General features: G+C 35.0%; 7 protein-coding genes across 7 annotated transcripts in view; 3 read left to right on the plus strand and 4 right to left on the minus strand.

The window, feature by feature from the left end:
* Nucleotides 1-6,928: 6,928 nt before the first annotated feature.
* LOC125190776 (cyclin-U4-1-like) lies at nucleotides 6,929-8,879 on the plus strand. Its single transcript, XM_048088172.2, has 2 exons — nucleotides 6,929-7,390; nucleotides 8,425-8,879. Exons 1-2 carry the CDS (start codon nucleotides 7,050-7,052, stop codon nucleotides 8,666-8,668), a joined length of 585 nt encoding a protein of 194 aa, XP_047944129.1. The 5' UTR covers nucleotides 6,929-7,049; the 3' UTR covers nucleotides 8,669-8,879.
* LOC125190774 (histone-lysine N-methyltransferase, H3 lysine-9 specific SUVH1-like) lies at nucleotides 8,370-12,573 on the minus strand. The gene is made up of 2 exons (XM_048088171.2): nucleotides 12,437-12,573; nucleotides 8,370-11,839 (listed from the first exon to the last, which is right to left on the minus strand). The coding sequence occupies exon 2, from the start codon at nucleotides 11,802-11,804 to the stop codon at nucleotides 8,901-8,903; it is 2,904 nt and encodes a 967-aa protein (XP_047944128.1). The 5' UTR covers nucleotides 11,805-11,839; nucleotides 12,437-12,573; the 3' UTR covers nucleotides 8,370-8,900.
* A 20,453-nt stretch (nucleotides 12,574-33,026) lies between these two features.
* On the minus strand, nucleotides 33,027-37,414 carry LOC125188822 (peptide methionine sulfoxide reductase A1-like). The gene is made up of 2 exons (XM_048085880.1): nucleotides 36,873-37,414; nucleotides 33,027-33,484 (listed from the first exon to the last, which is right to left on the minus strand). The coding sequence occupies exons 1-2, from the start codon at nucleotides 37,377-37,379 to the stop codon at nucleotides 33,233-33,235; spliced, it is 759 nt and encodes a 252-aa protein (XP_047941837.1). The 5' UTR covers nucleotides 37,380-37,414; the 3' UTR covers nucleotides 33,027-33,232.
* Nucleotides 37,415-41,132: 3,718 nt separating this feature from the next.
* Nucleotides 41,133-43,796, minus strand: MAGO (mago nashi family protein). The gene is made up of 3 exons (XM_048088078.2): nucleotides 43,530-43,796; nucleotides 43,257-43,433; nucleotides 41,133-41,565 (listed from the first exon to the last, which is right to left on the minus strand). Exons 1-3 carry the CDS (start codon nucleotides 43,746-43,748, stop codon nucleotides 41,506-41,508), a joined length of 456 nt encoding a protein of 151 aa, XP_047944035.1. The 5' UTR covers nucleotides 43,749-43,796; the 3' UTR covers nucleotides 41,133-41,505.
* Nucleotides 43,797-47,620: 3,824 nt separating this feature from the next.
* Nucleotides 47,621-49,375, plus strand: LOC125186507 (uncharacterized). The gene is made up of 2 exons (XM_048082878.2): nucleotides 47,621-47,961; nucleotides 49,053-49,375. The coding sequence occupies exons 1-2, from the start codon at nucleotides 47,703-47,705 to the stop codon at nucleotides 49,181-49,183; spliced, it is 390 nt and encodes a 129-aa protein (XP_047938835.1). The 5' UTR covers nucleotides 47,621-47,702; the 3' UTR covers nucleotides 49,184-49,375.
* Nucleotides 49,376-50,773: 1,398 nt separating this feature from the next.
* On the plus strand, nucleotides 50,774-54,770 carry RA-5 (RAS 5). Its single transcript, XM_048084415.2, has 8 exons — nucleotides 50,774-50,943; nucleotides 51,655-51,727; nucleotides 52,760-52,807; nucleotides 52,882-52,929; nucleotides 53,753-53,824; nucleotides 53,912-54,067; nucleotides 54,150-54,253; nucleotides 54,386-54,770. Exons 1-8 carry the CDS (start codon nucleotides 50,930-50,932, stop codon nucleotides 54,480-54,482), a joined length of 612 nt encoding a protein of 203 aa, XP_047940372.1. The 5' UTR covers nucleotides 50,774-50,929; the 3' UTR covers nucleotides 54,483-54,770.
* A 15,342-nt stretch (nucleotides 54,771-70,112) lies between these two features.
* Nucleotides 70,113-72,089, minus strand: part of LOC125186379 (putative transcription factor At5g61620) — a 2,016-nt gene continuing 39 nt past the window's right edge. Inside the window, exons 1-5 of the mRNA XM_048082738.2 lie at nucleotides 71,842-72,089; nucleotides 71,551-71,753; nucleotides 71,431-71,481; nucleotides 71,292-71,348; nucleotides 70,113-71,206 (exon numbers count right to left, since the gene is read on the minus strand). The exon at nucleotides 71,842-72,089 is cut by the window's right edge and continues 39 nt beyond it. Of these exons, the coding sequence (XP_047938695.1) occupies nucleotides 71,063-71,206; nucleotides 71,292-71,348; nucleotides 71,431-71,481; nucleotides 71,551-71,753; nucleotides 71,842-72,085 (699 nt within the window). The 5' untranslated portion in view covers nucleotides 72,086-72,089 and the 3' untranslated portion in view covers nucleotides 70,113-71,062. The remainder of the gene's footprint in view (nucleotides 71,207-71,291; nucleotides 71,349-71,430; nucleotides 71,482-71,550; nucleotides 71,754-71,841) is intronic.

Here is a 72,089-nt window from a genome sequence, read left to right on the forward strand (position 1 = left end):
ATTTAACTTGAAAATGAATGATCCAAATTCAATCGTTTAGTTCGGTGCTCAGGCCTTGAATCGATGTATCTCGAGCCGATCCTCGAGCCTAAGCGTGCACCAGTCGAGGGGTTCACCAACATGTTCGAAATCGAGCTTGAATTAATGCCTAAACAAACCAAGCTAAGGTACCGTGTTTAGTTACAGCCCCTAAAAACCCTAATCCATAGTTACTGCTTAATTTTAAATTGTTCTTCTCTAGTTACTGCTTAACGCGTTTAGTTGCTGAATAATTTCATAAATATAATAAGAATATACTATAACATTATTGCTCAAAAAACATAAGCGTTCCTTATCTATATATACATCATGAGATACCTTGTGTCACTAAAAGCATGTAGGATTATAACAAGGCATTCATAAAATAGATCGAGTAAAACAAAGCACTAGTAAAATCATTTCATTGGACCAATAATGTGAATCTTTATTGATAAGCATTCATGTTTCTCAAAACGAAAGGAAAGGGGAGTAGTAAAAGATTTCAAAGGAAGTCAACTGATATTTTTAGTTTACTAGCTACTAATTAATGTGTAACTTTTGAAAACTATTAGAAAACATATCATGAATTAACAAAGCACCATGATATATTTGGAGTAATTGAATTTATCAGGGTACAAAATATCTATAGCCCTTGACCTTTTATTTTAATTTTAGAGCAATATGTCAATTTTTATACTCCTACAAGACATGTATTTGACATAACTATCAAACTTATTATTACTATTATTATTGTCCTGTAAAGACACAGGATTTGAGACGCAATTACTTTCATTGAAAATTTTGAAAAATGGCCAAAATTGATGGCGCAAAGAAGACACTTTTAAATTGATGATACAATTGTCCATTACATCTTGATCCCTTTATTTTACGTCCCTTAATTTTAGTTGAGACACTAAGATTAGCATATTCAGGAATACAAATTAACCTCCTTAGCGCAGTTAAAATATATCAGATATTTTGATATAATGATAAACATAGACTAAAAGTGGCACATAATAAAAATGGAGTATGTGTTTTGGGCTTGAGGCCAACGTAACATTAAGTTTATCTTTATTATATGGCAAAATACATTCTTAGGTCCTTATACTTTAGTCAAAATGTTCACTAGGTCCTTGTACAATTTTTTCGTTTTAATAGGTCCTTATACTTTTCACAATATTTTTATCAGGTCCTCGTACAATTTTTCGTTTTAGTAGGTCCTTATACTTTCTTTTATCATAACTTTCATTAGGTCTTTGTACAATCTCTATTTTAGGGACTTTTTACATTTATCTTGAATAATAATCTAAATTCAATTTAACTTAATGAACTTTTTAATATTCCATTATTTAACTTAGCATAGTCTATAAAGATAATATCATCTTGTTATCCAATAAACTCAATAAGTTGTAGAGAATAATAAAAAGATTAACCGTGATGATTGAAGATTAAAATCGAAGTTTTTTTTTAGAATAACTACCCAAATTTTCAATTGATTATTTATATTTATATTGAAAGATACGTCCCCCTGAATATTTATAATCATAAGATAAGTTAAATAATAAAATTAAAAGGTTCATTAAATTTAATTAAATATAAATTATTATATAAAATAAAAGTAAAAGAATATCTTAAAATAAACAATTGTATAAGGACCTAATAAAAGTTATAATCAAAGTAGAAGGACCTACTAAAACGAAAAAATTGTATGAGGATGTGATGAAATTTATGAGAAAGGTATAAGGACTGATTAAAATGAAAAAATTGTACGAGGATCTAATGAACATTTTGATTAAAGTATAAGGACCTAAGAATGTGTTCTGCCTTATTATATTCCCGATAGATATGCAAGTTCATATTTAGGGCTAAGCCCAGTAGCACAGTGCGAGTTTAGAAACTCTTTTCTTGACAACAAAAATGCTGGAAACTGTTTTTGTGAAACTCGTCCCAAAAATAAATACTCCATTTGAACCATTTTAGTTTGTTCTACAAAAACTATAGTTTATTTCTATTTTTATAAAAAAAAATTCTTCTCTTATTTTTCACTAACAATATTTAAATTATCTTTTCTTTCTTTCTCGAGCTAGCATTACCAATATTGCATTAAAAATTTTCATTTTCAAAATTTTCATTTTAAGGGGACGGAGAAAGTATTCATTTTTTCGAAAGTCCATTAAAGGGGTTTGTTTGATTTTAGATGGATCAAACAACTAGGACTTTAAAGTCCTTTGCAATATTTTAAAGGTTTTGGTTTCGAAAATTACAAATAGAATCAAATTCGCGTGATAAATAGAAATTGTCCTAATCATTTGAATAATAAATTGGCATGTGATAAAATAATTGGCTCGATCTTGCCACATCTATAGATCTGGAATTTAATGCATTCTAGTCTAAGACCCAGAATTGAAGGTTCAATATTTGTAGTTCTTCTAAAATGGATAATACAAAATGCATTTATCTAGAATTAAGTAGTCAAACGGGGAGATGAAATATATAATCGTGAGATATTTATAGCTGGACAATTAAACAATCGAGTTACAATGTAATTTTAATACTCTAGAAAGAGGTCAAGATACGTTGCCACGATCTAACTATTTCAGAAAAAAAGACAACCAAATACTATAATATAAGAATAGACATAGAACTTTAGTAAAGACTAATCATAATAATTAAACGTCTAATTTGTGAGCACACTCAAGTTAATCAATTCATCTAGGAATAAAATTATATGAACAAATGTCATTTTTGTTCATACAATTCTATTTCTGGATGAGTTATATACGCTACCAAACATGTGCTAAGCTGAATCCCTACAAAGAATACTATGTTAAAAAAAATTTGTCATTTTTATTAATAGAATTTATCCCTAGATGAGTTATCTACGCTACCAAACATGTGCTAAGCTGAATCCTTACAAAGAATACCCTGTTAAACAAATTTTGCCTCCTTATATTTCTTGACCTATAAACATCCTAAAGATCTTATAATAAGTATAAAACAAATTCGTTGTTTTTCATCACCTATGTAATTTTGAATATTTTTGTCATTTTCATTTCTCACAATGCAATAAAAGTGAATGTAATTTTTACTATATATGTAGTGAAATGATGAAGATCCCATAGCTTCAGATAAAAACGAAAGTAACAAAAAAATTTGTCAATTAATAAAGGTGAAATTGTGAATCTTGTGTAAATTTGAATCCTAAATTAATAAATTTTAATATTTGAACAAACTATATATAGTGAAACCGGCACTAGAAGCGGCCCCCCATACCTGACTAACGTGAGTAGCACCATTCAGTTCAGTTGGAGACTTGGAGGTGTGTTTTCTCGTCACTGTTCCAACACGTGTCGATACCCTATTGGGCCGAAAAATATAATTCATTCCTCCTATCCATGTTGTTGACGACATTCGGACCATGTATTGCAATAAATAAATTACAGTTTGTGCGTGACCACCACTCATTTCCAATCCAAATCTTAGTCTCAACGATCTCCTTTTATTTTATTTTATTTTGTTTGAATTCATAGCATTAATTTATCTATTACTCCTACTTCTCTTCTCTCCAATAGCAGGCACCACACACAAGTTGCAGGTTCCTCCAAAGATAGCTCACATGCTTTTAATTGCAGCGATGCAGAAAACGCAGGCATTAATTGAACTTTCTACTTCATTATATTTTACTTCCAAGTTACATTGACATGGTTGCATCAAAAGCCGAGGTCACTAAATCGGCATCATTACTTATAAAACCTTGTCGTGTTCGATTAAGATTAAAATTAAATTGAACATGATAAAAAGGTTGAAATGAGATGTTTTTTGTCTTTAATTAACCAAATAATGGATCGAAAAGTTATAGGCTTATAGCTGCATCATGATTGCTTTAGCACTAAATCGTAGTAGTGTTGTTTAGATTATATACTTAGTAAGTAAGGTTGATTTCTTACGTTGTATTAGTGCAACTGAATAATAATTTCAAATTCCTATGATAACACGCTTATACATTTACATCCGATGAGAAGAATATTATACATATTTACTAATTAGCCGGGAATACTAGGGAGTGTTCGATTTGTAAGATTGTATCTCGGATTAAATATGTAGTGTGTTTGGTTCATGCGATTCAATCTCATAATTTAATCCTAGATGAATAATCATAAGATAATTAGTCATAGCTAACCCCCTATGACTAAAATAATCTCACAAACTTAATCCTAGATTGTATCTTGATATTATTTTATTAAGGAAACCGAACACCACCAATGAAGATTAACAATGCATATCTGAACAAACATTAGTGTATATGATATTGTTCGTTTTAGAAAAATTCATCCCAGTCTAGATCTTGCTAATAAGTGTTGCCTCGAGATGATTTCCCATGATTCTTTGAGCAACCATTTCCACATTATTAATCCTGGTTTGCTACCTATGTAAGCAACGAATTGGTTCAAACACAATTGATTAACCAAATTCAACCTACCATAACTAACTATCAAACACATCAATCAATAACAAAAACGGAAACATAAACCCTTTCTTTTACCCCAAACTGAACCCATTAATAATCTCATGATTTCTTAGAAAACGTTACGCTTCTAAGTCTTAACCTCTTTTTCAACGTTTATTTGGTGCTAACAAATGATGTCTGTTTTAATCATTTGTTTGTGAGCCTTAACCGCAATCGATCTAATTAATTATAAATACTCCATCCATCTCATAATAGATGACACACTTGGAAAATGATACGGGATTTCAGGAGATGTTTTTTTGTGTGTTAAGTGAACAGAGAAAATAGTAGTATATATATTTAGATTAATATGCGAGAAACTTTTTCTAAAAAAAAGGAAATATGAGGTCTTTTGTGGAACAAATTGAAAAAGAAAGTATTATGAAATCTATTATATATGGGATGGAGAGAGTACTCCATGTTTTTTATATATATTCTGAGGAGAAATTTTGTAGGAATTCCCTCCTCAAATAATCTAAAAATCGCACTTCTTTTACTCAAATAATATCTTATAATTGTGTATATATGAGATGGGTATATTGGGCATGAAATCATAAATTTTGGTCAAAAGTTGATATTTTTCACCAACTTAAAATTTGGTTGTAAAATTTTGGTGAATTTATAATGAATTCAGTTTTCCTCAAATTCATGGATATTTACTACAATACCTAATTTCATGATTTTTGAAACCAAATTATATGTTTCCATAAAATTTTAAATATGGCTAAAGTTTACGATTTTAGCAATTAATGGTCTTATTTCAAATTCATTCTTTGTCATTTCTCGAATAAAAAAATCTATTTTATATGGTAATTATTTCATATTTCCTTCGTCGGCCATCAGGAGTCTCATTTCTTGGCGGCACGAGTTTTAGGAAATGCTAAGAAAAGTGGGTGGAAAAAAGTTTGTGGAATATGAGTCACACTTGTTTATATTAGTTTTAAATGAAATGTGAGTGAAATGAGTTAGTGGAATGTGAGACCCTATTACCACCATTTATAGTAAAAAAAGAATCGGGACTCCTATTCGCGGACGGACTTAAATGGAAAAACGAGACTCTTATTCATGGACGGAGGAGGGAGTATTTCATATTTTTTCTTATATTACATCAAGTGTGTGATCATTTTTTCATCGGACAGTGAGATCATTATATACAATTTTGATCATTATATACAATTATATACCATTTGAATCCGTGATCTCAAGGTTACCGCAGCTCCCATCCACGCTCTTTTTTTAATTTGTTGATATAAGGATTAGTGTACTTTGTCGATTATTTATTTATTTATTAATCAGGTGATTTATATATTTGTTCAGAAATATAGCTTTATGAATTCTCAACCTTTCCAAATGAAGAAATAAAGGAGATATAAAATTATGATTTACTCAAAATTATAATGGACATGGAAAAAAGTTGAACTTATAAGTAGAAAATTAGTTAAGAGATAAAATCAATATTTGCATTTGAATTTATAGCTATTTGGTTTCCAACTTCCATTTTTTTGTTAGTTTATCTGCTATCCAAGTAAAAGATAGTATAGTACATACTTAGTGAAGCAAATAAAATCAACGTTCTTTAATTGTTGCTGGTTAAAACAGTGATGACTAAATACACCAACCGGCCTATCCCAAATTTATTCTTTCTTTTTTTTTTCTGGTTCTAACTTGTTTTAAATTAGGGGATGGGATCATGGGAAATTAGCTACAAACATCACAATAACTAAGCACTACAACTCAAGAAATTAGCTAGCTAACGAGGAAGCCCAAAGTGTAGTTAAAATAAATAATTTATTTTCTTGTAATAATAATACTTCCTCCGTCCCATTAAATATACAACATTTCGGAATCGACACGGATTTTATGTAGTGTTGTTTTGTGAGTTAATGAAGAGAGAGTAAAGTAAGAAAGATATGAAAAAGTAGAGATAGAGATGTTTCTATTTTAGGAAACGTTTCATTTTTAATGAGACAGAGAGAATATTTATTTAATTATTATTTTATAAAATTTTATGACGATAAAATACTACTCCCTCGGTCCCACAATATGAGTCACATTTGTTGTAGGCACCGGTTTTAAGAAATGTAAAGAATAGTAGGTTAGAAAAGTTAGTGAAATACTTAACCAACTATTTATATTGATTTTATAATAAAATGAGAGTGAAGTGAGTTAGTAGAATGTTAGAGCTACTTACCTTTTATGGTAAAAATGATATTGGACTCGGTAAAAATGATATTGGACTCTTTTGTGGGATGGACCGAAATAACAAATGTTACACTTAATGGGATGGAATGAGTACAACTTTCGTCAACAAGTTTTCCTTTATCAAAGTTTAACTTAAATTAATACTACAATTTTTTAAAATAAAAACATCACCCTCTATATTTTATTCCCTCTCCGATTCATTAAACCCACTTAATCCCAACTCCACTCATTAATCTCCTTGAGTATACCTATAAATAGAAGGTCGCTAGCACACAGTCATTAAACATAAAGTGATTAAGCAATTGACATTGATCAGTTGAGAATGAGTGCCGAGCTGGAGATCCCGGACGACGACATGCCGAGGATGATCGGGTTCCTCTCCTCCGTCCTCGAAAGAGTAGCGGAATCCAACGACGGATTGAGGTGGTCGGAGGCTCAAAAGACGTCCATCTTCCACGGACTAACGCGGCCGGCCATCTCCATCCGGTGCTACATGGAGAGAATCTTCAAGTACGCCAAGTGCAGCCCCTCGTGCTTCGTGGTAGCCTACATTTACTTGGATCGGTTCGTGCACAAGCAGCCCGCGCTGCCCCTCAATTCCTTCAACGTCCATCGCCTCCTCATCGCCAGTGTCTTGGTTTCTGCCAAGTTCATGGACGACATGTTAGTTCTCTCTTTCTTCCTTTCATTTATTTTATTTTATTTTCAAGCTTAAAATTAAAACATAGTGCATTGGTGAAAATGGGATTGATCCATTCCAAGGCTAGGCTGGGGTGTCGCCCATGTGAATTCTTCACAAAATGCCAACAAATATTAGGTGTCATTTTATTTGTATTTGTGGATGTGGACTCGTTAATTCAAACTTGCGCAAAACGAACATGCCATTAATCACTGACAGCCGAATATGTCTAGGATTAGAATTTGACATTCTTCCAAAATCATATTTCATCATGTATTTTCATTTTCTAATTTTCTCTATATACCGTCAAACAAGAAAAATAAACGACATTCCGAGAATAATTTTTTTTTAAAGATTGTGGGTATCGGTTTCAGTTTAACTCAATCCGATGGGCTGACCTGATTAGCCCACCGAATTTAGGGTACGGTTTTTGTTTGTCTTCCTTCGCACCTTTTCATTCGTATCGTTCTTCTATATTTTCTTGTTTTTATATCGGAAAAGTATATGGCCGGAGGCCGGATGTAAAAATTGGGGACAATTTAAAGCTGTCCCAAGCTAAAAAAAAGGACAAATTTAATTTTCTATATAAATAAATACTTAAGAATTGGTTATATTTCCGTGTGTTCTTATGAATTTGATGTCTTTCCTTACATTTTCATTTCTGTTTTTAATTTTTGTTGAATATATTTTTATTTATAATACTATTGATTTTGTAGATATTTATAATTTTTTAAAGAAATATGGAATTTTTAAGATTAAAAAATACTCGAATATTTGGAGTTAGAGTTCATAAATTTTACTAGTTAATAGTTTTTAGTCCGCTGAGCTAACCCGAATGTTTGAAGTTAGAGTTCATAGATTTTAACCTGATAAAATTGCAGTTCGATTAGTCTGTAACCCGAGTAGGGTTGGCCAGATTGGCATCCCTAATTGTGTACATGCATGATAATATTCTTCTTAATCTCTAAGCAATACATATATATGCATAGACTGATAAATTAAGTTCAAATGGATACAGATTTTACAATAATGCATACTATGCTAAAGTGGGAGGAATAAGCAGGACAGAGATGAACCTGCTTGAAGTAGACTTCTTGTTCGGGCTGGGGTTCCAATTGAACGTCTCAACAAAAACGTATCATCACTACTGCTCTCATCTCCAGAAGGAAATGCTGCTTCACTTCCCTCCTCTTTCCACAAGTAGAAACATCCGGTTTCACGTCGACGACCAAGGATCAACTCAACACCAGTTAGCAGTTTAGTCTCGCGCCCGAGAGAGAGAGACAGAGACAGAGACAGCGACAGAGACATTATAGACATAGAAGCAAACAAATTTTACATGAACTGAACAATCAATCCTGCAAAGCTGCTCCTATTAAGGCTTCATTGCTAAAATGTACCTCAACAATGATATCACTATTTTCATTTATAACACAATATAAATGAAAACAATGAGAAAGCAAAGTCAAGTTATTGGAGTAGCAAACAGTGTGGCTAGTAGAGCTTGCCAGTACATTTCCTAGAACCACAGTGGCAAGCCTTACTCTTAAGTTTTCCATGAGCATCAATTACCTTTGCATAATTATAATCATTCATTAGTTCTTGCCGAGCAGGTATCTTCCCACCAGCAAAAAACATAATATGGGGCATTTTCTTGTCTTCGTGATCGTAGAATACCTTTTGGGTGAAGACGTTGGGGTCGCAGCTGTGGTTAATAAATCTACCAATATTGCCGTAGCTGGCAGCATCAAGTGCATAATCATCATCCTGCGATTTCCCATGGCACATATCGAACAGATATTCATCCTTGCCAATTTTCTGATTGGCTTCGGTCTCCCTCAATATCTCTCCAATATATTCACATATGAAACTTCCAGGCAAAATATGATTCCGGGACCTCACTCCCCAGCCCATCGATTTGGTCTTAAAAATCTCCAACTCGGGATGAGTACCACCCTGGCTTACTCGATTCATGCAAGAAGGAGGGCATTTGCATGAAGGTCCGCACTCATGAATTACACCGTTAGTCATTGCTTTCAAAAGTTGTCCATTTTCATTATACGGAATCTCACCTCCGTTCTTCTTGACACAAGGGCACTGTACAGAGTCCGAGCACCCATTGACACAATCACAACCTGCAGGCTCCTCGAGCCAATACAAATGCGGATACACATTCTTGATCGTGTAGGTGAAAGGTGGCGGATGCTCATCATCCACCCCATTCATTGCGTGAACTTTAAATTTCTCTTTCTCTTGTGAGATATCATCTACCACGCAAACTTCCTTAACTGGCTTTCTCCCTGTAGCATCAGTACCATAATTCCTTCGTCGCCCTGGTAAGGGGTCACGGTCATCCGGGATGACACCAATCCTCGGTTGCCCTGGCAGCCTTTGCAATTCAAATTTGTACACCAATTTACAACTTTGATTGTCTCTCTCTTGCCAATATTTGTTTACCTTATACAGCCCAGCATACACGTACACATAGGACACACCACCTAAGTGTTTAAATTTTGTAGGACCGGTTCTCTTGTGGATGACTCGAACCGGAAACTCCTTTTTCATGCTATTAACCAATGCAAGATTTCCTCTCACGAGCTTTTGATCTGACGGAATATTGGCAAATACATTTGAATTCCCACCTTCACCAGAGTATATCAGAATATCATGTTCTTTAGCCTTGTTCTCATGCCGCCCCGAATCCACAACACTAGTTGCACACGGAGTGCAATCAACATTCACACAATCAATGCCTTTAAAAGTTTGGTTATTGAGACCAGCAATAGCAAGTTCCGTCCTAAATGAGAATTCATGACCAATCTCAATACCAGGAATATGGCCAAACGGCTTGTCAGGGGAAAAATCCATTCCCTTCAACCTCACATTTTCCGCTGCAACATAGTGTGGTCCTTTCGTGGTTTTTCCTACTCCAGGTTCATTCCCACGATGTTGAGACACTTTATCATATTCCTCTTTGAATAGTTTTAGAGCCTCCATCACCTTACGTCCCTTGGGATGGTCACACGGTACAATCTCGAAATTAATGAGGTGCTTGTGATTCTCAGCATATTCATGTTCGTCTGTACATTTCAAGGAATACGTGCCACTAGCTCCATCATCTTCAGTGAACATCTTCTTCGATGCATCATCATATCCCTCCCCTTCAGACTCATGGGAACATTCACCAGAATCAGTGAAATAGTTACGCTGGCGGTTTAGCTCACGATTAGGAAAGCTTTCAACAGGTTGGTCAGCTTTTGTGGCAACAGAAACCGGATCTGCATAATCATCAACATCAACAGTTCCGTGAGGTTTGACACATCCATTCTTTTTATTGACACTTAGCTGGGACACTTTCCACTCTGCTGGTGTTAAAATCGTAATTGCATCTTCGTCTTCCGACATAGTTTCAGTTCCACAAGAATATTCCTCTTGAACAGCAGGTGATAAAATCCTAACTTCATCTTCATCTCCCGACATGGTTTCAGTTCCGCGAGCATCTTCATCTTCCGGCATGGTTTCAGTTCCACAAGCATTTTCCTCTTGAACAGCAGCTGATGAAATCCTAACTTCATCTTCATCTTCCGACATGGTTTCAGTTCCACGAGCATCTTTATCTTCCGACATGGTTTCAGTTCCACGACCATCTTCATCTTCCGGCATGGTTTCAGTTCCACAAGCATTTTCCTCTTGAACAGCAGGTGATGAAATCCTAACTTCGTCTTCATCTTCCGCTATGGTTTCAGTTCCACGAGCATCTTTATCTTCCGACATGGTTTCAGTTCCACGAGCATCTTTATCTTCCGGCATGGTTTCGGCTCCACAAGCATTTTCCTCTTGAACAACCAAAGCGACCCCACTGCTAACTTTTAGCCTTTTCCTAGAAAGACTTTGGTCAATAGAAGTGCATCGAGTTAAGGCATCGGAGTTCAAAGAGGGATGTTGACCCTTGGATTCTCCCGAGTCTTTGAGAACGTCAATCGCATCAAGAAATGTGTTAAGCATAGAATAAGAAGAATCCAACAGACTCACAAACTCCTTTGCATCAGCAATTACTGCTCCCAGCTTATCCATCCCATGCGTCCACAAATCCTCTTTCTCGTGATCCATATCACCAGAGGCCTTGCCTTCTTTCCGTCCTTCATCATGTTCTTTGTCATGTGACAAGATTGACTTTTCCGGTTTTTGTTTCACATCATAAGACGGTAAACTTCTCAGCGGAATAGCAGCAATAGCCTTCCCATACTTTCCACCATCCGAACTGCTCGAGATCTTTCCATTACCAGACCATTTATCTTTTTGCCCAGTGACAGCAGAAGCAGCACTGGACTGTGAAGGAAGAACATTCCTAAACCCAGCAGTTTCGCAAGATTTTTTTGAAGTCACCATTGGCGGCATTTTTATGAGAAAAGCAACAAGATCCAATCTTTCACCTATCATTTTCAGAAACATAATAAGCTTACCAAGTAAAAAAAAAGAACAACCTTTCATATCTATAAAAATGCTAACTTGGTAGTACATTACAAAACAATCCTAATCATCTAGCATGTGCATCTCTTTGTCAATAGAAAAAAGGAAAAAACAGAAAACAATTGTTCAAATTATCCCTATATAAGTTGAAATTACAGTACAAGTATTGTTTGAAGACAAACTGCAAGGTCAATTTCTAATCCTAGTATAGTTTAACACCAATTGCAAAAACATATAAGTTCAAAGTCACAACAGAATCATGAATTGTAAGTACAAATGCTTGATATAAAAATGCCACAGCGCATTCGAAATATTAAATTAAATTCAACTCCATACACGAAGAGATGTAAAATTGAATAAATTATACAAGATGACGGCACAAGGAGACAACAGAAATACTAAAAAATTGAGGTACAGATATTTCAGCGCACAAATTAACACTAAAAAAAAAAAAAAAAAAAAACTCGAGAAGAAGGAATTTCGGCAACAGGAGTAAAAGGTTGAGTAGAAGCGGAGGAAATGCACAAAATTTTTGGTAGAAAGAAGATGAAGCAACATACATTAAGCTTGGAACTCCCACAGCAAGATTCTTCACCCCACTAACCCTAGTAACGGTAAAATCGAGAATAGGATGTTATTCATTTTGTTGAGATGTAATAAATGCTTTGTTTTAGGGACGTCTATTGGGATAACTCATGATTGTTGAGTCAACTATCGTTGTCAAGCTATTTTGGGTGCGTGCTAATTAGATTGTCAATTTTTTAGGTTATAAATTTTCAACTTTGACTCTAATTAATTGGGTTTCGGGCTAATCTATCCGGCTATTAAGGTTTTTAAATATTTTTCTCTCTTAGTATTAGGATCACGTAATATCTTTAAATTTTCATGTTTTTAATCTCTTAGTTGGTAAAGGTGTAACTTGGAAGCTAGTAGTGTTAAATGGAGTGGAAATATGTTGAATGAAGAAGCCTAGAGAATTGCGGTGCATGAAATCCAACTCGCAACTTGTCGGGCTAACTCGCAACCCGGACGGGCCAGCCCGTTAACAAGCTAATTCTAGTGGGCTAGCCCGTTTAGCCTGTTTTTGTATTCGGATTTCGAAACTGCAGCTTTAACCCGCTAACTTAGACTATTCAAGCCAGTCCACGAATTCCGAGTTGAATTGAGATTCCTAATGTGTTTAGAAATAAGAAATTAAGCTATGCACTATTTTCGCATATTCAAAATAGCAAATGATTCGAGATTGAGAATACTAGTACTAGTAAATTTAATGCAAGAATATATTTAACAATTTTATATCTCAATACATATAAAAAAGACTAAAAGAAATATATGCACTAGTATACAAAATACATGTATACAATATTATTTTTTTTCTTAAAAAAAATAATTTATTTTTAACATTATGTTCTATCTCCAATAATAGTTTTAAAATTTTTAACAAAAAAACCCAATAATAGTTTTAAATTTTTTTTACTAGATAATGCACTATTAATATTGTATCTAGACATGCCCAAGGTTTCGGAACCGCCGGTTCCCGTTCCAACAGGCGGTTTTTGTGTTCTGGTTCGATTACACGGTTTTCTAGCGATTTTTCGATTTTCCAATCAGGCGGTTTCGGAACCAGTGTTGTTAGGGTCGCGGTCGCACCGAGTCGATGAGGTGAAAATTCGGATCACAGGTCGACGAGTCGATGGTAGAGGTGTCCACGGTTCAAGAACCGACGGTTACGGTTCGGAACCGCCGGTTTCGATTTTGGAAATTGTTGAACCGAAACCGAACCGTGAGGGTATTTCGCAGTTACGATTCCGGTTCCAAAACCACCGGTTTCGGTTCCGTATCGGCGGTTTTTCACAGTTCCAAACCGTCGGATTTTTGCGGTTCCGGTTTGATTTCACAGTTTTTCGGCGGCTTTTCGCGGTTCTGGTTTGAAACTGTCCGGAACCAGCGGTTCCGGCACGATTTCGGTTCGAATTTTTTTTAACCTGAACCAAACCACGGTTCAAAAATCGATGGTTTCGGTTCGGATAAATTCTCACGGTTTCGGTTCGGAACCGTAACCAACAGTTACAGTTTTAACCGCCGGTTCGATAAACCTTAGGCAGGTCTAGTCGACGGGGTCGAGAGACCCACAAATCTAGGCTAATTGTTTTGTCTTTTAATATTAAATAAAATAAATATATTGCTCTAATGTTTATAATATATCAAATAATATAAATGTAGACGCAATTCATATGAATTGAGATAAAATAGAAAATAAAAATGATCAAAATATCACAACAATTCATTAGTCATAACACAATAAAGAATTGAAACCATTGTCTGAAATATCAAAACAAAGGAATATATGAAGGGCAGCAAAAGATCTTTGAATTGTTTATTTGTTTAGGAGTGAAGAGACCGAACTCTAAAATGTAGAAAGTAGGTTTGAAAAGTTTGATGTGGTGCATGCATATATATAGAGAATTGTGATTGAGCGAGTCAGAAAACATGTGAGAGATTTGAGAAAATCAAAGATAGCATATGTTTAGGGCGACAGCCGACCCTGTATCTCGATCAACCCACTCATGCTGGGGCGGTGATGGTCTCGACCCGGGCGACCCGAACGACATTTTGACTGGAACCGTCTGTTCTGGCACAGTTTTGATTTTGAATTTTAGAACCCGAACCGGCCCACAATTCCAAAAGTGAAGATTTCAGTTCCATTTAAATCTCACGGTTCCAGTTCGAAACCGTAACCGACGGTTACGGTTTCGCAGTTAACCACCTGAACCATAAACCTTGTGCATCTCTAATTATATCCTACTACTACTTTATTAATTTATCTCTTATATTTTATCAATTTCACATTAAAATTCGTAAAAAGATTCTATTTTTAAGAGAAAGATGGATATGGCGAATCTCTGTAGACGATCGATTTCTATTAGAATCTTTGGTTATGCCAAATTGTATTTTATGCAACATCAATACCAATTCCCCGGACAATCAAGCACAGCTCAAGCGCGGCTCGACAAACACGATGCAAAGGGGCCGCCAATAGCACGACCGAGGAGTTTGGTGTGACGGTTGCAAAAGACATAGGGCAGAGACTTTTCAACAACGGACAACATTGATACCGAACTCTCGTGATTACATCACCCTGGTTCCGAAAAATCCTAACTAGTTTGGTTGTTATGAATAGGTTGGGCAGAGATTTTACAACTAGGTCAAAAATTAGAGAGAGACTGTGAAGAAGAGGTTTGGAATACTTATGGGAGTTCGGTAAATAATTTAAAGAACACTATGGTGGCGTAATGTAATAGTAATATTACATAGCAACTAACCTATATATTTATTGGCACTAGAAATATAGTAAAACACACAAAAATCATATAGCTTAAGCAAGTAGAAGAATCATCCAAAATCAAAACACATCACAACACAAAACAAAAGAGAATTACTTAAAAGAGGATAGGGTGGAAGAAAAAATACTTGAATGTTCTTGTGCTGCACTCATTAAGCCATTCCAAGTTCTAAACTTTGTGGTGTAGAAAACATGGCACCGAAGGCTTATTTATACTAAACTATGATATTCCTATTCAAATTGAAACTCTTAACGGATATGGAGATTTCCTTAATTAAAAAAGTGAAGATTTATTATGTATGGCAGAAAAGGCTAATTTTCCTGATTAAGTGCCTTGAATTATGAGATTCCTATTCAAATTATACTTCTCATAGGACAATAAAATTTCCTTTTCAACGAAATCTACCTATTTATTTGGATTTGGATTTTTCTCTCTGACGTTATATTAGATTTTTCCATTATTTTATAAGTACTCCATTTAAAATCTATTTTTAACATTAATCTATTTAAAATGAATTAATATAATTACAAATTTATCGTTAATTCCAATAATTTAGGAAAATAGAATAACCTTTATATTGGATATGTGCACAATTATATGCAAATCAAATTCAAAATCAGTTATGAATTTATCATCGATCTTTCAAATCAAATCTTTTTTCATGATAGTATCTTTTAAAGTATAATAAGGCAAATATGATATTCTCTCCGTTTCTTAAAAATTAAAATTCTACTTTTTAGGGATTTTTTTGGATTGTTTCCTGAAAATAAAAACACTCTATTTTAGATTCACTTTTCATGAACACACTTTTTCGATCTATATCTCTGTCATTTTACCAATTTTGAATTAAAACTTGTGTTATTCTAAAAGTTTCTATTTTTTTAGAATAGGATGGAGTAGTAAGAAAGTAATACAATTAATGATAAAATTAATTTGTAAAACTTGTTGGATCCGATGTGAAATTCAAGAACATTATATAGATACGAGCGGTCCTATTAGGCCACCCATCCACAACATTTTCGAAATGACAACTACAAGTAGATTATTTCAACTTGGGGGTATTATCGTCAATAGCCTACACATCAAATGTCAATAGCCTGCACATCAAATGTCAACAACTTATAGTTGACATTATATGTGTATAGTTGACAGGAATTGTATATGTAGTTGACATTATATCTTTGTAGCTGACATGAATTGTATATGTAGTTGACATGGATTGTCCACACAGTTGATATTATATGTGTGTAGTTGACATAAATTGTATATGTAGTTGACAAAAAAAAAAGTTTTAATTAAAAAAAATAGAATAAAAATTAAAAAAAAAATATTTATTGAATAAAATGTACCATGAAATTACCATTCTTCCCTTTCATAATTAATTAACCTAAAAATATTTTCCATGTGGCAAATTTTGGACCACTCATTTAATAAAAATGAATGGCTGATAATGCATCTCAATTCTCAATTAGGCTAAAAAATCTCAATTGATCACAACCCTAGATACGAGTTACATATACTTATCTTAATTCAAATAATAAAAATAATACTTTCTCTGTTCCATAATAGTGAAGACATTTCTTTTCGGCACGGATATTAAGAAGAAAAAAAGTGCGTAATGTATTAAATAAAAAGATAATAAAGTAGAAGAGAGAAAAAAAGTAGAGAGAATAAAATAAGAGAGGAAATAGTAAGAGTGAAAAAATGTGTTACTTTTTACTAAAAATGAAATGACTCTAATACTATGGAATGCCCCAAATGAAAAAATGGGAAAGTAATCTGATTCTTTAAATTTTAAATTCCTATGTTTATTTCGGTTTTTAATCAAACTGGGAAAGTAATCAGAATCCCGAGAACAAGGACCGTTTGTACAACTTTCCAGGATTATGAATCATAACTTTTATTAGTTATTCTTTTTACAGTTTTAGGATTTTTACATATTTAATGCAATATATTCTTAGGGATGTATTCATATCATTACACTAAATATTTGTAAAACAGAAAACAAATCTCCACCCTTGGATCTATTAATCTGATGGCTATGATTAAAACTAATGCCGTACATTATTTTATCATTTTCGTACATTAAAGGGTAAAAATGGTAAAACATAATTGTACATGACTTCGCTACATGATGTAGTTATATTTGTACATCATGTTCTATTAGTACATGATGTTAATGTATGAAAATGATATTTTAATGTACAAGTCTCGCACATTAATGTTCGTAGGTAGCAGAATAATGTACAGTATCGTACATTATCACGGGTATATCGTACATTACTATCCGACTCATGCTTTTGTGGATGGAAGCTATACTATATAGCATCTACAAATTCACAAAAGCATGAGTGGTCGGGCAGTATGTACGATATACCCATGATGATGTATCGTACATCATTATGGGTACATCGTACATTACTGCCCGACCACTCATGCTTTTGTGAATGGAACCCATGATAATTGTACAGTATCGTACATCACTTATCCAGTAATGTAGCATCGTATTAATTCTCTTAGGGCCGAAAGTTAACATCATTCACCAAGGATTTAGTAGTCCATGGGGCTAGGGTGTAGTACCATCGTATTAACATAACGTTCACATCCGGAGGAAGTTAGATCTTGTCCCCTATGGTTAACTTATCCATAGGGCTATGGTATAGTATCCATACGATTACCCTAGTGAACGTTGTGTTACTGAGTCGGTACTACGCCCTAGCCTCATGGATTGCTAAACCCTTACGGAATGGATATAACTTTCGCCATTCGTTCAATAAATTATTATTTACATTACCTAGAAGGGACACATGCATTGAAACACATTAATGATACATTAATGTTTAAATTATTGTATACATTAAGTTAATGTACTTATCCATATAATTAATGTAACGGTAATATACCCAAATTGCCCTTTAATGTACGAAAATGATATAATAATGTACGGCGATGCTTTTAATCATAGCCATTAGATTAATAGGTCCAAGGGCTTATATTGTTAGGTTTGGTATACTGAAAAGCATGTTTCGAGCAAGTTTCGCTCGAATAGAATCTTGCTTGTATACGTAAAACTCTATAATCCACTTTTAACCCGATTCAGTATTATTCGAGCAGTCTCGCACGAATAGAATCACTATTATTATTACATTGTGTTTGCTTGTGCATTTATAAGATGTTTTACAAATATTTAAATGCATAAGAAGCAAACAAAGCCTAAGTCTTTTGCTTAGTAAAACGTGCGCGAGGTGAGTCTCGTTTGATAATATCCTCAAGAGGAGCTCGAACAAGGTTTTATTATTCAGAAAACTGGCTAGTTGGAGTTTTATCGCTCTATGAATAATAAATAAATGTTTCTTGCTAAGTCCACTCTTCGAATTAATAAGATGTTAATTAATTAAGTCCATTGCAGACATTAATTAATTAATGGACATTTATATCTTAAACGCGAGAAATAAATAATAAACAAAGTGGAAATCCGGATTACTTGTAATTTTGGATTTGGATGGGGAGAGTTCAATATTACTTCTGTAGTGGCTGCTCGTAATATTCCAATATAAGCTTGTATTAAATTGTGGTTTCAATTTAATTAGTGAAAAGCTAATTGGGGGAGCTCATATCCAAAACCTTCCATAAATCCCTGTCTGGGCCCAAAAAGGAACTTAATATAAATAGGAGAACAAAGGAGACAGAAATCATTCATTATTATTACTCATATTTTCCGTCTCCCTCTACCTAGAGGTGTTCGAATTTCTCTCCTAATTGGGGAATGATTAAATCTGTCTTCTTTATTCGAGTCCTAGTATTTTGATAAGATCAGTCCACCCTGATATCGAGATACAGTTCGAGAACCAGAGAGAAGATCCGTGGTCCAGTATCGAAGATCATCACGTGGAGAAGGCGCGAGCACTCATCGATTCTTTGGAGAATCAAAATCAGTAACCCTAAACCATAGAATTCATGTTTTAGGATTTACTTTCTATGAGCATGAATTATTTGCGTTCTAGCATGCAATTATCTGTTTAACATGTGAATTGATTAATCGCATAATCGGTCAAATAGATCCGTATCTGATTTATTCGTTTTGTACAAGTCTTCCGCTGTGCAAGGGGCACCAAACCCCAACATATATTAGTGTTATGTTTAAGACTAAGAGGGTGTAAGGACCTTAATGCACATTATTATTATTATTATTATTATTATTATTATTAATTATAATATTTTAAAAATAATTTAAAATTATAAATCATAATAATAAATAACTATAATAAAATTATCATTATAGCTATATTATTATAATTTATATATATGATACGCTCGGATTTTGCACGATTTTAAGGCCATTATTTGGTCCGTTTTTTATGTCAAAGTCACTCTACATGTCTAATAATTGCATATTTTATACATTTTGGTATTTTGACGTGTTTTGTGAGAAATGTGCATATTTGAGCCGAAAAAGGGAGTCAAGACGCAAAGTCTCAAAAAGGAGCAGCAAGTGAAGGGCACGTGATAAGGGAAGAACCCTTATCAAGTGAAGAAGCTAAAGAAAGTTACAGATAAACTTTGTTCTGTCGACAATCGATAGGATTCTAGACGGAAAACTAAATAAAGATAAAAGATAAATAATTATGATTTCATTGATTGAATAATGAGAATAACAATGGGTCCTATTTATAATACTTCTACGAGTGACCTAACTTGGTGAACAAGATAATAAAGATATGGAAAAGATATGACGATATAATAACAGAAATATGTGAGACATTTCCAGAGATATAATTGTGTCAACTCCACCACGGTTGAAATCTACCTTGTCCTCAAGGTGGGAACCACGAAACAACGGATAGAGTCGATGATAACAAGCGCTTTGAAATTTCCCCTCCTAGATAAAATGCAATTACCAACAAGGATTCAAGAATTCGTTCCAACCCTCTTTTTAGTGCATTACTTTCATGATTATCATCTAATAGAGATGATTTTGATTCATCAATCACATCAAGAACACTACCCATCCCGTTCAAGGAATCATATTTCACCATTTTTTTTATGAGTAGCCGTTTCTTGTTCAAGGCTAAAGAATGGGGTAGGAAATCAATTCGATTTCATAACAACATTCTCCATCTACCATCTTCCCTCCAGCCCTTAAATCCTCCTCATCTTCTCCTTTTTCACCACAAACACTGGGCTGCTGCCAAACTGGGGGAGCGTTCGGTGGTTCAGGCTCAGGAAAACTAGGCGGACGGAGGCTGTCCATGCAACGATCGGTGACGGCAAGATGAGACTCCATCTCGGCAAACACTTCTATCCTCTGGTCAGGCTCTTGTAGCGGCGGCGAAGCTACATCAAAGGTAGTCACGGTAGTTGCAGGAGATTTGCACGTCGATCAAACCAAGAACAATACCGAATTGAAATAAAAGCCTAAAAATAAAATAGAAGGATAATTGATATTTCTTGATTGATTGCCGGAAGAGAATAACAATACCCTATTTATAATACTAATACTAACTTAATGAGCAAGAAATAAATATCCTAACTATATGAAAAGATATGGCAAATCACTAATTAACTAACTAATTAATAATAATAATAATAATAATAATAGTAATAATAATAATAATAATCATCGTATCAACTCGTCACTTAGCCAAAAGAGGAGAATCATATCTTCATTCGCAAGAACCAAATATCACATGCCATCGGCAATGAAAGAGTCCTCAAAGACTTCAATCATTTAGGCATAGGAGCCTTCTTACAAGTTCTATAGAGAGGGAACCTCTTAGCGGAAATTAGAATGTGCATCTCCCAAGGTCTCCCTGAAAATGTCAAGGAATTTGGCTATAAATACCACACTCCACCATCTCCTTCCTCCACACCCATCAATACTCAGAAAATCACAAATATTGGAAGCACAACTAAGGAGTGGTGGCAAGAAGAGGAAGCAGAACCATAGACCGAGGGATTCACCAATTAAGGCTATCTCTGCGAGTAAAGACGGAGTAGGGAATATTCAAGTTAAGGAGTTTTAAGTAAACGAGGTGGGATTTCGTAACTAAGTATTTTACGAGCTTTCTATAGTGATACATGGTTGTGGGCTTTCTTTTAATTTAGAAAATAGCTTTTAAGTGTGACTTCAGTCATTTACGTTCCCAGTGTGTGAACATATCTTGCAAAGTATGCTTACAATTATTTGTAAAAATTGAAAGTGATGTTATGTATATAATGTGACATTAGAGCATCCGCAGCGGTGCTCAAAACTCCGTCCGTCCGTCCGTGCCAGCGGCAAGGACGAGCTCGTCCGCCGCTGCGAGCCGTTCGTCCGTGCCAACGGCACGGTGCTGCTCTTAGCTAAGAGCACGTCCGTGCCGCTGAGCACCCTTATGTGGCGTGTTCTGATTTGCCAACGGCTATGCCGTTGGCATATTCAAATTTTTTATTAAAAAAAAAATTCAAAATTTATTTAAAAAATGTTTTTAAATAAAAAAAATATTTCTCACTTCCCAAAAAATTATATCCGTTTTCTACTCACTTTTAATTTTTTTTTCAATTTTTTTTCCCACAAAATTCACATTTTCATCTATAAATATCCCCACTTCAACACAAAAAAAAAATCACATTCTCATCTATTATATCATCTACATTCTCTCATCTTTTTTCTCATATTCTCTCATCTAAATTCCCACCACACTACACAATGTCCGGCTCCGGCGATCACCCCTCCGGCAATCGCGGTTGAAAATTTTTAATTTTTAATTTGTAGGATTTTAATTATGTATTTTTTTATTTTCTATGATTTTAATTATGTATTTTTTATGTAAATTTTATTCCTTAGGATTTTAATTATGTAATTTTTATTTTTTAATGTATTTTATAATGTAGAGATGTTTTTAGTAATTGGAGTATTTAAATTGAATAATAGAATGGTGGAACTCTTGAGCTTGTCCTTAGCTAAGAGCACAGATGTGGGTATTGTGCTCTTAGCTAAGGACAATGAGTAAGAGCATCCCCATCCTTGCTCTTAGCTAAGAGCACGGAAGTGGGTCTGGACCCACTTTTAATCCTTGTCCTTAGCTAAGAGCACAACACCCACATCCGTGCTCTTAGCTAAGCACAAGCTCAAGGATCTCACCATTCTATTATTCAATTTAAATAAAAAAAATTTCACAATATTAAAATGCATTAAAAATATCCGAAATACTATTACAAATTACAAAATAATTAAAAATAACACAATTAAAATCCATAAAATTAAAAAGTCCCACTACTCGTTGCCGAATTTCGTCCAAATGTAATTGATTAGATCTTTTTGTAGCTTAGTGTGGGCTCTTGTATCGCGCATTGTGTGTCTTCTTTCGATCCTCTCGTTCACCGTCGTATGCTCACCTCGGCGTGGGGGAGACCTCGCGGTTGAGTTTCCGACTTCATCCTCGTCGTAAAAGCTAGCCGCCCTCGGTCCTTCGTCAGCTATAATCATGTTGTGCAAGATAATACACGTGTACATGATGTCGGCGATATTCTTAACTGATGGAACTGGCAGCGGAAGCGGGCGCATAAATAACAATCACATAATAATCGGATCTATTTAGCAGATTATTTAGACAAAACCTATTCGCGTAATTTTCACATGTATCATGCTCATAACTTGAATTAATCATGCTTTAAGAATATTGAAACCTAAAACATGCTTTTCTACGGAGCAGAAAAATACCTAAATAATTCTCCAAAGAATTGAAGATGGCTAGCTTTTTCTCCACGTGATGCTTTGAGTACTAGACCATAAATCTTCTCTCTGGTTCCCGAACTGTATCCCAATATCAGTGTGGGCTGATCTTACTAGAATACTAGGACTTAAATAAAGAAGACAGAAGAAATCCCTTTTGGAATAGGAGGGGAATTCGAAAATTCCTACAGCTGATGGGGCTGAAATTTTCGAAAAATACAATAATGAAAATTGTGTTATTTCTGTCTCCTTTATTCTCCTATTTATATTAAGTTCTTTTTGGGCCCAGACAGGGATCTATGGAAGGTTTTGGATATGGGCTTATCCAATTTACTTTTTACTAATTAAATTGAACCCACAATTTAATATAAGTTATAATTGGAATATTACGAGCAGCCACTACAGAAGTAATATTGAACTCTCCCCATCCAAATCCGAAATTACAAGTAATCCGGGTTTCCGTTTAACTTTCATTTCCTGCGCTTAAGATTAAAATGTCCATTAATTAATTAATGTCTGCTATTGACTTAATTAATTAACTTCTTATTAATTCCAAGAGTGGACTTAGCATGAAACGCTTATTTATTATTCATAGAGTAATCACACTCCAACTAGCTAGGTTCCGAATAATAAAACCTTGTTTCGCGCTCCTCTTGAGGACATTATCAAACGAGACTTAGCTCGCGCACGATTCAATATAATAGCAATCCTAGCACCGCTAGATATTGATCACCACTACCCAATATATCAGGATAATTGGGTTATGAAAAACCCGCACCATTTGATAAGTCAAAGCAGTGCATAATCAATACCGTATGCTCAATGCTAACCTACATTGATTAAGAAATAAATATTTATCAAGACCTCGCCTTTCAGTAGATAGCCTAAGGCAAGTCTTGCTGTTAGATCCGTTCAGTGCTATACCACACCAATGTCATCTTATTTCAGTAAGGCTTAGAAATATGCGGACTGACATTGCAACCTTTCTCGTTGGATAGTCAAATTCCAACTAGGTTGTGAAATTCATCTTTTTCTTTGTTTAGAACTGACCGTATTACCTTAAAGTGGACGACGCCCACAACCGGTCTACTAAAACAAAGACTTAGACTTTGTTAAGTTAACTTATACATTTAAACATGCATTAACATCCATTAAATGTAAAATATAACAACATTATGACAAAAAATAATCTGTTTTATTTATTGGAAAATAAAATAAGAGTTTTACAGTATTCAATCACTCGAAACGTGATTTCTAGTATACAAACTCTAACAATAACGTACCAAAGCCGAGAAGGGGACTTCACAATGTTGAATTGGCCTTGAAGGACACCAAAAGCTCTTTCGACGTCTTTTCGAGCAGACTCTTGACGCTGCGCAAAAAGAATCCGTCTTTGCTCTTGTGGATTGCTGAACGACTTCACGAAAGTCGACCACCTTATGTAGATACCATCGACGAGATAGTAACCCATGTGGTATGCATTTCCATTGACGGTGAAGTCGATCGCCGGTGCTACACCATTTAAAACATCATCGAACAGTGGTGAAGAATATAACACGTTCAAGTCGTTGTTGGATCCGGCAACACCGAAATATGCATGCCAAATCCATAGGCGGTAGTCGGCGACCGCTTCAAGGATAAGTGTTGGGCCGCCGCCTTTGTGGCCGCTTAAGTATTGCCCCCTCCAAGCAGTCGGGCAATTCTTCCACTTCCAATGCATGCAGTAAATGCTGCCTAGCACACTGGGAAAATCGTGGACTGTTTCGTGAAGACGAAGCAACCGTTGACAATCGTCGGTGGTGGGTGCCCGAAGGAATTCCTCGCCGAAAGCAGAACGAACGTCGACGCAAAAACTCTTGAGGCATAGGATTCCAGTTGACTCACCGACATGCAAATACTCGTCGAAAAGGTCAGCCGTTTGCCCAGTAGCAAGTTGTCGGATGGCACAGGTACACTTTTGCAACGCCGAGAGACATTACCGACCGGTTGCGTCTGCACCTTCTTGAAAGTATTCAACACGGGTGGACGTTGACAATACGCATAAACAACCGTCTTGACATGCGAAAACGGCGCCGAAAGTAATCTTCTGGATACCGCGGCTGGTCGAAAAAATAGTCGACAACGAGCCTTTCGTGGGCTCCCTCTCGATCACGAGGGATGTAGCGACGTTTTGCTCTAGTTGGTTGAGGAGGAGGGGCGGGGGTATTGGCGGTGATATAGGCTTCATAGGCGGCACGATATTGTTCATAATATTCTTGTTCTTCGCGCTCCGCTTCCGCAATGAGATTGGTGAAATCCATTTTTGAATTTTTTAGAGAGGGTTTGGGTGAGAGAGGAAGATGTAGATGATTTAGTATGAAAAAGTATGAATGAGAGATAATTTTATGTGAAAAGTGGATGATGAATGTGTGTATTTATAGATGATTTTGGGATTTAAAAAAAAATCACAAAGTCCAAAAAAAAGTCCATAAACGGATCTATTTTTTGGGAATCCAAATTTTTTTTAAAATTTTTGGTATTATATCGAATTATTTATGATTTTTTTTTTTTTTTTAAAATCGAATTTTCCAACGGCTAAGCCGTTGGCCAATCAGGATGTGCCACATAGGGCTGCTCAGCGGCACGGACGTGCTCTTATCTAAGAGCAGCGTCGTGCCGCTGGCACGGACAGACGAGCTCCAGCGGCTGTTTAGCGGCACGGACAAACGGACGGCGACATTTCAACCGCTGCGGATGCTCTAAAAGTGGGTCCGGGCCCACTTCCGTGCTCTTAGCTAAGAGCACGGATGGGGATGTTCTTATATGTTACTTAACGTATGAACGGTTAGCCTTTATCGACATTGTGTTCGGCTTTGACCGATAAAAATGAGTTTTGTTTAAAATATGTTTACAAGAAAAATGAAACTTTGAAAGTTATATCAAGCCAGGATTTGTTTTGAACTTTGCATATCTGATTGATTGTCTAGCAAGGGTGATGTCCCTACTAGACCAGGAGTTAGTGAATTAGGTTCACCAGGAGTTTTGTGAATTAGTTTCACCGAGAGTTTTGTGAATTTATTTCACCAGGAGTTTCGTGAATTCGTTTCAAGGAGTTTTGTGAATTCGTTTTACCAGGAGTTTTGTGAATTCATTTCACCAGGAGTTTCATGAATTCATATCACCAGGAGTTTTGCAAATTCATTTCACCATGAGTTTCGTGAATTCGGTTCACCAGGTGTTTCGTGAATTCATTTTACCAGGAGTTTTTTGAATTCGTTTCACCAGGAGTTTCGTGAATTTATTTCACCAAGAGTTAGTTCACATACGACATATGTTCTAGGAAAATAGATCAGCAGATCGCCTGTTATAAAGGAAAATAAAAAATGTTTTAATGTTCTCGGATCTTTTACTTAAAATCCCGAGTTCAATCAGGAGTGGCTTGACATAAACCAATTTTTATGAAAATAAAATATATTTCGGGACGTGTCCACTATGTACACCAAGTACTCAACCCTGCATATGTTTTAAAAATGTGCAGGTTGAGCATTGATGACGGTGGACGGTGTTGAGCACAGATAAATGAAGATCCTTCGATAGAATAGTACTTGGATGCGTCGTGTCTCCATACACGATGTCATCTACTCTTGACTCTTCCGCTGCAATGTAATGTCGAGTTTACATTCGTTGTATCATGCACTCTGATATATTACTCGAGTTATTCAGGTTATGTTTAGTTGTGCCATAGTTTTCCCCTTTCTTCCCCGCTTCTTTCATCCTCCCCTAATCGCGATCAACCGAGATTTCTATCCTTAGAAAGTGTGGTCGTGACATAATAATTAATCAATAAATCGTAGTGAAATTTTAAATTATAAAATTTATTTAATTATAATATCCATTAGTATTATATTTATTATTATTATTATTATTATTATTATTATTATTATTATTATTTATGATTATAATGCTCCATGTAACTATAATAATAATTATATTATGATGGATGATTCATATTTAAATTATGCATCGTAATAATAATATAATAATATAATTATTATCATTGGTACGTTATAATTAATAATATATTAAAAAATTTATATTATTTTTTTATAAATGAAAAAAATAATAAGTATATTTTTAGATTGTTGTTTAAATCAAAAATAAAAATTAAAATCTTGATATTTTTCAAACACATGAAAGTGAAGTTATTAGGAATCATATTCCTGAGATTTATTTTCCAAGGAATCATTTTCCTTACTAATTTTACTTTCCTGTCAACCAAACATAGCCTAAACTCAAACCTATTTTAGTGTAAATGTCACATCAAATATGATTTTACTCCAACCATTTACACTAAACTCAAATTTAAAAGAATATTCTCCATATTATGCCATTTTACTCACAAAATTTGAAAAATTTTATGGTTTTGGTTTAGTGTTAACCTAAATATAGGTATTTGTTACTCAAAAACTAAAAATGAGATTGGGTTTTGAGTACCATTGGAGCTAGTTACAATCTCATTTTGGGTTCTAGTGTACCATTGGAGATGGTCTTAAACGTCAATCTTGGATGCACTAAGAAGCACTTTTAAATTAGTACTCCCACCGTCTACCATTCAATGTTTCATTTTTACTTTTTCGTCCGTCCGCTAATAAATATCTCATTTCATTTTTACTACATTTAATAAGTGGACCCTACATTTCATTAACTCATTCCACTCACATTTTATTATAAAATCAATAGATAAAAGTAGGACTCTGACAGGACTAGAGTAGACGTGCAGTGCGTGTTGTGTGTGATATATGTCACTCGATCTAACAGGTCCAGAGGATTCGACTAGACTTCAGAGGCTAGAAGATCATGAAACTATCAGAAAGGGGTCGTTGGATGCACTTTATTCCTTCAAAAACCTCAACCCACTATACTACAACTTAGCACATGGAAGTAAAGGATCGATCCCACGAGGACGAAGGTGTTACGAAACTGCATTTGAGGATGTTTTGGGAAAAGGGGTTGGCTGCTGCCACGCAATTTTGTGGGTCGAGAACTTAAAACTACTGGGTCTGAGAGATAAGAAAACTTTATTCTACCTACTGGGTCTAAGAAACGAGAGCGTATGGAACATGCATGACTTAGAGAAATGAGATATTTTAAAGTTCTAAGACGACTGGAGTAAACTTAACTAGACGGACTTTCCTAATTTGGACAGACAAGCATAAAGCGAAAAGTAAAGGCAAATTTCCTTAAACTACCAGGGTCTGGAAAAGCATGCAGAAAAGTAAAAAGACAAAGCAGATCGTACTGACAGGGTCTAGGGGACAATGCAGAAAAGTAAAGTACATGCTGAAAAGTGCTGACATAAAGCAGATCTGGTTCTAACTACCAACAACTTCATCTTCTTCGGGAATCAAACGAGAATAGCAGATAAAACAGAGTATTAAACACCATGAAAACAGAGCAAACTTTAGATCTAAACTTAAAACGAGAAATTAAAGCCTAAACTAACAGATCTACGCTACTGGACCTAAAAGATGCAGAAACAAAAAGTAAACGGCCATAATCATGCACAACGTAAACAGCAAACTCCATATACGCGAAACTCTGACTCAAATACACCATGATTCAACAACTCCAGACATCTCCATATGCACATCCCCAACCTCAAACAACAAACCAACAGATCTCAGCTCCAAACATCCAACAATAAACAAGAACGAAAGTAAAAAGCAAGAAATAAACGTCAACTCAGCGAGATCCAACAAAAGCAAACATAAACTTCCATAATAACTAGAAATAGGTCTGAATCCAGTAGATCAAAGTAAGAACTAGAGTTATGAAACTTAAAACCAACAAGTTCTAAACGAAAGCAAGTAAAGATTGTTTCTTCGCCTTCACAAGGCGGTGTTACACAGCAAAATAACAACGATGAGAACCACGGTGGCCAGAATCCTCCATCTCCAAGTGCGCAGCAGACGAAATGAGAAATTTGAAGTGTGGAACTAAAGCATGGAACGAAAGCTAGAGCTAAGAAAGTGTAGAAGTCTTCGTCTTGTTCTTCAAGGTTGAGCTCCTTATATATGTGAGGCTCCGATCCCTAGGGTATCCCTCTGGTGATTTGACGCTCTTGCCCTTGAGTAAGACTCTTTAAAATAATCTGCTCTCGCTCCATTCTGCTCATGTCGCCAACTTTTGATTCTCCCAGGTCCGAACGATGACTTCTGATTTTTGCTTCAATTTCATCTCTTTTGCATCTACCAGGTCAGGTAACAGCAACTCCTAGGCTCAGCAGATTTACTACGCACCTGAACTCATAAACGCACATTAGCGCCCCAAATGCACAGAATTTTAACCCTAAACCAATGCATGAAATGAGCCTTATCAGACTCATATTCCACTAACTTTTTGTATCCACTTTACTTTATAAAGTCAAACAATTTATTAAACTCATGTTGGTCATGGGACATTCAATCATGGACGAGGGGAGTATTATATTTTGATACCCAATGTTTTTAGATGCCAGACCAGATGAGTTAATTCATTCGATTATGGAAATACTCTGTCAAGTTATTCAAGCTTAAAATTTTCTCAACTAAAGTTCATAATCTCTAAATTTTCAGCTTTCGGGCTAACCTCGGAATAATCAGATTAAAAAAATATGCTAATGTTAAGTGATATTCCCTCCGTCCTATAAAAATAGAGACTTTGGAGATGGCACGTGCCAAAAATAGAGAGGGGCTATTTTTGTGGGATGGACTAAAATAGCAAAAAAAAAACTATTTCTTATGGGACGAAGGAGGCAGTACTATATTCTCTTGATGATTGTATATTTGTAAGAAATAATCGATTACATCAATAAATGAGTGTCATTTTAATATCAACTTACATCCATCTATTGACTAGACTGAAATGTCCTTCAAAGACTTAAAGATATTTTTCCAAAAAAAAACAAAACAGTAAATACGTAGTTCAAATGATATTAAATTGAAGTTAAAGAACATCAGGTGATATTTTTAAACGTTATGAATTAAAATCGATACCTTGGCAAAGTTTACCGACTAAAAAATGTCCCTTCTTTACAATAATGTCAACAAGCATTTATTATAGAGTTATTTGACGTATAATATTAAGTAACTTTTCAATATTTTAATTTTTCCAAGAAATTCAAGCTTGATAAATAATATCACAAACTTTGATCTTGGTGTCAGTTTCCCACTAACAGTAGATTCTCGCTTAATAAAAATGATATGGAAGACGAGTTGGCCTTTAATTGATGACATGGAAGATCACTTAATATTTTTTTAAAATAACAAATGACATGGCCTACTTCTTTTCTATCTCATTCTCTTTAATCTTCATCTCAGTCATTCTCTTTCTCTCTCTTCAATATAGTTATCCATAGTCCACGTCAACTTTCCAACAAGTCCGACAACCCACCAACACAAAATTTTTCCACATCAGCTAACGGGTGGAAAATTGATACATTGGTCAAACTCTTGATATTATTAGCCAGTTTGAAGTTCATGTAATATTAGGTGTCAATAACCCTTTACTACATCCGTTTTTTAAAAATAAAATTTTTTGAAACGATATGATTTTTAATGCACAATTAGTAAAGTAAAAGGAAGATAGAAAAAAACGTGATTGAAGTTGTAAGTGACATTTGGGAAATAGATTCCACTTCATTTGAGAGAATTTTTTCTTCCTAAAATAGAAAGTTTCTAATTTTAAGAGGTAGACTTAAATGTAAATAGTTTCTATTTTTAAAGAACAAAGATGATACTCTCTCTGTCTCTTAACATACTCGGATAATGACACGAGATTTTAGAATATATTATTTTGTGTTTTGGGTAGAGAGAGAAAATAATATAAAGAAGATGATAAAAAAAACAAGACATATTTTGAAGTAAGGATCGATCCCAAGAATATGGCTCATGACCAGCGCGAAATGCCCGACAACTAAGGTAAAAGACTCGCCTGCTTATGCTCTTATATTATCATATCATATTTCTCAAAATCAAGTACTCCTTCCTTCTGCCATTAAATGTCTTATTTTTTCTTTTTCGTCTGTCCGCCAATTGATGTCTCATTTCATTTTTACTATATTTGATAAGTGGATCATACATTCCACTAACTCAATTCATTCACATTTTTTATATAAGCTATAAATAAAAATAGGCCACACATTCCACTAGCTTTTTTACCCATTGTATGTTATAATGTCAAACAATTTCTTAAGACCTTGTCAGTTAAATATGAGACACTTAATTTGATAAAAAAATATATAAATATAAAATAGGTAGTACTCCTCTGTTCCATAAAAATAAAGACACTTTCCTTTTTTGTCTGTCCCATAAAAGTGTCTAAGAGTATATTTTTATTTATGGAAAGTTCTCCTAGACTTATTATATATATACATCAATTTATTTACAATTTATATGATTATATCACTAGGGTCCACCATTAAATACTAATAATAATGTGTGTCAAACTCTCCATTAATGCTATTTTAACTATCATTCTCTTCATCTTTCTTGCTTCACCAATTACGCATTAATTCTCAAATCGTCTCAAATATCATTTTTTTGGGTTGGTGGGAGTATCAAATGCTCCATCCGTCCCATAAGAGTATGCATTATTGGTTGAGCACGTGTTTTAATGTATAATTGATAAAGTAAGAGAGAAGTATAAAGAAAAAATAATTCAAGTATTATTATTGAAGAATGAATTTACTTTATACAAAAAAAAATTCAAACCTAGAAAGTGCACAATTTTATGAGTCAAACTAAAAATAAAATAGTGCTATCGCTCATTGAACAGAGGGAGTAAACAATTAAGTTACAGCCACAATGAATTAGGACACGAAGATGTACAATATCAATTCTTATATGTCAAAATAATTAATTATTTATAATACTCTTCCCGTTCCTAAGAATAAAACAATTTTGAAGTAGGGCTGGGGAAAAATACCGAAAAAATGATATATTGCTCGTATCGTATTAAAAAATATCGAAAAATTATCGAATTTTCGATATATCGTAATTTTCGATACGATACGATATCGTAAGTTTTCGATATGATAACGATATGAATTTTCTTATATCGCGATATATCGTTTTATATCGAAAATACGATATATATCGAAAATTTTCGATATATCGATATTTTATTTTCGATAAATATCGATATTTAACGATATATCGAATTTCGGTACGATATATCGTATCGAAAGTTCGATATATCGAACTTTCGATACAATAACGATATGAAATTCTTTCATATCGATATTTTTGATACGATACACGATACAACGTTTTCGATACGATATATCGTATCGACCCACCCCTATTTTGAAGTGACACTAATTTTAGTGCCTAATTGATAAAATAAAATAGAGATAGAAAGAAAAAATAACTCATCAATGGAGATTAAAATCCGCCTTATGAAAGAGAAAAAAAATTACTCCATTGATTCCATAATAGATGACACACTTAGAGAATGTCATGAGATTTTAGGAGATGATTTTTATGTGTTGAGTGAAGTGAGAAAATAGTATATTTATATTAATGTGGGAGAGAACTTTTAAAAAAAAAAAAAAGGAAACATGACATCTTTTGCGTGACAAACGAAAAAAAAAAGTGTTACATCTATTACTCCATCTGTCCCGCTTTAGGAGTCCCGGTTGCTCAATTTTGGGTGTCCCGTTTTAGAAGTCTCAGTTGAGATAAATTAATAAAAAATGTCTACAAAGTGTTAAAAGTGGATCCCAACATCCACTGCAATTAATAAAAAAGTGTTAAAAGTGGATCCCAACATCCACTATAACATGTATTTATTGGACACTCAATTAAAAGTGGGTCCCAACATCCACTACAATATTTATTTATTACACACTCAAACATTTTTTTCTTAAAACATGTGCCCGACTCAACTGGGACTCCTAAAGCGGGACGGAGGGAGTATAAGACTGGAGGGATATTTAAAATTGATCCAATTTTAAAGAACCTGCTCACAATGATAAAATATAATCTATTATAAAATAAAATCTATTAGTATTAAATAATACTCCTTTAATCTACAAGTCTTTATAGAACATGATTAGCTGATAACACAACTCGATAACCACACATATTACCAACCTCATAATTAATTGCGTCTTTCATCACATGAACTTACACAACGGTAATTTAAGAACATATACAACAAATGACACCGAAATTGGTAGTTGACAGAGTGTTCAGATTCTTTTAAGAACAAAAGCAAAAGAGACAAATTATATAACCAGTAGGACCTTGAAACAATACACAATTTACATCTTTCGCACCTCACCCGTAGCAACGAATTGGATCGTTGCAGCCTTTCTCAGATGATTGCCTGAAACCGAATCGGCCACCCTTTGCAAGGTATTGCTGGTGATACTCTTCAGCTCTGTAAAACTTCTTGGCAGGCAATATCTCACTCACTATCTTCCTGTTCAGAAGCTTTTGTTGCCTGTCCCTCGATTCCAATGCTGCTTTCTCTTGTTCCGGTGTGTAGAAGTAAATCCCAGATCTGTATTGAGTTCCTACGTCGTTCCCCTGAATTTTTACACCATAATGTAAGAAATCAATCATTTTCAAACAAAAATTAAGATAGCTTAAACAAGCAAAACCAGCAAGGGTGTGTTTGGATAGAATAATTCGAGAATGGATTTGTACAGTTGATTAGGAATCCACAGTTAAAACCATGGGTTCAAATTGAGTTTTAGTAATGCAAACAAATAAACACTACACAACAACAAATGCATTGCACACGATGTACATACACACTGCACAAATTGTACCCGCACACATTTACATACAAAACACATCACGTATAACATATACAAATACACAGACCATCACAATAGACACAATACACGTACACACATTGCAAACCCTATGCACATAGGGCATATAAACTATGCACTACATACATAAAAGATTGCCGAATTGTATAATCATGTTATGCTCATATTTAATTATTAATGGAGTATTAAATAGAGTCCTTATCATTTCGTATTGAAATCAACATCATCATGTTTTTTATCAGGTCAACAAAACAATTACATAAAAGATAATTCTAAACATTAACCCTACACCATTTCTGGTGTATCAGGGAACGCGTCAATGTTTAAAGCATTAACACATTTATGTATGGAATTCTATGACCAAAAATCTCATTTTTTGTCATAGAATTCCATACATAGACCCTACCAAACATACCCTTAGGGGGGGGTAAGGGCTTGGCTAAAATGTACACTAATAAATTGGGCTTGTTGGGCTAGGACTAGAATCTATTTTAGACTGAAAGTTAGGGCTCGCCCCAGCAACCCGCCACCTAGCCAGCGCCCCTTGAATCTCGGTCTCCCCAGCCACCTTGGGACGATTCAAGCCTGCATCAGAGAGACCTGCGCCCTAGGCGTAAACTGCTGAAACTTAATTAAACTGGACAATGCGACCAACAAGAATAAACTGAACTCCTGGAATAGTCAAATGGAAAATAAATACAAACGTAATGCCACCTCTGAAGAAGGCCACACCTCCGCATAGGGCCTTAACAGCTACTAGTTGGATTCAACTATTACTTTCGACGTCCCCATTCCAACCTCCAGGGAACAGCTTATATAGACTCCAAAATCTAATGACAATAGGATTCCTAAAGATAAACATGATCCAATTTTAAATAAAAGATAAATTCTAACTAACTACCACTAAGATAGATGTATCAAGATGGTAAACATGCCACAACTCCTTTAGATTTGATCGATATCAATTCCTCCCATTCCGAAAACAGCCAAGTCCGGGAGTCAGAATCGTCCTTGGAGGGTCAAACTCAATGCTCACCGGCATGAGCCAATATATAAGCACCACAAAATAATAAGAGGGATAAAAGAAAACACATGCAAGCCAAATGGATCTGTAAACCCATAGTTGCAAAGCCGTGCGACGATCCAAAGAACTTGTATGTATCCCTTGGAGAAAACCGTTGCACCAGAAGGAGCATGGATTGGGACGGCAACGGTTGAACAGCGGCCAGCTGTAGTAGGTATAGGGGCTGGGATTGTGTGGGCGGATCATCAGGGCTGGATGAAAGCATGTGCGATGTCGCGGCAGACTTAGAATTTGTAACAGTAGGGTGGGCTGATGGCATAGACACAGGAGGCACCGACATAGCAGGCTTAATGGACAAAAAGGTTATACTCTTTGGTTAGATTCAGCCGAAGAGGCAGCTACGGTCTGGTTGGCTGGTGGATTGAACAGCGGTAAAGATGATGAGGGACTTGAAGGAAACTGAGGAGCTGTCGGAAGCAGGGGCGTGGCCTCGGGCTGGGTAGGAGCAGGGGTTCTATTCGCTGTGAGAATAGCTCGAAGGCTGCCCTAAATACCTGCATCTCCAAGAACAATTCTCTGCATCGGTGCTATTGATGCCTTCTCTGAGTCAAGGTTCGTTCGTTCACACACCAAATTGTTACAGATAAAAGGCGGGCTGTTGGAAATTGATTGAACAGAACAGAGAATGCGAATAACAAAACTAAATTGTACTACTTGAGTAATCAAGCAGAAAATAAATACAATCATAACGCCACATCAGTAGAGGGTCTTAACAGCTACTCGGTGAACTCAACTATCATTCTCGACGCCCATTTCAAACCTCCAGGGAACAACTTATATAGACCCCTACACCTAATCACAATAGGATTCCTAAAGATAAACGTGATCCCAAAGATAAACAAGACTCAATTTAAAGATAAACATGACCCCCACAGATAACCATGCAACAACTCGTTTATATTTGATCGATATCACTCTACCTCTCTCCTAGTTGACCAATTTTGCATTAAAACCAATGTCATCCACTACCAAGACTATTCGTAATGGACAGAGGGAGTATCTAATTAAAAATGCAACTTGCCCCCAAAGTATTTTCTAGATGGATCAGTTTCTTCATTCATCAAGGAGTTCCAAGCAGGAAAATGTTTTTATTTTATGGTTGACATGCAATTTATGATGAACTAGACACTTATGATGTTCAATTTCATAATACTAAAGATTGATGCATACAAGTCACGTATGACACTAAACTTCACAGTTACTCCCTCTGTCCCAAGAAAGTTGAGTCATTTCTTTTTTGCACTCCTTTTGAAAAAATTGTATAACAAATAGTTAAAGTGAATATATATTAAAGTAAAAACGAGAATAATGTAGCTAAGACTCTCCTTTATATTATTCTCGCTTTTACTTTACTATGTATCCACTTCAACTATTTATTACGTTTTTTTTCAAAACGAGTGCAAGAAAAGAAGTGACTCAACTTTCTTGGGCCAAAGGGAGTATGATATTTCTTTAATACTTGCATATGACTTAAAAATGAGAATAGCAATTTATATAGGTCAAACTGTACCATATAGCTTATTTGTTAGCTACAATGCCATATAAGGATTTAACATTTGAGGAACCAAACACATTTTTGGTGATTTAGATAAAATAAATTGGCTTGATTTCTATCAGAGGATGTATTCTTTGTGATTCATTATGGCCTATTACGTTTCATGGAAGTTCTGGGACTAGAATGGAATATTGATGGAGAAGTGGGAGCCAGAGTATGTTCAAGGTGACAAGAGATGATTCGTATCTTCAGTATGCAGCTATAATGCACAAGATCTTCCTCCAAGTCCCAATCCAAACATTGTAAACAAGATCTCACACACACACCTAAACATCACCACACAGCTCTCTCCCTCTTGTTGTGAAAGTAGCGAACACAGGCCACTCTCCTAACCCGTTGTAGGCCCGTTTATTAGAGTTGGATTAGGTTTAAATTGTTAACACAAATGGACATCATGTAATTGGATTTGTAACTAAACTCAAACCCAATTCCACATAAACTCAATGAAGAATTGAAACTGAATTCAGCAATTAAACGGAGAAGAAAGTGAAAAGGAACCTGGCGATTGGGAGTAGTGGGATCATGCCTTTCCCAAAAAACATCAAGCAGCGTATCATAGCTGCACTCCTTGGGGTCGTACTGAACGCGGACGACCTCGGAGTGATTGGTGGTGCCGGAGCATATATCCTCGTAGGTCGGATTATGCAAATAGCCCTGCGTGTAACCAACCTCCGTCTTGGTCACACCTGGCACCCTCTGATAGGCAAGCTCTGGCCCCCAGAAGCAGCCCAATCCGAATTGGGCGAACTGCTGGCCAGGAGCGGGGATGTCGTCGTCGGGGCCCTGCGCGATGGCGGAGGAGGAGGAGGAATCGGCGGCGGAGCGGAGGCCGAAGCCGAGCTTGCTGAGCCAGCTCATTCTGAGAGGAGAGGGTTTGAAGGTGTGAAATTTGGGAGGCGAATTGAAGGGTTTGAGATTGGGGAAGGAGAAAGGAGGTTTGAAGAGGGAGGAGAGTGGGGGTGTGGCTATGCTCATGGTGGCTGTAGCTGTCGTTTTGAGCACCATTTTTTTTTTTGTGAGATGGCGTGTTGTTGTACGCGTCGATTTTGATTGAATTGCTTTTTTTGTTGACATCACAAATTTTTGTTTTCTCTTTTATCTCTTTATTTGTTTTTTTCTTATATTTGGGTGTTTTCTTTTTTTTTTTCTAGACAATTATTTTATTCACCATTTTCTTTTATTACAAAAGTTCACCGCCAATAAAAGTTACTCTTTCAATCCCTCACTAAGTTAGGCATTGCTTTCTCAGTCTCAAATAATTCGTCATCATTTAATTCAGCACGGATTTTCAAAAATGTAATAAAAAGTGGATTGAAAAAGTTAATAACATGTGGATCTTATTTTTTATATATTAATTTTAAATAAAATGTGAATGTAAATAAATTAGCGGAATGTTGTGTTAACTACTAAAATTGGTAAAAATGAAAAGTGATAAATTTTTACTGATGGAAGAAGTACTTTTTTAGCATGGATTTTAAAAAAGTGGAGTTTTGTTAATTAAGTGAAAATAATAAAGTAACATAACAAAAAATTAAAAGCAAAAAATAAGAGCCTGTGTGAAAAAAAAAGAAAAAAAAGGAATAACCTAATTAACTCGGGATATAAAAAATAATATGAATCACTTGACAATAGATATAGATTTTATAATAAAAACGAAGAAGGGGAAAAAAATACATATTGTATTTAAAGTTATGTTCATTCTTCTATGTAAAGCAAAGAAGAAACTAGAGTAGTCTACATACTTAGCTGCAAACGTGGACATAAGTTATCCAGCAATTTCTATAACTCTGTCCAAATTAATAAGAGAATTAGGTGGCGTTAACAATGGTGGCCCCAAATCTAAGATTTTCAGGTGCCAAAAATAATTAGGGCATCCACGATGGATGCCCTAGTGGAAGCCCTAGTGATTGCCACGTCAGCATGCTCTATCTTTCTGCAATGGTGGAGTCCTAGTGCATGCTCTATCTCTTATCCACTTTTCATTTCAATTTTAAATCATTGTTTTTTAATTTTATTTTTATTTAAACTAAAATATCAAAATATATTATATTAAACACCACAAATGCAAAAAATAAAAAACTACATTACTTAATTTAAGTGAAACTACATCATATACTTAGCTTAAAAAAAACTACATTAAAACTAAAATACTAAATTAAAAAAAATCAAACTAGTCATCTAAATTTGGTGTGTGAAAAGTGAAGAAAAATGGAGTATTTATAGTGTTTTTAATTAGGATTTATATAATTTATAAAAATTAAAAAATTAAAAAAAAAAAAGGAAAATGATAGGGCTCGGGCTCGGGCATCGGCCTGCAATGGGCGCCCGATCTCACGCCCGATCGATCGGGCTCGGGATCGGGCGCGATCGAACTATCGGTCGCGCTCGGGCGTGACCGAGGGCTGCAATGGATGCCCGACCACGCCCGAGCCCGATCTCGGCCGATCGGGCGCGCGATCGGGCATCCATTGTGGATGCTCTTATAATGATGGAAAGCTTCAAAAATCGACTAATCCTCTCTTCATACCGTTTTCTCAAATATAATCTCTTATTTTTAATAAAAAGTTTCATTTTAAACAAAAATAAATGATTCCCTCCGTCCCACATAATTTTTCCCAATTTTCCATTTTAGTCTGTCCCACATAATTTTACCCATTTCACTTTTACCAATTTTGGTAGAGGACCTTATATTCCACTAACTCATTCCTATTCACATTTTATTATAAAACCTATACTTTAAAAGTAGGACCCACATCCCACCAACTTTTTCAACTCACCTTGTATTACATTTCTTAAAACTCGTGTCAAGTCAAATTGTGTAAAATTATATAGGACGGAGGGAGTATGTTATAGTATAGATGTTCTGTTAGTTAGGAATATACATAAGGTTAATTTTATAAATTATTACTAATAATACTTAATTAGTCATATCTATTAAAGCAAGTAATTACCAAAAAATTGAATATAAAGGAAAAATAAATTACATTTAAAAAGAGCATGTCAGTCTGTATTGAATTAATACTACAAGATTCAAGGAAATGGTGGGATAAGTGCATGGAAAATATATACTCCACCATATATCGAATAAAAATAAAGTACTCCGTAACTAACAAAAATTAACTGAGTTGGGCAAAATTAATACAAAATTCTTGGAAATAGTGGGAGAAATGTATGGAAAAATATCTAATAATAATAAAGTACTCCGTAGCTAACAAAAATTAAATAGGAATGAAAACAAACTGGGAACTGAGTTGCATAAGAGAATGTCCTGTGTATTGAAATACTAATATTCTCTCGATCCTATTAAAGATAACTCACTTTTCTTTCTATATTATCTCAACCAAAATAATTCATTATTAAAAATAAAAACATTTTTTATCTCTACTTAACACATAAAATAAAACTGCATAAAATTCCGTGACGCCCAACCAATAGGTCATCTTCCTTGTGCCGAGGGAATACATAATTCTAGAAGCGGGAGACATCAGACACGCATCAAGAGGAACAATCCCAAGCCTCCACACAAACGAAGTGCATTTTGATCATTGAGCTATTGATAAATTTTATTTATAGAAGCATAAATATAGCATTAAGGATCACACGTTTGGGGGTATGGTTTGTATGTAAACACACCGTTGTCGTTAAGTTGCTCGCTATTTTGGAGGAAGAAGCTGACGTCTCGAGCCCCGTGCAAGGCTCGTTGGCCATTATCTAATGTGTAATTTAGAGTGTGTATTTCAATGCACATAAATTATCAAGTTTGATCTATTACTCCATAAATTACTTATGTATTATTGTTCGGTTGCTATGAATTATTATTAGATGATTATCTATATAGGTTTAAGTTGTGAGATTGTTTTAATTGTAAGGGTGACTATAACTCATTATCATAGGTTCATCTAGCTTAATTTGTGAGATTAAATCTCTTTAACTAAACATAACACATATTCAATCATGAGATATAATCTTTCAAATCGAACTAGCCCTTGGTGTAATTTAATGCATGAAAATGGCAACAAATGAATAAAAAGATCTTTAACATTCGAATTGTAATATAGCTTGAGGATTAGGTATGATACATATAGGAAGGACTATATAAAACTAGATTAAGTACTAAATTCATCCTATACAACATCATCAACAATTATGGTATTATTCAAAGTCTTTACACCCCAATTAGATTACCCTCAAACTTGATGGAGTACAATTTTATTAGACAATAGAAAATCATTTTCTTCTTTTCTTTCGATTTAAGTCATCATGACTTTCTACATTATTGGTCACTTTTTGCACATTATGATTTTCATTCTTTTTAAATATCTCTCATTCAGATTTTCTTTCTATATTACAACACGCCAACTCACTAAACCAAATACCATCACAATTAAAATATCTACTTAGGAATTGTTTAGTTGAGGACCAAAAATATTGTTAAAGCAAAGAGTTACGACACAGTGACCAATTCTCTAAAATCATAAACTTTGGTCAAATTTTAATATTTTCCATTAACTTTAAAATTGATCTAAAATATCACAAACTTTAAATTTTATTTGTTACTTTGCATAACTAGTCAATCACCGTATCCAACCAACTTCCGTGCATTTTTTATCCTACTTGAAACTACTACTAAATCAACGTGATTTTGTACATAGTTTTTTATCCTACTTGTCACAAACTTAAAAGGTCATCAAAAGAAATGCCTCAACTACTTTGGGACCGAGGGAATAATAAATTATCACAATAATAACACAAGAGGGCTTAAATTCAATATATAAAGATTAATCTCAAAGCAATATCCTGGAAACTGTGTGCACTCGAAAGTACCATATCAAAATATACACGCACAGTTGACAATTATCTCTAGAGCATTGTGTCAATACAAAGCCAATTGCAAAATGGTTTCCACAGATCAATCATCAGAAACATGATATATATAATCATGTCACTCACTTCAAACATCCAAAACAAGTCTAATGATAAGGGTGAAAATTAGGAGTATTAGTTGTAATAGACACCACCAAATACAGCATACTAAAATGCTACTTAACTTTCCCCTAACTTTTGAGAACTGGAAAATAATCACTCAAGATAGTTAAGAGCTTGAAGCAAACAGCAAGTTCTTGTCTGGTCTTCATATGGGCTTGATCTTAAAATGTAGTGAGATAAGCGAGAAGACAAAACATTTAAGGTCCTGCAATAGAAGAAAGACAACAAACGGAACATCAATTAATGAAAACCCATCAAATTTTATATACAGCACATGAGAAAAGTGACGAACATAATCATTTAGAGCAATATTTCATTGGAGTTGTTAATTGATACTCCCTCCATCTGTCACTAAATGTCTCATTTTTGCCATTTTGTGATGTCCATCATAACATGTCCCATTTCGCTTTAACTATGTTTAGTAAGTAGGTCTCACCTTCCACTAACACATTACACTCACATTTTGTTATAAAACTAATACTATATACAAGTGAAACTCACCCTCAACTCACTAACCTTTTCCACTCACATTTCTTAAAATTCATGTCAATCCCGAATGAGACAATTAATGAAAAACATAGAGATTATTTGATACTTCAGAATATATAATATAAATAATAGGAACAGAACATCTTGCAAGCTGCACCATAAATACAATTTTACACACAATGATATATATCAGGCCCAAATCAAGCTTAGACGAAACTTCACCAAACTCATATTCTAATACAGCACTGTTCAACCACAGTTAAATTCAGCATCGGTCAAGAGTATCAAGCTAGCCTTGAGCTTTTAATCAAGCTTTTCGTGGGCCCATTCTATCAAGTAACACTCAACCGTGAGCAAGCTATTTATGAGCCTATTACGAAGCAAGTACATGTCTGCTTGACTAAGCTCAATAGTACATGCCATTATTCAAATCATTATTTTCATTTAGCATGTTGCTAGCATACTCTATGAACTATGATTATGATAAACAGAGCAAAGATTATAAATGAGAATAGATGCTTAGTATTTACAAAGTCTTAATGTAAATCAGATTACATTTAGATAGATGACTATAGTTCATGTAATTGTTTTAAAATATAGTTGTGTTTAAAGATGTAACTTTAGAAATAATTTTAGATATAGAAAAATGATTTAATACGTTAATTCAAAATATATATGTAATGTTCAGTTAGTAAGTGTATTGCACTATGATAACAAACATTAGAATAGAAATTACCATAAATGAGATTCCACAAAATAAAAAGAAGACCCTAAGATTGATGACACTAAACGAGCCAAAAAAACTAGTAAATGATAGTTAACCAACCTCAAGCTAAGCTAAACTAAATGATACCAGCATAGTTATTAGTGTCCCTATGAACTGACACTAATGGTTACAATTGTCTCGTGACTCCATCTTCTGAACATATGAAAATAAAACTACAAGCATTACTAGATATAGTATATCCTGTAGAGCCTCCTATTTTACATGCTTCTACCTACTAACAACTTAGCACTGATAATCCAAAATCTTGCCCAGCAATCTATATATTATCACAAGCTAACCCACAACATATCCAATACAATATATAATTATATATATCTACAACAACGGGTATCACATTTCCAAATTTTCCCCACCCACAAGTCCTGAACTGCAAAAACGATACCTTATCTAAAGTCCAAATAAGACTGTACTTGAATGAAGATATGGCTATCTACAAACCTCCACAAGTTAATTGTCAACCATTTCCCACCTATATTCCAGTAGTTGATAGTAAAGCAATCCTTTTCAATAAATTATCCTAAAATGTCCCTATGGTAACATGCCTGAAGACTTACAACCATGAAGCATCTTCTCAGGTCCAACTAAGACTCAATAAACGAAAAATGTAGAGGAGATAATACCTGAACAAGATAGTAAAAGATCCTCAAACCCTCGGGATCCTTACTAGTCTGAACGTCCATCAGAGATCCAATCTTGGATGTAGTGAAAGAGATATGTTCATTCCCCATCACAATTTCCAGCTCTTGCCTTCCCACGCGGTCAGGCTCCGGCCAATTGTTGTCATCTTCCTTCATTATCTGCAAAGGGAAATAATCCCCAATTAACTCCCCAACCAAAACCCTAGCAGCGTGTAAACACAATTGGAGAAGAAATAATCATAAATACGCCTCCACCTCGGAATCGGCAACAATGCGGCGGCACTCCTTGAGCACCGCGGGGGTGAGGAAGATCTCCTTGCGAATCATGGTATCGTTCTTGTAGTTGGAGTTGTTGGCATAGCGAAGCTTGCCGTCGGGACGGAACTCGAATTCGAGGAACTCGTGGCCGAATTTTCCTTTGTGTCCAACGTAGTAACGCAGGTAGAACTCTCCGTCGTCGACGCCGTCGGCCATTGCAGATGCTTCAGGAAAGGGGAGGGTTTTTCTGGATGTGAGACGTGCTGAATGGTATTTTTTCAAGTTTTATGTTAAAGATAAGCGGGCTTACCATTGGGCCGGGCGGCCCAGGACAACACTTTTAGGGTGGGGTTTGTGGACCGGCAGCCTAGCTGTTTATTTTAATTTAATTATTTTTAGCGCTTAAGATAGTAATATCTGTTAAAAAAATTTGTTTACTATCTGAATTTAATTAATTAACATATTCATCGAAAAGTAATTTAGTTCAAGAACGTAATTTATTATTCAAATTGGTCGGGTTTTATTTGAATAAGAAAAATATTTTCTAAACACATTTTCAGAATATTATCAAATTGGTCTCCCCTGGGACACGATTCAATGCAATAAAAATCCTATCATAGCAAGACATTAAACACCAATATCCAAGATTATCAGAATTCTTATGTTACAAAAAATCTGCACCTTTTAATAAATCAAAGCAATGCATAATTAATTTCGCATGTTCAATGTTATATAACAAGATTGAGAAATAATAATAATAATAATAATAATAATCAAGACCTCATCTTTCAGTGTTATACCCCCACACAAGTATGATTAGTTTTCCAAGGAAATGAAACTTTTGAACACTCACTTGAACCTTTACTGTTATGTAGCCAAAGTTTATCTAGATCGTGAAATAATGTTTTACTTCTATTAAATATCGACTAAATTACCTTCTACGACGACTTGTTCCACCACCCAATCTACAATTCAAAAGACTAAGACTCGTTGGCTTTTTAGACATTAGATGCTAATAAAGCATATCTTAAATGAATAAGAACATACAATAGGATAAAATTACTTTTTTTCATAATGGATAAAAAGTGAGTTTTGGAGTTTATCACATACAAACAACCATTTAGTTCTAAACATGCTTTTCCATATATTAACTATAATAGTACAAGTGATCTTCAACAGTAAAGTTGTCAACAGTTAGCCATCCTAGTCCCGGAAGGTAACTTCAATTCGATGACATTTTATGTATTATGGTTCTTGATACGATACTCCCTCCGTCTACGAAATGTTGTCCAATTTTGACTCGGCATGGATTTTAAGAAATGTGAAGAAAAGTCATTTAAAAAAGTTAGTGGAATGAGGGTCTCATATTTATATATTAGTTTTATAATAGAATGTGATCGTAAAGAGTTAGTGAAAAGTGATGTTCATTTACCACAAATAGAAAAAAATAAAGTGGACAACTTTTTACGGACGGACCAAAATGACAAAAAAATATGAAGGTGCATCTTCCTTTGTCGGATCTTTCAAAGAAATCCAACGTTCATCAGCTTCTACCAATCGACCATATGTCCCCTCGTCGGCATAACGTGGATGACACCATCTGAAATAATGAGCAACCCCCTATTTTTCCTTTCTTATCTCAAATGAAATACTCCCCAGCCACTTAAAAAAATAAATTATTTCCATTTTATTCTGTCCCTAATAATTATGAACTTTATATTTTAGGAAATTTTTTTCTTTTTAATGAAGTGAGACGCATATTTCACTAACAATACTCCAATCACTTTTTTATTTCTATTGCTCTCTTACTTAATCAATGTACATTAAAACTCATGTCATTTCAAAAGTCATATTTATAAAGGAACAGATGGAGTATAACATTCAATATAAATCCCTTCTCGAATCGCACACAATCTTCAGAGACGTCGTCACACCACCTCACCAAATTCAAACCTTAGGTCCTCAACCACCTGCAACCATTTACACCCCACTTTAAGAGTGGATGGAATGGGTCGACATTTTAAGTATGAGAAAAGAGAGAAATGAAAATACAGAAGAGAATATTGAGAGTCTACATTCATAAATATAAGAGTAAACTACAAAAATGGTCCTTGGACTATGGGGTTATCTCATAGATGGTCATTGGACTTTAAAAATATCACCACAAGTCCCTGGACTAAGGGTTAATATCAAAAACGGTCCTTTTGCACTGTTTTGAGACGAAAATGCCTTTGAGGGGTTTTGGAGGGTTTGGACAATTTGGTCTTTTTACACTTTTAACATTTTAAATCTGATATTATTTCAGTTATGTACTAAATCTGATATTATTTCAAAATTATCATTCTTCTTCCCTTTTGTCACCCTTCACTTTGTTCTTTATTTCAATATTAGATTTAATTTATAAAATTAAATTTTAAATTTTAATTTTTAAATATCAATAAATTTTTTTAATTAAAACTATTAATTCATGGACGCTATAAATATTGATTAAAACTATTAATTTTTTTTTATTTAATATAATATTCAACTGAATTGAAGAAGTACAAAAAATAATATTAATCTAGATGAAAAAATAAGAGTTATTCTATTTAGCCTTCGTTCGGTTGTTATAATTGCTTGTGATAGAATATTATGAAGTTGACTAAAATTTTATATAGGAGTATTTTTGTTGAAATTTTCTAGTAATTTTGATTGTTTTCAAATTAATATACGAAAATTATATTAGTCTTACATTAGATGCATATTTATTTCAAAATAAATCGTGTTATTTCAAAATAAATCGTGTTATATGATCTATTTATGATTAAAGCTATTAAATATTGATTAAAACTAAGACGTTGTCATATCTTATTGATTAAATATTAGACACTATCAAATATTGATTATGCTATTAATTTTTGTTATTTAATAATTTTTATAATTAAAATTTTTTATTGATATTTAAAAACTGAAATTTAAAATTTAATTTTGTAAAAAATCTAATATTGAAATAAAGAAACAAAAGTGAAAGATGACAAAAGGGAGAAGAATGATAATTTTAAAATAATATCAAATTTAGTACGTAACTGAAATAATATCATATTTAAAATGTTAAAAGTGTAAAAAGACCAAATTGCCCAAACCCCCAAAAATCCCTCCAAAGGGCATTTCGTCTCGAAAGCAAAAGGACCGTTTTTTATATTAATCCTTAGTCCAGGGACTGTCAGTGATATTTTTAAAGTACAAGAACCATTTATGAGATAACCCTATAGTCCAGGGACATTTTTGTAGTTCACTCTAAATATAAAGGAAAGGAAAGAAAAGAAAAACATATAGAAATGCAAAAACTCGTGAATAATTTACTGCAACACACCAAAATTATTGTATGTTAGATATCTTTGTTAGCCATAAAAGTCATCACGAAAGCAGAGAATTAAATAAAAAAGACGAAAGTAGCCATTAGGTCTAAAATATTTGAAAAAGCAAAAAAAAAAAAATTAAAAAAAATGTTTAGAAGGTCCAAAAACGTGATTACCTTCTATATCAAGTGTCGGTGTTAATAGAATTTACTTGCTAGCACGAATATGCAATTGTAATTGTCCACGAACTTTTTATGTTGTTCGTGATCATTTTTCATTTTATAGAGACATGTGTAATTATATTTTTTTAATTAGAGGATCCAAAATGTGAAAACCTCATTTCCCATGAATCAAATTTGTAGTTCATTCTTTTTAAAAATACTATTTGAAAGAATATAATTTTAACAGAATTAAGGCGATGCGACGTCAAAGCTATGCCACATTATTCAATATAGTCCTGAATTAAATCATTATAATTATACAATAGTTTTTAAATTTGTAAAATTGTTAAATAGGAGTATAACATAATTTTAGAAAAAGAAACCAATATAATATGTTCCCGTATTATTCTCCATATGATTTCAATAAACACCAAAAGAATCATAGCAAAAGTCAAAATCTATATCTGGACCCGATTTCAATGTCCAAACCACACATACCCCGCTAAGATTCATAGTCCTTTTACTTTTTCCACAACTAAGTCGTTATAAAATTGTTTTGATCTTATACATATAATGATAAAATTGTTATCTTTTTACAAGCATTTAATTTTCAAAGCAAGAAATCTCTCCGATCAACATTACTTTAATTGATCTTTAGTTTGTAGCAAAAGATGTATCGATCGGCAAGTATGAATAGGTTTTCCGACGACCATTACAGCTATTATGGCTCGTCGTCGCCATCTTCAAAAGTCCCAACAGCCCTGAGGGCGTTGTCCGACGATAGTGGCAATGAGCTGCCAATGTACGAGCCGCTATCGGATGCAGCTAAGAAGGAAAGATCAAGAGCCAAGTTTGCGGAGAAGGCCGTTCATGCCATCCCTTTAGTGCTTCTTTTCTGCGCTTTCATTCTGTGGATTTTTTCTAATCCGGGTTATTCATTCTACATCTCTACTAATTTACTATGTTTTGTTAGTCTCATTCTTTAATTCTAATTTGAATTTTGATCATGTGGTGAATTTTCTGCTATAATTATGTTAATATATAGCTTGCTAATCTGACTTATAATTTTGGAAGCCAATTTCGGCTTGAGAGATTGAATGCGAGTACATCTATTGAAAAGAATAACACTATTGTCAAATTAGCTTTTGGTGATACACGTTAGCTTTAGTTGACTGTAAATTTATATTCGACCAACTAATTGAATAACTTATGCAAGTATAAGCAATACTCTATTGTTATATTTCTGTATTGGACTAGCAAAGGTATCTAAAGATCCAAGTTAGGACTATAATTTTAACACTATTTTAATTTATTACTATGGCTGTCTTTTATACCATATCTTCTGTTTCATTTCATATGTACAAGTTAAAATGATACCATCAACAAATGAAGATAAGAAGATATTTATTAATTAAATAAATACTTTGGCGTTGACACAAATTTTAATGTTAAATTGGTAAAGTAGAAGAGGGAAAGAAAGAAAAAAGTGATCGGAGTATTGTTAATAGATAATGAGGAGGCTCACTCATGAAAGAGAAACTTACCAAAAATACAAGTCCACTAATTTTGTGGGACGGACCATAATGTAAAAAGAAGACGATTTTAATGGAACATCTATATAGATGAACACCGAACATTTTTTGTTTATTCTCCATACCCAAATGCATGAATTCATCCTCTGACCATTTGGTTAAAGATGAACGAGTCTCATGCCATTCAACCACACCCTTTATGTTAACACCGAACATTTTTAGTTGCTAATTGTTTTTAGAACGATCAGTTTATTAATAACATGCGGAAAAAAAGTATTAGACATCATTTTCATCCTTCCTGTTTAGAATTTACGAAAGATGATATGAATGAATTGGTGAAGTTAGAAACCCACAAATGAAAAATGTGAATTTGGAAGCTATCAACATTCTACGAACAAAATGTTCAATTTTGGATAACACAGGAAATTAAAGTATTATTTTAGTGTATTCTGAAGTCAACATGATATTTAGATATTTATTGATTTGCAGATATCAACTTAAGAGGTACAATTGCAGAAGAAATCAAAGGAATGGCAAGCGATGATACAGGACATTTACCTCTGCACCTTGGCGATTTGCCGGGAAATGCCAATATTATTTTCTCACGGAATAGACCATGAAAAAATCGAGAAATCAATGAGCATTTATTCGAAGGTTTTATAAAAATTAGGCATAGTAATCAGCTTTATTCTTTATATTAGTTTCAAAAATTGGGGATGTACTTTTTTCAAGATTATACCAAAACTACGTATCATCTTGGATGGAGTCAATTATATAAATTCCCAAAAACCAAAAACACCATTTTAAGTTGATGGATCCACTATTGTGTCGTGTGTTTACTTATTGAAATTTTATTTTCTTAGTATATTTGTGTTGGAAATAACATACACATACACAAATACAAAAGAAACAAAGCTGGAGATCAAACAAAAATAAAATTATAACGGATTACTTCAAATACAAAATGACTTCTCTTCTTTTGAGTAGAATCACTTCAATCTCGTAGGCATTGGCAAGCTTGGCGTCAAGTCGAGTACCTAACAATGCAATGCTTCCAAATTGCAAACTAAGATGCTAGAGACCAAAAGAGATAGTAGAATGGAAAAATGCTTTGAGTTTTGATGTGAGATCCTTCTACGACTTCATGCCTTTTTATAGGCACAAAATGGGGACTTGAAGGATAATAACACTAAGACACCATGAACTAAAATAATAAGGTAGTGGATGTTACATGAGGTAAAAGCCAAAGGCCTCCCCATGATCACCCTCCACTACCTCACGCCATTACCCACAATACCCACATTGTTAGCCCTACAAGCTTAACCAACATAAGAAACATATTGATAAGGATCCTTATTATAGGGCCGAGCACCGCACGATGACCGCCGTGGTATTGGCGCCCCTCCCCTCCCACGGCTGAACGCCTTCAATAGGGCCATCCCAGGACGGCAGTCGCACGGGCGGCGGGACAGATGAATGCTCTAATGGTATATGTTGTACTCCCTTCGTCGCTAATAATTTGTCACCATTTGATTCGGCACGAGTTTTAAGAAATGTAATAGAAAGTGAGTTGAAAAAATTAGTGACATGTGAGTCCTACTTTTATATGTTTATAGTTTTATGATAATATGTGAGTGAGAATGAGTTAGTGTAGTGTGAGTCAACTACCAAAAATGATAAAAGTAAAATGTGACAAATTTTTAGGGACGAATGAAAATGGAAATAATTGACAAATATTTAAGGACGTAGGGATTAAATAAATTGATGTATATAGGCTATGAGTTGGGAGAACTTTCCAAAAATGAAAATGAGTTATTTTTATAGGACGAAAGGAAAACAAAAGTGCCCTTATTTTTATAGGACGATTGAAGTATGAGTTTTGTAATAAAATGTAAGAAAATAAGTTAGGGGAATGTGAGATCCAATACTAAAATAGGACAGATGAGAGAAAAAAACTACTTCCTTCGTCTCACTTAAGAGACACACTTTCTCTTTTAAGTTGTTCCAATCAAAATGACACATTTTTATTTGTGCTAACTTTTTCTTTCTAATTAACACGCCATATAATTTTTTTTTTTTGGTATTTGATTATTTAGAATACGTGTAAGTGTATATGCGCAGCGCGTGAGATTCGATAAATGCAGGCAGCCCTTTCCTCGAAGTCTTCACCAATCTTACGCTGTCGGTGTTTGTATAAATAATTTACATAAATTTCCCATTCTGACTCCCCCTAATTCATTTCCTTCCACTACTTTTTTTTCTCTCTATTCCATTAATCACACCCAAAACCCCCCAATCCGGTCAACTTCAATCCTTCTCGCGAGCGATCTTCGAGAAGGACCATCTCCGGCCACTCTTCCTCGACCATGAATCCCGAATAGTAAGTCTCTCTTTACCGATTGTTCCCAAAATCTAAGGTGCTTTTCTATTCCGGTTTGTTTGTCTTCAATTAGGTAGATCCACAAGTGTTTTCATCGGGAATTCTGTTTAATTTTTCTTATTTTGAAGCGTGATTGTAGATCCGTGACTTTTTTTATGCTTGGATTTCGATGCATCTGTTGTTGATGGATCTTTCCTCTCGAGCTGATTTTTTGTTGTGTGATTTGGTAATTTTATTTTTTTGCTTGGGATCTTTCTGAATTTCGGCAGCTATTGATCAGTCTGAAAATTCACGTGATTTTCGATGGTTTTTGAATTTTTCGCTGATTATTGTGATGGTTATCACAATTTTGTATTTGTATGGGGCTACCGAATTGGGAGGTTTAGAGTTGTGTCTGCTTAAGGATCTGAAGCCGCTTGGATGTAGATTGAACTTCAAGCTAATAAGGAGTATGTGATTGTGGAATATAACTTTTTATGTGATTACAAGACAGTGGTACATCTTACAAATTGTTCATCTCCTTTGTTTTTCTGCTTGAAAGAAATCATATGATTCTACTATTACAACTGGGGGATAATAACTGTCACGTTCTCCTGTAGGGGTCTGACATTTATAAGATTAAGGTTCACTGATTGTTGAAATTTGGTTCCATTGATTCCTGCCATTCTGAATGATGTATCATCTAATTTTTCCCTTATTTGCGTCTTTCAGCGACTACTTGTTCAAGCTTCTTTTGATCGGAGACTCTGGTGTTGGCAAGTCATGTCTTCTACTAAGATTTGCTGTAAGTGTAACTGAATGTAGTATTCTTAATGTAAATTTCACTGTATGTTGGTTGTGTATGTGATATGGGGTGAAAAGGAGAGAACGGAAGAGGCATGAAACCTGTTAACAAAATGCATGAGCCAGAAAAACCATACACAACTTAACAAGATGCATGCTGAATTATTAACTGGAAAAAATAGATCCTCTCATGAGAATGGATTTCTTCTGTTCTTCTCCAAAAGATATCCCTACCTATAGAGAGTCCCATAACATATAGACATTCACATGAACAGTTCTACTCAAACTTAACAAATAAAAGATATGAAATCCTAACTTATTAATAGAAGATACAAATTCAAACTGATACTCCTAATCTGCTACATCATATCTTCCAAACCATATCTCGCTATATACGTTCACCAACAGTTGATATCAGTATATTTCTTTACCTCTATAGATTTTAATAAAACTGGGTTCTATTGCTGTAAGATGGCTGCGAGTTACTTTAACAAGAAAAATTTAAAAAGTGTAGCATGTCTATCTTGTGGTTATGGCATTGCACTTTCTAAAGTTGTTCTGCACACCCATCTCTGAGTATCATGTCAATTTTTCCCTGTGCCAATATACTGTCAAAGTGAGGCATGTGTTGAAAAGAAACATTACTTTCCTTATTAAATAAGGTTTTCAGCTAATTGCGTAAAGAATGATATTCTTTTAAACATCATTTTACTCCTGTGTACCGGCTTTATAGGTGCTGAAATAGAACTGCTACTATATATCTTATGGTTGTGGTGATCTCTCCTTCAAGTGCTCAACATGTTAATTTAAAATTTTGAATATTGCTTTGATTGCAACTAGTTTTAGAATACTCTCTTTTTATTAATCTCTGTAATGCCTATAGCTTATTGTAGTATTCAACAAGTGTTCTGTCCTTGTCTGCTATATTATGCACGCCTTTTTACTTTTTTCATAAAGAATTTCTCTCTTTTGCCTAAAAATAAGATTTCTCAATGACCATCACTGACTGACCTGTATTTGATTTTATATACAGGATGATTCTTACCTTGATAGCTACATCAGCACAATCGGTGTTGACTTTGTAAGGGCTTAGCCTTTTGCTTTATATATTTACGTGGTTTAGTTACAATTCTAATCACATATCACTTACTACAGAAAATTCGTACTGTGGAGCAAGATGGAAAGACTATCAAGCTTCAGATTGTAAGTTTTTCTCCTTGGTTATATATTATGGTGAACACTAAACTTAGTGTGTTTACTTGTTGATAGTCATTCATCATTGTGGAAAATTTTGAAACTTCATATGCCTGGGGGATTGTTTTGTCTGTATCTTGCTAGTTCTACTTCTACTGTAGATCAATCTGATTATATGCAAGGCTATTGAGGAACACAGATATGTTTATTGTATTCACTCTGTGTTTACTTGTATTCATTCATCATTGTAGCTCATTTTGTAACTTAATATGTTTGAGGGCTTATTTTGGTCTTCCACTGAAACTTAATAATTTCCAAACAAATTAACATGTTTGAAGGCTAGTTCTGATATTGTTCAATCTGATTAGATGTAAGCATTCTGATATTGTTCACTCTGTATTGTGTTGTGTGTATGGTTCCCTTTTGAAATCAATAAGACAATGGAATGTAAATATTTGGAAAACCAGTGTTCTTTGTTGTGTAGTGCTGTTCTTTGTCTGATAGAGAGATTAAGTTGGGATACGTTTTAATACTGTTGCTGATCAATTTCCCAGTAAAATTATCTAGTTCATCAACGGAAGAAAATTTAAGCTAATCTTCAAGTGTGTCAAGTATGACTAACATAGCTTTCAACTTTGTGCAAAGGCTATAATTTATTCTTCGATGAGAAACTTGATATCCTGAGTAATTAGCATATGGTTGCATACTAATTTGGGCTTCGTTTGCTACGTTGTAATTGCATATGATCCTTGTGTATCCTTCCTTCCAATACGAGTGTATGTTGAAAGTAAAGCTTCATTTGTCTTTCCTCTTATTTCACCTTTTCTTGCAGTGGGATACTGCTGGGCAGGAACGTTTCAGAACTATAACTAGTAGCTACTACCGTGGTGCACATGGAATTATAGTTAGTCTCTTTCTTCTCGATTTACTGCAAATGAGAAACATTGTGTTTTCAGTTTCTAATGCATCCCCAACTTGAAATTTCTCGCAGATAGTATATGATGTAACTGACCAAGAAAGCTTCAACAATGTGAAGCAATGGTTGAATGAGATTGACCGATATGCAAGTGAGAATGTGAACAAGCTCCTTGTTGGAAACAAGTGTGATCTTGCTGATAATAGGGCTGTGCCTTATGAAACAGCAAAGGTAAACATTTTGTAGGGTTGCTCAAGCACTATTCCATTAGACTAATAAATCTTTGCTGAAATTAATTGCTTTCTTTGTGAAGGCATTTGCTGATGAAATTGGCATCCCCTTTATGGAGACTAGTGCCAAAAATGCAACGAATGTTGAGCAGGCTTTCATGGCTATGTCCGCTGACATTAAAAATAGGTTTGCTTTATCTCATCTTCTTCTTGAAAGTTCATTTTGAACCAGTTTGCTTTGTCTTGTTTTAATATCTCATCGTCGTCTCGAGTCTCAGTGACATGTCTCCTCACTGAATCTGTTCTTAACCAAACGCAGGATGGCAAGTCAGCCTGCATCAAACAGTGCAAGGCCACCTACTGTGCAGATCCGTGGACAGCCTGTTGCCCAGAAGAGCGGCTGCTGCTCATCTTAGTGGGAATGGTGTGGATACTCGTGGGGGTTGGCGGTCAGCTGCAGCCTTGGAAGTGACTTTATATTAGTTCTATTCTTTCAAATATATTTTGATTGCTAAAGTGGCTGTACAAATTATGGGGGACTTGGACAACCTGTTACTCTTAATAGTTTCCGTTTGTTATTTTGTTTTATTTCCAAGTAGTTCAGTCCACAGGTAGCAGTGTCCTAGTGCTTGCAAACATCTGGTCAGAAGTCTGTGACTTATTTTGGAATAGAATTCTGTAATATGTGATCTGTGTTGGTTTAATTGGGCTATATTCTTTTAATAAATTGTTTTCACTTGTGAATTTGATATGGTATCATAATCTATAAATTGAATCGGTGTTGATAATGGCTTCATATGTATTACAGTCTAAAAAACAAAAATCTTTGGAATGGTTTCCGGCTCAAACGCCTGCTTCCACCTGTTTAAAATGGCAATTGGTTTATAGGGTGTATCCGACCGAACAAGCTATCGATTTGCGGCTAAACTGGTCAAATTCCCCGATCCGGTCTGATTTTGAAACATTGATGGTAAGTGATATTTGAGGTACAGAACTTCAACGTTACACATTACAGATGAGAGAATTGACATCCAAGAGAGTCAAATGAGGAGAGAGACTATATAGGCTGAGGAGCTTGGAACCTTCTTTGTTGTTGACTCTATCGAAAGAAGGAGAGAGAAAGAAACTGAGGAGCATCCCGTTCCTTAATTATTTACATTCTCGTAGAGGATGGATGCAATTGACAAGAGTTGGGGGACTAAATAACAAATAAGAAGAGTGGCAGTTGAAACGGTTGGAGTAGAAGGGATCAAGAGAGAACCGATGTCATTCGAGCTGGTGCAAATATGTTGAAGCTCGCATCAGCTGGAGTTAGTTAGTTTACTTTATACACACACTTTCTTTGAGAAGTTTCTTCTTCTACAATTGAGCGTTTACATTGTACATTAGATAGAGAGCTTGAGTGTGAGTGAAATTGTAATCTTCTTGATCCTATCTTTGGAAGCAATAAAGAGTGTGAATCTTGTTCCTCCGTCGATGTAGGCTACGACCGAACCACGTAAGTCAGTGTGTCATTTCAATTTGAGTTTTGTTCTGATTCAATCTGCCATCAATCGTCTTAATCGTCTTCGTGCTTGAGATTTCACATTCCTTATTAAAGATACAATACTTGCAACCATACATCTCTTAACCATCCCTTCCCTTCACTATTTAAGGTTCTTCTACTTCATTTCTACCATTTTAAAATGCAATCAATAAAACAAATTTCGTTAATTAAATTTTATTAAAAAATAAAAAGTTATATAATTAAATTTCTAAAAATGAAAAATTACATAGTTGAAATCCTAAAAATAAAAAACTACATAATTAAATTTCCAAAAATTAAAAAATTACTCCTCGGCAGCGCAACATGTTCCGTAGGCCTAATTTTTGTTGGAGGCTCGTAACAAGCTGAGAATGTGCAAATAACTGTTGCGCATTCATATTGCCAGTGACAACTTTAATGACGTTCAAGAAATATCTATATAAAATATCCGGATTGGAAGGGGGAAGCTTGAGGCTCTGTCCTTTTCAGCTAGCTTTTGCCCCCTTCGTCCCAATTGGAGGATGTCGCGACCAGCTCATGACCTACTCGTACCGGCGTCGTACCCACCCAAATAGGCTCCAACAAGCTCGCTTGCGACCTCATCCATTTGGAGCTCGAGCCCGGGGAGGACAGGGTGCGCCCACCCAATTATCGAGAACCCGGACCTTCTTCAAAGTATTGACACACTTGAAAGCCCCACCGCCGGTGTCCTGTTGGAAGAACGTCATGGCCGAAGTCATAATATCGGCTTCTCTCGATCCACTGCCGCACTGTCTTTCTTCATTGCTGAAGATGTCACTGAACTTTTGGATATCAAAACTCACTTGACCGAAATGATTCTGAAGCATCTTCGAATTGCGGCTGGCAGATCCTTCCAGATGCATACAATTGTAGGTTGCTGTCACCCGACCCCAAAAATTCGTCGCGTGTTGGTTGGTCCCACAATCGTATCTTCCGGAGTGACAACCCACACTTCGAACAATTTCTCTGTGTTTCACGGAGTAGGCATGTTGGGCACTGCCTTTTTGAGTTTGCTCTGAAGATTGCTGCGGAATTCACTCCGGAGATTGGGGGTTGTCCTCTTCGATATGGGACAACGATTACGTAAAGTTGAATTCCAGCGTCGACCAGAATGGCATCCCACTGTACTGCATGTCCACCGGGTAAGGTCGGTAGAAAAACTAGTGTGGACTCCACGCTCCGGACATGTTGGGTGTCGCCGAGCCTTGGGTACCCGAAGTTGGGTTATCCGGTGATGTCGTGTTCCATCCATAGCAGCCAGTCTATGGTTGTTGGTTGGACATATTTGCACAGTTGATGATGAAAATTTGGAGAGATAAAATGATTGAGGGAATGAAAATATAGAGAGTTTGGTATGAATTAATTAGTTTTTGACTAATGAGGTAATTATAGATCATTTTGCGACAAATTTGGAGGATAAAAATAAATGAAAAAATAGGTAAAAAATAGTAATCCCTTGTTCCATAGTGTTGGCAAAGTTCTTTTTCACACTCATTTTGGAAAAATTATACTACAGTGAATAGATAGTAAATTAAGAGAGAAAATAATGTGGAGAAGGGCCTTAACGACATTATTATATCTCTTACTTCACTTTCTCTCCACTCTAACTATTTATTACTCCCTCCGTCCCAAGATATTAGACCCACTTCTTTTGGGCACATGAATTTAGGAGGTGTTGTTTAGTGGTGTAAGTGTAGTTGGTAGTAAAATAAATTTTTATCATAAATAGAAATTGGTCAAATATGTTGGGACACCCCAAAGTGGTATACGAGTCTAATATCTTGGGACGGAGGGAGTATCATTTTTTCAAAATGAGTGCGAGAAAGAAACGTGACAACACTAATGGAACAAAGAGAGTAATATTTGGAGAAGAGGATTTTTTTTTGCCGATTAAAAAAAAATAAAAAATTCAAATGGCTAAAAAGGAGCCCATATACAGGGCGACATGTGGCGTCAGTGCGTGCCTAGGTGCCACTAAATAGACCTGGTGCATTGTCCCCAAAAATTGGGTTCAGCCCCTCAGATCAGGCGGCCTGTTGGGACGGGTGCGTTGAACCGACAACCCGACGTTATCCCCTCACAGCGGGATAACAAAAGCTCCTAGATTCATGGAGATATAGAACATCATACTCCCTCCGTCCCAAAATAAGTGACTTGTATTCCTTTTTGAGATGTTCCACTATAAGTGACCTATTTCCATTTTTAGCAAAAAAGTCATCTCTCTTACTTTATTCTCCACCTACTTTATTCTCTCTTCTCTACTCTACTTTTCCCTCTCTCATACTTTACTCTCTCCACTTTAACTTATTTAAATATCATTCCTTAAATCCCGTGCCCAAAAGAAGTAGGTCACTTATCTTGGGACGGAGGGAGTATAAGTTATCATGCTTGCATATCCATGATTTGAGTCTCCAATAATTACATATCCAATTTGACATATGGATGAATATGCAAGCATACATTCCATGCTTATTTGAGTAATAGCAATGATATTTCCCTAAATCATGCTAAGAATAGCTAGGCTTTCCATAAGAATGATTACATTCATTCGATGAGAAATAAAAAGTAATAACGAGAGAATAAGGTAAGGTGAAAATGGTTTAGTGACAAAACCAGTGTTTTAAAAATCGGACCGGACCGGCCGGTTCAACCGGTTCAACCGCGAACCGGCAGGTAGTCCGGTCCGGTTTACCCCTAAAAACCGCTAGTACATTGAATCGCCGTGAACCGGGGGAACCGGCCGGTCGGACCGGTCCGACCGTGAACCGGAAACCGGTTTTTCACCTTTTCAAAATATTTTTTTTAAAATTTGCTGTTGTTAGGGCTTGAACACATGACCTCCTCTCTAAATACCAACTCCTTTACCACTCCACCACATCATCATTTTGTAATATTATGAACATTAATTATTCTTATACATTAAATCTGAAATTCTTTTTCCACTAAAACTAATAATTCATTTTAATTTTATATTATTTTAAGAGAATATTAATTATAATATATTTCTTATATTTTAATTATACTTTTACAATCACTAATATTTTACAATATATGAGTTTATAATTATACATAGAGTTTAATATTAGTTTTTAATATTGTGTATTATAATTTATTATTGTATTTAAACATATGGTCATTAAAATTATAATATACTAATACAAGACTTGTTTTCTATAATAATACTATTAAATATATAACACTATAATATTTATTGATAAAATATTTAATTAAATCTTATTATTTACTACTACTAAATAAACAAATATATATATATATATATATAAACAGTATTCCGGTTCAACCAATAGTTCGACCAGTGAACCGGTTGAACCAGTGAACCAGTAACGACGCCGGTTCGCCGGCCGATCCGATTTTTAAAACATTGGACAAAACTAAATGGTTTGTGCTAAGTTTAAGATTCCATTTTTCAGAAAATTTCATATGATTGCTCTAAGATGTATGATAATGAAAAAAAATTGAATCGGCAAACCAAATATTATGCCTTACTAAATAAATACATTGGATTTTCGGTAGGAATCACCTAGTATATCATATTACTCCATCCGTACCACATTAGGAGTCTCGTTAACTTTTCTGCACTCGTTTTATAAAAATGATAATAAATAGTTAAAGTGGAGGAATGAAAAAGTAAGAGAGAGAATTATGTAGAGAAGAGTCTTCTCTACATCTCCTACTATAAAAATAATACAAAAAATAGAGAAATGGTAAAGTAAACGAGTACAGAAAAGTCAACGAGACTCCTAATGTGGGACGGAGGAGTATAATACATCTCCTACCAGGGGCGGAGGGAGGGTAGGGCCAGGGGGGCCCATGGTCCCCCACCAATTCTAATAAAACCTAGGGGTATTTTAGTAATTTTGCACAAATTATAGTTTATAATACATATATTATTAAAGATAGGTTTCAGCAAAAATTATATGAATTGTTTCCTCTCAGCAAAATTTATATGAATCATTTCCTTTTAATTTAGCTTTCTCCTTTTGCCGTTTTATAAGTGTAATCTGAATTCTCTTTCTGCCATTCTGTAAGTCTGTAATCTGAAATCTGGTTATCCAGAACTAGGTATATTTCAAAACTTAAATATAATTCAATTAATTTTTCTACATATGTTGTTTCTTTGTTTGGCGGCAATAATTATGTAAATTGAGGCCTAAATAATCACATTTAAAGCTCTAAATCGGTACACATAAAATTCAAAGGGGGAGAGAGAAGATAAGTGACAAGTCGTATTCTAAGCCTTGGTTACTGATCAGTATGCCATGAAATGCATGTATTATCTGCAAAACAGTTGCTTAAGTGTGCAGGATTAAAGGATCCAAGTCAGTAGGAGACGATTCAGGTGACGCAAGTGAAAAGAGCGCTAGAAAGGGTGCAATACTGACCAGGATGCATGCCAGAGAAAAGGCTCGAGATGGAGAAGAAGGATAGCTTGGGTGATCATTAACAAGGGCAGAAAAGTCAAATCGTGAAGGAAGTCTACCCTAAAAACAAGGGCAAGCCTCCCTATAAAAAGAGCCACTTGGAGAGAGAGAAGGAGTTCGGTTCGGAGTTCGCAAGCTCTCGGTTCTCATACACACGTAGTAGAATTCTCTCTAGAAGATCAGTCCTTCAGCATTATCCAATCTCTCGTTCCTCGCCACAGCTATGGTCACTTGACGTCCAAGAGTTTGCCGGAAAAATCATCGTTCTAACGTTCCAGCCAGTTTGTCGCAGTAGTATAGCAGTATCACCGCCCGAAGTGGCAAAACAATCGTTATTTGCTTTTTAGTTTAATCTTAACATGTTTTCTTCGTTGGATCTGTTGCAAACATTTATCTTCGTTGCCTTTTGAAGTACTTAGTGAAAATCCAAACGTTTAAGTTATGAAATTTCTATTCCGAATGTCTCTTTGGTTTGAGTTTGCTTCATTTTGCCTAGGAAAGTTAGATTTAGTTATCGCTTTTAATTTTTAAGTGCGTGCATGTATTTTCTTTCGAGTAAGCTAGATCTGTGGTTGTTGATCGAATTTTATAGTTATGTTTCAGTCTGAGTTTTCGTGCATGAATTTTCTGTTCTGCGCTGTGATCACCACCTTGCATGTTAGTCAGTAGAGGTAGTTTATAATTTCAGCTGTTCATCTTAAGTTAAACATTTTAATCGATGGATCTTAAGTTTGAAGTTATGAATCTGAGTTTAGTTATGAAGTTTGTGTTCATATGATTTCTGTTAATGCTTGGTGAATAAGAAAACGTCAAAATCAACTTTAGCCTTGGACCACTTTTACTTTTTAAGTTACTTTTGCTTTTGTCTCCCACTTTTCAGTTGTACCTTCCAAACCTGTCAGAATGCCAACCAGTCACCAGATATGACTTGTTGTCTAAATTTCCTCTTTTAGTAACTGTCTACTTTTCACATGCCCTTGAGATACCTCGTCCCCTATTTTCACGAACACATCCACATGCCTGTTACTTTCACGCCTACTAGTCAGTAGAGTACCGTCTTTATTTCTCGCCTAGGTAAAATCCCAACCCCAAAAGCGTGGTAGCTAACCAAAAACACCCAGGAATATCACCACAGTTATCCGAACGTGTCCATCCTTGTGGGATTCGACCCTTACCTCCATTATACTAACCAGTAGAAGTGGGTTGAGGAAATTTGTTTGATACCAGGTTCCGATTGTCGTGCCAACGACTCAGCTAGGTCGGGAATCTCATCCTGATCAGTTGGATACACCCCTGCATTTACACACGTTGACCGAGAAAACCTGCACTTTCAATAAGCTTATGTAATTCAATGGCTATGGCGGTTCTGTCGATGGAATTCTTTAACCCCAATTCTTTATTTGATGTGTATGTGTTATTAGTTTTATACTATTTTTATTAATTATTGTTCGTAACTGCAACTTTTTAGATTTGAGCAGATTGTATATTTTGGTTACTCTTTATAGTTGTGGAGTATATAATATGAACTTTATCCTTTTTGTGTATAATTTATATTTTGCTATTCTTAGTATAGAAAATATCAAAACTTTTCTCTACATTATTCTCTCTCTTACTTTACCATTTCTCCACTTTAACTATTTATTATCATTTTCATAAAACGGGTGCAAAAACGGAAGTGTGACTCCTAATGGGGGACGAAGGGAGTATTTTTCAATGGTTTATTTATTAGTTAAGTTGTCATTGATCTTATCTGTTGCTAGGCCTGTCAAAATGGATATCAGGTATCCAATACCCGATATCCAAACCCGAAAAAGTCGGGTAATTGGATACCCAAAACCCGATTTTTCGGGTATCGGATCGGGATCGGGTAGTGAGAATTTTGGATGATCGGGTATCGGGTTACCCGATACCCAATCGGGTATACCCGAATATCCTATTTGTTTTTAAAATTAATAAAAAATATATATATTTTTTATAATTAAGTGTAATTTAATTTCTTAATTATATGTGGATGGATGAAAGATGTTAATATGTAATTTAATTTTTTATCGTGGATTAATGAAAGATGTTATTTTTATTTAATTTCTTAATTTAATTTTTTATTTTGGATGGATGAAAAATGAAAATATAATTTAACTTCTTAATTATACGTGGATAGATGAAAGATATTAATATGTAATTTAATTTCTTACATGTGGATGGATGAAAGATATTAATATGTAATTTAATTTCTTAATGTAATTTAACTTATAAATTTTGTATTTCTCAAAGTTTGTAATTATTTTCTCTAAAATTCGATCTATTACACGAATTTTGTATTTCTAAAAATTTGTAGTGATTTTCTCTAAAATTGAAACTACTACAACAATTTTGTAAATCTAAAAGTTTGAAGTTATTTTCCCTTGAATACTACTTCAACTTTGTATTAAATTCGAACAAATAGTAGTATTAAATAAACTCTAAAAATTGTAGTAGTTAATTTTCTAAAAAATCAAAAATCAAAATCACAATCGGGACTGGATACCCGATTTTTCGGGACTGGATACCCGAGTCGGGTATTTGGGTATCCGAAATCAAATTCGGATCGGGTATCGGGTATTGAATTATGGGAATTTCGGGATCGGGTACCCGAAAATTTCGGATCGGGTATCCACGGGTACCCAATTTGACAGGCCTACCTGTTGCCACTGCATTAGTAGAAAGAGCCTTTTCAACAATGAAGATCATGAAGACTTCTCTACGTAATAGCATGAGACCAACTATTGAATGATTCCTTAGTTCCTTACATCGAAAAAGATGTGTCTGTTAAAGTTAATTACTAATGAAACTATTATGCAACAATTTCAGAAGATAAAGAATAGAAGACAAATGTTATGATGCGATTACATTTAACTTTTACATTCTGAACCTTAAAATTTAATTTATGTATTTTTTTTAAGTTTAATTTTGAACCCCCATGATAAAATTTCTGGCTCCGCCACTGTCTCCTACTATACATGGACACTCTTTCAAAAAAATAAAGAAATGACTAAAATTCTAACTTTGCTTATACATATTCTACTATAAATAAAAAAAAAAGACGTGGATACTCTTTCTAAAAATAAAGATATAAACTAAAATTCTAACTTTACTAATTCATATTCTACGTACTAATATAAAATAGACATATTATTATTGAATGAATTAAAATAGAACAAATTATAAAAAGATTTCTCATCCAGCTTATAATCCTCATCAAATTTCTCAATCTTTAACCGATTACTTTTCATTGCACGCCCCGGTTCCTCTCAAGTCCTCTCGTTGTGATTGTGTATTTTTGGTTGGATTATTCAAAATATAGATCAAGACTTTGCCCAAAAAGTTTTTTCTACTAGAAAAGTGCGGCTGCATAGCATATTCACACATGAAAGATGTACTAACAAGTTTTTAAACACTACTTCAATTTTGTCCGTTGACATTGATCATTTCAAGCTTAACACGATCACAAGTGTGCTTATCTTTGTTGAATATTTGTGGACCATTGAGTATTGGACTTACATATTAATTAATTGGGCTGACCCTAATCCAATTAATGTCTGAGCCCAAGTTAAGTGTAACCGGCCCAATGCATTGCTGGCCCGTTACTTACCTGGTTGCCCCGATGGCCGCCACGTAAGCAGCTCCACGCGGATCAGGAGTCTCAGCCGTTGGATCTGGAGTGTGTTTGTTAAGTGAGAGGCTGACCTCTCACTTTCCTCATTCGATTGAAACTCTAGACTTTCTCTCTCTCTCTCTCTCCCTCTCTCTCCGAACGCGCTCCGACTTCACTCTAGGTTTCAGGTAACATCCCGGATTTTTTGAACCCTAATTTTTGAGCCCTAGAATTAATTGTTGATGACGTGGCATCGAGAATGCTTTTATTTCATGAGTTGATATGGTCAATTTGAGTTAGGGTTTGTGTTGAAAGTTTGAAAAGTCAAACCTATTTAATTTAATGATGTGGCATGTGATATATTAAGATATGAGACTATGTGGCAATTTAATTGTTTATGGGTGAGTGAGAATATTAGAGAAAATTTCTATAAATACTTGTCACCCTAATTCTCATAATTTTCGAACCCTAGACCCCCTTGGAGAAAGAATTTCTATTTTTCCGGAATTTATTTAATCCTTGGGATAATTATCCAAATTTAATTCCAAGAGCCAATTATTTCCTTGTTTAGAGATGGAAAAATCGAGCCCCCTTATTTTTCTAGTGATTTTCGAAAATCACTATATTTGGGAAGGAAGGAATTGTTTTATCTTATTTGATTCCTTACTTGATTTCATTCCATACCTAGAATTTAATTATTCTACCAAATCTTTCCATACTTCAAGAGATCTTGCCTTACTTTATTTTAGTCAATATTCAAGAAATCCATGCCTTATTTAAAAGGGCATAGAAATCGCCCCTTACCTTGTTCCATGGAGGATTTTCCTTATTTTTATTCTACCCCATGATATTTTATTCTACTTGGAAAATATACCAAAAACAAAACCATGGCTAATTACCCAGCCTAATTTTCGAAAATTAGGAGATATTGCCATCTTCTATTTTTGTTAATTCTTCTTCCCTACTTCACCATATTATCTTATTCTATTTATTTATAAGGCAAAAGATCTTACCAAATATTCTATTCTAATTACCAAAAGATCTTGTTGAGCACTATAAATAAGAGAACACCCCAACCCTAGACCCCAAATTTTCGGCCCCCTCACTCACATTCACTCTCTCAATTTTTCTCCTACATTACTCCATTAATCCTTCATCCTTTGAGAAGAAATTGAAGTTTAATCCAAGAACTTTGAAGAATCAAGGCTAATACTTGTTTTCTACCGATTGTTTTTCGCTAAAGAGGTATTTTTGTTTAAGAGTTATGTTTGTTCTTCTTCTACCTCTTCTTTTTCTTCTTCTAACCGATTAATCGGTCTTCTTGAACCCTCATGCATCTTAGTAGAGTGAAAGAGGGATAAAAAGGGATGTGGGAACATGTGTATGTGTGTGTGCCGAGTGTGTGTGTGTACCGTGTGTATGTGTGTGTTGTTGTGTGGTGTAGCGTGTGTTTGATAGTTAAATAATATGATGTGATAAACATGATCTTGATTAATTAGTAATGATAAGATAAATCGTTGGGAAGAAGGAAAAGTAATGAGACATGCACGAGTAAGAGTAGTATTGAACCTAATTTGTGATATGTGCCTATGTGATTAAAAGGTGAAACTTTGGTTGCGAAGCCGGCTAACGGAAAAGCGAAACTACTTGAAAACTAAGCAATCGAGGTGGGCTTTACTCTTAAAACTCTCTTTTATTTTGTCAAAATGTTATTCGGTGTTATAAGGGTGGTTTAACTGTTATGCCATGCCTATGTTTGTTTTAATGTGATTGTTGGATATGCTTATACGAATTCGGGTCTGAGTATGGGCCGCAAGCCCTACCAGGCTGTGTACACAATGGGATCGAGAGCCGTCCTTGCTAGTCGGCCGGTCTCGTGGGCGAAAAGTGTGGCCACACTTTCGTCGCACCATGGAATGATTGTTAATTGATGAGAAAATGGGAGGTTATTTTGACTGGCCAGTCTATGGAAATATATTTTGTGATACTCGTGATATTCCTTTTATAACTGCTTAAAACTCGAGTTCACTTGGTAAGGGTGGCATAACTTATAAAATGTTTTGGCAACGAGCTCACTGAGTATTTCAAAATACTCAGCCCTGCATGTGTTTTCCTTATGTGCAGGTTGAATGACGACGAGTGGTGGCGGGTGTTGAGCAGATTAATGAATTAAAAAGGATATGTTGAACTTCAAGCGTAGTTGTGTCTTCATACATAGCTATACTTTCTCTTGGTCGTTTTCCACTGAATTTTTGATACACTTTAGAATTTCTTTTTGGAATATTGCACATTGCCTTCGGTTTGAAGCCTTAGTCTTTTCTTGTGATTTTTCGTCTGGGATAATGAGCCATGCTCTTAAGATATTTTGATTCTCATTTATGATATCTATCTTCCTTTAATCTTCTAGGTTAAGTTGTGACATTTAATACTCTGATATCTCTTTCAATTCTTTTGGTCAATGCTCTTTAAATGAAACCCTAGCCTATGTTTACTTCTTGGGAGTCGGTTTTGGGTAGCAGCCGCCGCATTTATTGTACCCTAGGAGGGCGGGCTGTTACATTTTCGGTGATTCTAGCCGTAGTTTTCCTTCAAGCTTGTGTTTCCACCGATGATTCTCAGTTTCTAAGAGATCTATCGGTTTAGTTTGAGTGTTAGGCAACTTCTTCGGTTTCCTTCTCAAACCCTATGGTTCGGTCTTCTTTCTGTGACCGGTCTCCTGAGCTTGGAGGTGGTGTGCGAGGGTTTCTTGAGTGCGTGACTGTGTTCTGAGAGACTTGTGGTGATTCGCGTGTTGAGGAGGCTTACTGTGGTGGTAACCGGTGAAACCTAGGGTTTCTGGTGTCCTTGTTTAGCGGTGTCTCACTTGTAACGGTTGGTCGAAGCTGTGGGGAGGTCCTTGGCCCGGTGTAGTCGCCTGTTGCAACCTGAGCCATATTCCAGTGCTTCTATCTTGTTTTGTGAATCTCTTCCGTGTTTTAGATCCTTCGGGATCATTTCTTGTGTTACTAACAACGCTATTTCAAGTGTGCAGGATATTGAAGACGATGAAGACTCAAGTTCCAGAGTGTACTTGATCTTAGTCTGGGGTTCTTCAATTGTTATCTCTTGTACTAGATTATTGTGTAATCTTAGTATCACATTTGTATTGGCTTGTACCTCTGAGATTAGCCATCTCAGACCCAATCAATAAAAGAGGTCCCGATAATTAGTGAATCCTAAGTGATCTGATCCCTACAATCTCCATGAAAACAAATTAAAAGCTCGAATCATCCTTAAATTGTCAGGCTAGAGAATTCCTCTCACGGTCGCAAACTTCAATGGAGAATATAGAGGAAATGTGGAAGACAAGTTGCAAGAGCTCAAGGATTCTCTATGAGAATTAGGCTCTGATGTACCTGATGCACTTTTGAGGAGATAAGCCGAAGCTCGGAGCTGGAATGTACAAAGTGCAGGGAAGATGTTGGATAAGTCACTGCTATGATGGAGATTAAGCTATAAACCCGGATCAAATATGAAACAATATAAATATGAAAAGCTACTTATTTTGTATTTCTCTGTTCGATCATCACAACACACTAATATTGTCACAACCGCACTTTCTAAGGATAGAAAGCCTGGTTGATCGCGACTTGGGGATGATGAAAGAAGCGGGGAAGAAAGGGGAAAACTGTGCAGCACAACTGAGCTTGAACTGAAACAACTTAGATAAAATATAAATCAGAGTGCATGAAATCTCGACTTTTACATTGCAGCGGAAGAGTCAAGAGTAGATGACATCGTGCATGAAGACACGACACATCCAAGTACTATTCTATTGAAGGATCTTCATTTGTCTGTGCTCAACACCACCTGCCGTCATCACTGCTCAACATGCACATTTATAAAACATATGCAGGGCTGAGTACTTGGTGTACTCAGTGGACACGTGCCGAAATATATTTTCTATTTTAAAAACTAGTTTTGTCAAGTCATTCCTGAGTAAACTCGGGGTTTTAAGTAAAAGATCTGAGAACAATAAATCATTTTTCTTTCCATTTATCAAAAGCGATATGCCAATCTATTTTTCCTAGAACATATACCATATCTGAACTAACTCCTGGTGAAATGAATTCACGAAACTCCTGGTCTAGTAAGGACATCGCCCTTGCTAGACAATCAAATAGGCAAAGTTCAAAACAAAACCTGGCTTGACATAACTTTCAAAACTTCATTTTCTAGTATACATATTTGAAACAAAACTTATTTTTCTATCGGTCAAAGCCGAACACATAACTTCAAAGCCTAACAGCTCATAAGCACTCGTTAATTAACACATAATGTCACATAACATAAATAACACCACTTTCACTTTATGAAAATAACACTTTTCATAAATGTGCACATTAAATAACAAGCTCGCACTTAACATCATATCTTAAATAGAAAGCCCATAAAATACTTTTAGTAAAAACTGTATAGTAACTAGAAAGCTCACCTCGTTCGCTTAAAACTCCTTAACTTGATTTTTCCTCACTCCGCCTTTACTCGCAGAGATAGCCTTAGCTTGGATGAATCCTTGGGGCTGTTCTCTTCCTCTAGCTGCCACTGCCTCTCCTTGCTCCCCTCTCCACTCTTGCTAACTTTCGAAACTTTGAGGGTGTTGGAGTGTGGTGGAAGAAGGGGTGAGGTTCCTTTATATAGCCACTAGCTTTGGCCTCTTGTGGCAGCCCCTTGGAGTTCACACCTTCTATTTTAAGCTAGAGCTTCTCCTTACTTTTGTGCTTACTCACAAGGCTCCTTATGCCAAATTTGTGAAGATTTTTTGGGATGGTGCACTTGGCTACTAGATTTTGACACACTTGAAAGCCCCATTACTTTTGTGCTTACTCACAAGGCTCCTTTTGACACACTTGGCTACTAGATTTTGTTTGGTTCCTAAAGGGAGGGTATGTATCACCATTTTGAGATTGCAAAGTGAGCTCATCATCCTATGCCACTTTGTTTCTATTTCGATTTGGAAGATTTATGAGGATTTATGTGGCAGGGGCCTGCTGCCTCCTTCTCTTTTCCTCACTACTAGATACTTTACTTTTTATTCTTGAGTTTTGCTATATTTCCTCACTAATTGTGGTACGTGCAAAATCTTTTCCTTGCATGCTTAGGAAAGATTCTTGGCAAGTGAGGCTGATCTCCTTGGGATGTGGTTGCAGGAATCAAAAGAAGGGGTGGATGAGAAGAAAAGGAAGATCCTTATCAAACATCACTTTATCCATTTCTACTTTTAGTGGACTTCTAAATCTTGAATTTTGGACTATTGTAAAGTTGGAGCAGCACTTTCTTTTCCTATGTAAAAAGGATGATGCAAGATTTGTTTGTATATGTAGGGCTTAGTATGGAGTAGACATTTACTTCCATTAGCTTATATATATTTTTCATCCCAAAAGTAACACGTGTATTTTCCTCTTCAATTGCAAGCTATGGGTATTTTTTTCCCCAAACTAGGTACTCATAATATTCAAAGTTAATGATCACAACGAGAGTCTAACGATCACAAAACGACATGGCTTCTAATAGAGATTAATTGTACTAATTAAATTCGATCTAATTCGAAAGAAGGGAACGAAAATTCGGGGCATCACAAATATGCTATATTAATCAGGATAGTAATAAGAGCTGACCATCCATATAGCATCTCACATTGGCATCGAAGTTACCTAATCCGGTGAAAGTGGTCAACAAAGTAGTCCGGTGAAAGTTGGTCAACAAAGTGGTTTGGGGTTTAGTTGGATGAGCCGTCAAACATATTCTTAGTATTTAAAATGCATGTATTATGCATGCAAGTTCGACATCCCAGGCTTTGAACGAGCACATATTCATGGCAAGGAGAGTGACATTGATATTTTTGTAAACAATATTTGTGTTACAAATATGTTACCTGCTGTTATTGAAGTCATGAATAAAAGACCCCGTCTGTAGAATCTTTCATCATTGAATGCAAAATAGTTGCACGTGAAAACACTAACTATAATGTTAGTATACATATCACGGACCTTCTCTATCTAAATGGGGAATCTCTTCTGATGGAACAACTGCAATCTCGAATCCAGTTTTTTCGCACATCATTTGCAATTCAGACAGGTCTATTTGAGCTAGCCAATTTGAAGACATCCACAGACCTTGACTTAATATTGAAGAGATGGAATACAAATGCAACTTACGAGCCATCAAACCAATCACGTGATTGGCTCATCTTGGAGCATGATTTATTTGACAGCATTTTGTATAACCTACATCTTGTTCCTATTGCTGCCATTCGAGAAAAAGGTGGAGAATGTCGAGATGAACGTACTAATGTCTATTCTTTTTTTCTCTTGGCCTGTTATGACAATGTGAAAGATGAATTTCAAGCTATATGTTACATTGGTATTTTCTCTATTTGACGTCATCCTTTATGTTACATTGGTATTTCTCTATTTGACGTCATCGCTCTTAACATTGATTCAATTTTGGATATTTTTACCCGCATCAAAAAGAGACTATACAAAGATTTGATCGATTAAAAAAAAACAGCATCCATATCATTATCAATCCAACTGCATCTCAACGTTTTCCTGATTCTTTGATCTCTCATCATCTTCATCACGCTAATAGCCTCGTCTCACCTGTCCTTGGAGCGATAAATGTCGTTGATGCTGAAAAGGAGCTCGTAAACAACATCATCATCGGGATCCAGTTCAAGCACCTTCTCCCCTGCCACTTCAGCTACTTCACCTATTCTTTGTGTTGTCCATTCCAAAAATATGTTACAAAACTGATTTTACATGTAGTATTTAAAAGCCCACTGTATTGATATTGATTGGAAATTGCAATTTTTTACGTTTGAAACTGGGCAATTTTCAAATAACTGGGCAGTTCATTAAAACGTTTGAAAAAATAATTGTATGAGTGGGATATTCACAAAGTTGTTCAATTTCTGTAAAATACCTAAATGATGTTGCATTAGTGGAGGAATAACCTTAGAAAGCATAAGATCGGTTTGACAAGTTTAGTTAGCCAGGAAAAAAAAAATTAAAAATGGAGAAATTTAATGAATGTTGTGATCTAGAAAAATTAAAATGAAGAGTTTATTTTGCTTTAGATGTTTGTGGCTAATGAAAGTCAACATATTAATTTGATGTTAGAAGTTGATTTTGCAGGTCTGCCAATCTAGATGTGATTATCTTCATAAGTGTGGTTGGTCTAAAGTTTATTTTAAACTTCATTTTATCACCAATCTCTGATTATTGTTACATCAAAAACCTCAAAGTTATGATGCATCAGAAATTATTGTCTTTCAAGAAACTTAATAAAAAAAAATGTGTGAGATCATGGCAGTTTTAATTAATTAAGTCCCTAATGCTAAGTGCAATTTTTGATAATTAGTGGTTGAAGGCACAATGTGGAAAAATTATTGGGCAGAAAAGTAGTAGTCTGGCTCTGGCATGGTAAATACACCACTTGCGCCCATGGCATTACAACTGCTTCTGATGCTGCAATTCTTGGCTAATTCACATCAAAATATGGTATATATGTTAGCCAACATTATCAAATATTTCTTAATTTAACAATAAGAAATTGCTCTATGCACCTGAAGATCGGGTCGCCATGAATAGGGTTGCACGGGCGGCGGCCTTTTAACATGGGGCTGTAATTGTAAATCAAGCTATATTTCATGTTTATTGTTGAATGTTGATACAATTTGTGCAAGAAAATGGATTAGATCTAACCATTTCTTTGTGCTCCCTTGTATCCTTTGAAGCTCCAGCTGAACTACTAGCCTACATCATCACAAATTAATGAATTAATCACCAAATTAAGAATAAAGCTAGCTAGTGCAACTTACTTACCATGTCGAAAACGCTGGCACGACGTCGTTTCTTGTTGGAAATTGTCAATTTCAATCGATTAAAATATTTTTGAGCATGACTAGCAACTTGGGAGGATTTTCTTGTGGGAACAAATTCGGTTGCAATTCCTTTCCAATTACCTCTTCCCAATTTCTCCAAACCTTTCAAGAATGATCGATGCTCCTCCTCACTCCATGGATTCCCTTTCATTACACACATTTATTTTTGAATGAAATATTCAAGAAATTAAAAAAATTGGAGTTTAGATAATTAAATAAAATACATATATACCTCGCTTTCTTTTGTGAGATCCATGTTGATGAACAAATCCATCCGACAGATATCCCGGCTCGTCGAGGGCAGGGTCGGCCGCCTCTAAATCTTCCATGCTCCTACACTTTCGGATGGAAGATGGATCGGCTTTCGCAACACTAATCCGAACACCAAATAGCTTAATTTTGTTGCATTCATTTTCGCATGTTTCGGTGTATGCATTGTCTTCGTGCCCACAATGCACACACTTACTCACACTCATATTT

This window comes from Salvia hispanica, chromosome 5, assembly GCF_029641045.1.
Source record: "Salvia hispanica isolate PSC_SH4W2 chromosome 5, Shi_PSC_v1, whole genome shotgun sequence".
Classification (NCBI taxonomy): domain Eukaryota; kingdom Viridiplantae; phylum Streptophyta; class Magnoliopsida; order Lamiales; family Lamiaceae; genus Salvia; species Salvia hispanica.

Bases quoted from the DNA above. Each gene is read 5' to 3' on its own strand.
- LOC125188822 (XM_048085880.1), bottom strand. From the start codon at position 37,379: ATGGTGCTCAAAACGACAGCTACAGCCACCATGAGCATAGCCACACCC. The intron at 33,485-36,872 runs GTTCCTTTTCAC...GTAAAAATTCAG, and splicing joins CCACTACTCCCAATCGCCAG to GGGAACGACGTAGGAACTCA.
- LOC125190776 (XM_048088172.2), top strand. From the start codon at position 7,050: ATGAGTGCCGAGCTGGAGATCCCGGACGACGACATGCCGAGGATGATC. The intron at 7,391-8,424 runs GTTAGTTCTCTC...AAATGGATACAG, and splicing joins GCCAAGTTCATGGACGACAT to ATTTTACAATAATGCATACT.
- LOC125190774 (XM_048088171.2), bottom strand. From the start codon at position 11,804: ATGCCGCCAATGGTGACTTCAAAAAAATCTTGCGAAACTGCTGGGTTT.
- LOC125186507 (XM_048082878.2), top strand. From the start codon at position 47,703: ATGTATCGATCGGCAAGTATGAATAGGTTTTCCGACGACCATTACAGC. The intron at 47,962-49,052 runs GTTATTCATTCT...ATTGATTTGCAG, and splicing joins GTGGATTTTTTCTAATCCGG to ATATCAACTTAAGAGGTACA.
- RA-5 (XM_048084415.2), top strand. The intron at 51,728-52,759 runs GTAAGTGTAACT...TTTTATATACAG, and splicing joins GTCTTCTACTAAGATTTGCT to GATGATTCTTACCTTGATAG. The intron at 53,825-53,911 runs GTTAGTCTCTTT...AATTTCTCGCAG, and splicing joins GTGGTGCACATGGAATTATA to ATAGTATATGATGTAACTGA.
- MAGO (XM_048088078.2), bottom strand. From the start codon at position 43,748: ATGGCCGACGGCGTCGACGACGGAGAGTTCTACCTGCGTTACTACGTT. The intron at 43,434-43,529 runs GTGGAGGCGTAT...TTCCCTTTGCAG, and splicing joins GCATTGTTGCCGATTCCGAG to ATAATGAAGGAAGATGACAA. The intron at 41,566-43,256 runs GTATTATCTCCT...CTTCTATTGCAG, and splicing joins TCTTTTACTATCTTGTTCAG to GACCTTAAATGTTTTGTCTT.